The 72,089-nt window shown below is 46.4% G+C and overlaps 1 long non-coding RNA gene across 1 annotated transcript; it reads left to right on the top strand.

Moving 5' to 3' along the window:
- Positions 1–19,216: 19,216 nt before the first annotated feature.
- On the top strand, positions 19,217–61,690 carry LOC142570879 (uncharacterized). The gene is made up of 3 exons (XR_012825704.1): positions 19,217–19,346; positions 53,676–53,775; positions 61,646–61,690. It is a non-coding gene; the product is annotated as an uncharacterized LOC142570879 (long non-coding RNA).
- The last annotated feature ends 10,399 nt before the right edge of the window (positions 61,691–72,089 follow it).

Here is a 72,089-nt window from a genome sequence, read left to right as displayed (position 1 = left end):
CTGGGACCCAGTGCGCCGGATTATGGGCCCAGTACAGCGCGCTGGACGCTGGGGCGCTGGGAAGGCGCTGGGAAGGCGCGGCGTACTGGGAGGCACTGGCTACTCGTGCGAAAAACAGCTCTAGCGCGTTAAATATGCGGTGCCTGGACATCGTATATATTTTTTGGAATACAGAAAGCAAGAAAGAGCGCTTTAGTGCAATAAAAAAAGAAAAAAACGTAAAAATAACACAGCTCCGACAAGGATTCGAACGTCCGACCTACAGATCCCAAGCCCGTCATTTTACCACTAGGCCACGCCATCAGCTGGAAATACGCGGATAATTTGCCATGTCAAAGCCGAGAAGCAGTTTGTTTCGCAGAGATACGTCTCGTACATACGTGGTTGATGCGCTATCGCCCAGCAACTAGAACTCACGCCTGTACCAGAAATAAAAAGTTGCTGTCCGTATTCAGCAGTATGCTTGGAAGTGCCACACCATCGATTTTCGCTTGCGATTGCTATATTAACTACCCGCGCCGAGATCGCTCCCCACCGAAGCTTAGGCCTAGCGAATCCGCCGAGCCCGTCCTCTTGGCGTGTCTAGGCGCAGGAATCAAGAAATCTAACACGGATAAATCACTCTATATTTCAGCTTTCGCTACGATGTTCTTAAATAAACGATTTTTTCATGTCTACAGTGCCAGCACAAGAAGCGGTGACCGCAGATGTGACGCGTCATAAACACAGGTATGTGTGCTATCGCCGAAGGCTACCAGCGCTAGCCCGCGCTTCTCTGACGAAGATCTATGACTAGACATGCGTGTTGACTGAAAGGCATCACTGAACTAAGGAAACGGTGCATATCATTTGCGTGAAGAACAAGAAATGGCTATCGAAATCGGCAGTAACAGGCCATACACCATCCCGGGTCGGCGGTTCATTTAGGACTTCTTTTCGAAATTAAAATAGCAATCGCAAGTGAAAATCGATGGCGTGGCACTTCCAAGAATACTGCTGAATACGGACAGGAACTTTTTCTTTCTGGTACAGACGTGAGTTTTAGTTGCTGGGCGATAGCGCATCAACCATGTCTGTACGAGACGTAGCTCTGCGGAACAAACTGCTTCTCGGCTTTGACATGCCAAATTATCCACGCATTTCCGTCTGATGGTGTGGCGTTGTGGTAAAGTGACGGGCTTGGGATCTGTAGGTCGGACGGTCGAATCTTTGTCGGAGCAGTTTTATTTTTTACGTTTTTTTTTCTTTTTTTTATTGCACTAAAGCGCTCTTTCTTGCTTTCTGTATTCAAAAAAATATATACGATGTCCAGGCACCGTATATTTAACGCGCTAGAGCTGTTTTTCGCACGCGTAGCCAGTGCCTCCCAGTACGCCGCGCCTTCCCAGCGCCTGCCCAGCGCCCCAGCGTCCAGCGCGCTGCACTGGGCCCATAATCCGGCGCACTGGGTCGCAGCGGCGCTGGTTTTTGCAATAGGGAGTTTCGCCCCAAAGGCGAAATATCGATTGGGATAGCAAATTAGTGGACATCTGTACGAAGTAAGGATAGTAGATCTCTCGGCCGTATATACTTGTAATCGTGGGCATACTAAGCAAATCAAAAAGCATGGTGCCACGCGTGCACAAGCAAACACGAAGACATCTCACGCGACGAGCACGGAAACTCACTGTCAAAACGCTGGAGCGCGGAAACAGCAGCGAGCGAACTGACGTCCGCGCTACCTCCCGCATTAATGCGAACTAAGCCGCGAAAACACAGTCCGTCGTGGACTCTGTCCCCGTTGCAGACGGCTTTCAAGACACAGCGACCCGGAATAAAACGCTCTCCTCCCCCTCTCTTCCCTCCCGCCGGAGCCTTGCGCGCGACGGAAGACGGCGCGCTTCCTCCCCTCTTTCCTCCGTTGCGTGCGCGAGATTGAGAAGCGATCGCTAGCTCATCCTCGCGCGCTTTCACTCGCACGTACGGCACGCGACGACGAACTTATCGCCCTCGGACTTTATACGGAACCTCGCGGCGACGCCAACTGCGACGACCAAGACCCCCACCACATTCCCTATACACTTTTAAAAAATTGGAGGACGCTTAAGCTTCGCCTTCAAGAGTGGAACGCGACAGCGTTCCCATCGACCCGCCAAGGGGTGTAAGACAATGCGCTACGGCGCAGGGATCACTTACGAGGCGCCCCGCATCGGACTTTGCGGCCACCTATCACACGGAGAGCGTCGAGCAACGCAGCGTTCGGCGCGGCAACGAAACGTGCGCCTGAGCAAACGGAACGAACCAAAGAACTCGGTGTCTCGGAGGGGGAAACGATCTACGCCAGCCAAACGTCGTGATCGGCACGGGCAGAGAGATAGATAGATAGTGATCTAAAGAAAGGAACGGCGCTTGATTCTGCAACCCGCGTGGGAGCACGGCGAAGCGTCGTCAGGGGAGAGGGAGTCGGAGCCGCGACGCGCCTGGCACCGGTCCGCGCACAGCCCCAATGCGCGCATGGCGCGCCACCTGTCGGGGCAGCGCCGTACATTGAGAGGAGGGGGTCTTCTGTGTTTGCCGCAAGATGGCTCTGCGTGTGCGGTAAGCGCAGAAGAAATGTAGCGGAAACTTACTTCGCTACTCGTGTAAATGCGACTTCTGTAAGTTACATGCTCATAATTACCGATATACACCGCAGTATAACTTTCTACGGCACGTTTTTAAGGCAACACCGCGTTCACTAGAAGCGCGTTTGTGCCGCTTTCAAGCGTCGAACTCGTGGCTGAGTGGTAGCGACTCCGTCTCACACTCCGGAGACCCTGGTTCGATTCCCACCCAGCCCATCTTGGAAGTTGCTTTTTATTTATGAAGTGCCTGCCGTGATTTATCGCTCACGGCCAACGCCGCGGACGCCGACGCCGACGACACCGGCTTTTCTGCGACACGAGCTCCTTAACGCTATCGCGTTAATATCCGTAGCTTTCTTGGTGTAGCTAACGCAAGAACAAGCGCTCGTCGTTGGCTCTCATCCTGTCTACTTATTGTCTCTGTCTGTGTCACTTCGCGCTACAATTCAAGATCATGCTGGATATCTATATGACAAGCATTGGGCGCACTCCAAACCTAACGTGCTGCGGTATGGACGTAGTCAAGCGCAGGCCGGGTGAATTCCGACGGAGACAGCTGCGCGTGGCGCGCTAGCAAGGAGTTTGTCGCAAGCGTGCACCCACCTTCGTCACTCTCACTCACGCTGGTCAGCGATCGAGTTGTGTGAAACGATGGTATCGGCATTCTATGGCCATTGCGAGCAACCAAGCCGTACTGCTGAACTGCTGTGCGTTGTCAGGGATTGGAAATTCCGGCACCAACTAGGGGTGGCCCTACGGCAGAACGACACACCACACGCTTGGTGTATCATTTGTAGCACAACACGCTTGGTGTAACTTTTTTACTGATGTATCGGAGCCATCCTTTTACAGCAGATCTGTCAACAAAAATTGGGTTCTATTCAGAGATAAGTTGTATGCATTGATTGAAAAGCACACTCCTCTTGTTACTATGACTAACGATAATTCCAACCCATGGTTTGCTAAAACTTTTCTCAGAATGAGAAACAAGAAAAAACGCCTATATGAAAACGCGGAGCACTTCCAAGCAACATTGGCTTGGGATCAATACAAAAGCTATCTAAAAGAGTATTGCACAGCTTTATTGATCGCCAAGGATAAATAGTTCTCAAAAGACCAACCAGGAATTCTTACAAGCAATCCAAGAAAATTCTGGAACATACTAAACCCTAGTAATAAGTGCAGTAATATTTCATCGCGGGATAAAAACAACTCACCTATTCCTGGCAGTCAATGTCCGACAGCATTCAACTCATTTTTCCCATCCCTCTTTACAAGAGAAGATATTTCTAACACACCGTTTGTACCCGATTTTGATCTCCAGTACATGGCTCCCATCACTATCACTTTAAAAGGCATAGTCGATCTTATAGATAACCTTAAAATGTCTTCATCCTCTGGCATAGATGGTATAAATTCTAAGATACTAAAAACACAATACATGTCTCGAGCCAATACTGTTATACACCTATTTAACCAATCCCTTACAACTGGTATGCTTCCTACAGATTGGAAGATAGCAAAAGTAGTGCCTGTCTTTAAGAAAGGTAACAAGAGTTCTAGTGAAAATTATCGTCCTGTATCACTAACGTGCATTTGCTGCAAAATGTTAGAACACATTATCGCATCCTATATATATTCTCATCTTGAGTATAATAATTTTTTTTACGCGAAACAGCATACTTTCCGAAAAGGATTTTCTTGCGAAACTCAACTATCTACTTGAATTCACGTCAGACTTGCACTTTGATATGAACAGTAATAAACAAATTGACTACATCTTTTTGGACTTCTCGAAAGCACTCGATCGTGTAGCCCATAGTCGCCTGATATGAAAGCTCTCTGCAATTAAACTTGACTCACTAACCCTATCATGGATTCGTAATTTTCTTTCTAATCGTGAACAGTTCAATGCCCTCCCTGACGTCACCTCCGGTGCACCTCAAGTCAAGGTACTTGGACCTCCTCTCTTTTTAATGTACATTAATGACTCACCGAATAATATATCCTCTTCTGTACGATTATTTGCTTACAACTGCATTGTATACCGTTCGATTAGCTGTTCCGCTGACCACGCGGCACTCCAACGTGATCTTGCACATATCAGTGATTGGTGTGCTGCGTGGCTCATGTCCCTAAACAGGAAAAGTGCAAAGTAGTTTCCTTTTCTCGAAAAACTGTTAACTCTCACTTTTCTTATCATTTGGATTCTAAGATAGTTGACCACACCACAGAATATAAGTACTTAGGAGTGCTCCTTACGCACAATCTTTCATTGACTAATCACATAGCCTCCATTTCAGCTAATGCCTCCAGATCATTAGGATTTCTGCGCTGCAACTTAAGAACTGCACCATACACACTAAGAAAACTAGCTTATATAACTATTGTACGGCCACAAATTGAGTACGCCTCTTGCATATGGTCTCCTCATCAAAAATACCTCATCGAACTCCTGGAGAGCACCCAGAATACAGCGAGCCGTTTCATTTAAAAAAAAATTATAGTACCCAGTCAAGTGTAATCCAAATAAACGTCGATCTTTCTTTGCAACCGCTAACTACTCGCCGTGATATTGCCCTTCTATAATTATTTCATAGATTCATTCACACAGTTGGCCTAACCTTATCAAACCTGAAGAAAGCATACACGACGTCACAAAGACTGAACAATCAGTTCAGCTACACCCGAATTTATGGCAACCCACACGCTTTTCATTTTTCAGCTGTGCCCCGTGCGGTGCGTTTATGGAACGCTCTCCATGATAACATCGCTTTCCAATCTAAAAACAGCGCATTTCGCAATCTTCTAATCGATCAGTATGCCGTTTCAACCGTTTAACACGTCTTGCCTTCTTTTAATTTCTTTCCTGCATTTTTCTACAAGTTAATAAAAGGATTTCAGTGATCCTAATTTTTTAATATATACTTACTACTGTATACATGCAAAAACGTTTATAATGTTATTACGCTATTATGTTATTGTGTTTACCGTTTATTGTTATTGCTCTACATATTGTATGTGCTAATGTATTAATTTTCCATGTTGCGTCAATATTCCTTTCATTATACTGATATTTCTTTTTTCCTGATTCCATACTAATATGTTACTGTATTTCCCCCTTGACACAATGCCTTCTCGAATGCCTGTAAGATACATGTACATAAAGTAATAATTTATTTATTTATTTATTTATTTATTGTACCCTCAGGGCCGAAGCATTACAGAGGGGAGTGGCAAAAAAAAATTGTACTATGAAATTGGAGCATTTCATAAGTCAGAACGCTGATCTGTTAGCCGAGGCTGAGCAAATAACAGCGGTTTTGACTGAAACTGAAGCGGCGGTTTCGAGTAGGTCACGTAGCATGGCTGATGCGGTAGTAAGTTGTAATAATAAATCTGCGGCCTTAAACGTATCGCTAGAATGCACTGTAAAGAGATGATACGTTGTTGAAAGACACAACAAGGCTGTCAATTCAAAAGCTAGCCGCTCTTGTAAAATAAAACTTTAATTTTGCCTTGGGAGCAGAAAAGAGGCGTCATGGAAGGCTGCATTTAAGCGCATTCTCAACAGCATCGTAATGGCTGTTTTACAGAATCACTGCGCTATTTATTTATGGAAATAGCTTGTCAGGTAGGCGGTCCACTATGTGGCACATTGACGTATGGTGGAACTGCGCTTAAAGTCACGCAGTTCTTTTCTCCATGTTTCTTATTATAGGAAGTAACTAAATCATAATGAAACAATTATATACCTGCATACCACAGCATTTTAGCCTGTCTCCGAGAATAAAAAAATACATATGAAAATGAAACAGTTCCGGTCGTGAACAGCCGGCGGCGATTCCTTTGCACAAGAGGAAGCACGAAGTAGTTACATATTCTATTAGTGTAAGAGGTCTCCAATAAATACGAAAAAAAAAAGCCGCAGTTTCGCTCGAAAGGCGAATCACCGATTGCGATGACAAATTAGTAGATATCTATACTTTGGAGATCGCAGAAAGATGCCGTCGTCCTGCAGTGGTCACACAATAGTATAATGATGATGACGAGGATGATACGAAATAAAGATGGTAGTTTTATCGGCCATATAAACTTGTAAACGCTCGTCTACTAACTAAATTAACAACGATATAATCTCTGCGTGTCTGTTTCTACGTCCTCCTTCAGTCACGCTCACACATTCTATGATGGATTCAAACGAACTAGTCCGCCAACGTGTTTTAACTAAATTAACAAGCACGGTGTCATACGCGCACAGGTAAACATGAACACATCACCCTCGATGAGCGAAGGAACTCGCTGTCAAAATGCTGGAGTGAGGAATCGCGGCAGCTGCAGTGATCGACTTGAACTTCGTGCATCTCTCGCTTCAACGCGAACGAAGCGTCGAAAGTGCAGCGCATGGGAAGCTACCGGCACTTCTCGGACTCTGCAAACATCGCCCATCACTTTGAACAGGAGGCCCGTGGACGCGCGCACTTTGGCCACGCCGCAGATCGCTTTCAAGGTACGGCGTCCGCGCGCCGTAAGCAGCAGCCGCCGTGGAAGAACGCCGAACACTGTAATCCCAGCTCCCGTGTGTCGTCCGCGCTATGTCTCGTCCACTGTAACGTTGAATAGCAGAAACGAAAAACAAATAATCTGAATCTACTTCAGCACCAGATGTTTACAGCATTTACCCTTTACGACACTTACGCAACCCTTCGAGTGCACCATGCACTCCTGGCATTTTTATAACGATATCAAGCAAAATGGCACAATGTTGAATATAGTCCCGATAATGTAAAGCGGTTGATACATTACGCTAACTGTGTAGTATTAGTTACGTGAAAACAAGGACACCATGCTGCCATTTTGCTTGTTTTTAGTAAAAGGTTTGCTGGAGCCCAATTTATGTTAATTTTCGTTCATTCATTTCTCACGTTTGCGGTGCGTCATAAATACATTTAGTTATTCTTCGTCAGAGTGAAGAAGTGAGGCTAGCAGACAACATGCGAGCAATTCTTCGTGGTCACGAGCGTGATGGTAGCATATCTTCGCGGCTCGGGCACTAGCACTTTGTGCGCTGTGCTTTTAAAATTCATATAGTACACAAAGTCGCGCAGTCCAGTGTTCCCGCTAACTATAGTTTCAAAATGAAACGACGTATACAGTCATCGGCCAGGCAAAATATCTTCCCGACTTTAACGCACTGAAACACTCGAATCGCGTCAAACGAAGCAACAAAATCAATGCTGGATGCAATGCGCCCTCATTTCACACCGGTCTCACATGCCAGCATCAAAACAAATAAAACAAAATGAAATATTACTTAGCAAAGAAAAGTCGCACTTTCCGATCACTTCAAGGAAATATACACTTGATCGTTGCTAACAGCTAACGTACCGTCACTGAGTGAGCTTGTTCAGAACTCACGCACGCTATTTTTTACACCAAAGCTGTACATGGCTAGGGCATTTCCGTCGTCTGCGAACAACCCTCGTTGGCGCCCCAGGCGCAACCGCCCGAACGCGCTCGTGCCACTGCTGACGCGTTCGTTGTCGTCGTCTGCTTCCACAGCTGGCTCCGTTGCCGCTCATTGCATGCTTAAGGGGGTACAAACCATTCATTGACAAGATGAAACTACCATCATCAACAACTATCATCAACAACTATCATCAACAACTATCATCAACAGCAACGGCTCGAGCATCGCCGTCATGGATCGCCGTCTGCTGCCACAGCTGCAGCTCCGTTGCCGCTCATCATTCCAGCGTAGAATTTCATTTCTCTTCTGTCGTCGTTATGGGGAGGCCGCGTTGAATTTTTTTTTTGTATTATTATTTACGGTGGTGCGAACCATTTCTTGAGGAGGTATTAGTCATTCATTATCTTACGTCACGGACGGATTTACTAACAGAGGTAATACGAGAAAGTGTGTGCGTACCTATCGTTGCGATGACCACCGATCAGGACAATAAATGTGTTGGTACCTTTGTTCAGAATTTTATGCCACCTCTCTGTCGTGTGCTAAGCAGCTTCACAGAGTGGAATAGCTGCACGGCGAAATTCTTTTTTTTTTCTTTTCGCAATGACAGCAAGAACAAATGCACTGCGAAAGGGCGAGAATAGACAGTAATACATTTGTCAAGCACACTGGCTAGCCGTTACGTGTGTTATAACTAAATACTAAAGCTAAATTTAAGACATAGATCACACATGGTCTCACAAAGCGCAACGTATGCTTCAATTTCGGAAAACGTAGTTGCTAAATTTTTGCCAATGTGCGCGCACATGAATTTTCTTTGCGGGCATTGCCGTTTTGTTGGGTCACAAACACGCTGAAAGCAACGAGTAAAATATTACATCGCGAACTCGTTGTAACGTATTGAAAAAAAAAAACCACTCAACTCTTAAGGCTGGCGAGAGAAGAAACGGAGCAATGCAGACATGCGTTGACCCGAATGCTAGTCATCGTCAGTATGGCGCGGGGCATCAAAGCAGTACCATAGACAGAGCGTCGTGCTTGATGTCTGGAAGAAGCACCGTGTATGAAACGAAAAAAAAAACTCTAAAATGTTATTTTAGAGTTTCCATGTAGTTAAAATAACTTAGAACGGTTATATTTGAGTTCTGACTCGAATTGTATGTTGGATATAAGAAAGAACAGAAAGTTTCTTTCTTGCTTTTAACAGGTTTCTGTCATAAATCATTTACAGAAAATATCTGTGAATTTTCTTTAAATATACAGCGACGTTCTGCAATGTGTCTAGTGACGCGAAATCTCGTGGAAGTAACTATATTTGCGAACGTGATAACTCGAGAATACCGCAATTTTATAGCCTCGCTCCATTTTACAGTGCGTTCTGTCTAGCTGTACGTTGGCTATGCTGCTACGCACTTGAGTTACTGTGTTAGTGGGCTTTGCGGTGACTTTTGTCTTCTCGTATATCAAAGTCCTGCTGAGATTTGCGCATCTTGTGTACCCCGGTATGCGACGCGTTCGCCTCCTGGATTGGGATAATTTCTGGCTTAGTTTCTACTTTCTGCACGTGGGCCATCGCATGCCAAATGGTAAATGCATTCCTGAGATATATTTTTGCGAAGCAGAATTTTTTTCTGCCTGTGCGCCACTTGAATTGCGCCCTTAAGAGGAAGACATGAGGTAAAAGAAAGAATAATAAACAATGAATTTAAATTTAAAGCCAACGAAAAGTTCATCTCTGTGTCTTAGGTAGATGCTGCTTTAACATGCAGTCTTCGATGTAGGCCCAATTTTAACATTATTGTATATATAATGCGAGCAAAAACGAAAACTTGAGGCGCCTTTAAGGTTTTTCATAGAAACTTCAGATTCATTCATAGTTGTTTTGTAAATTATTCTTGGCAGTATTGTGTCCCGTTGATAGGCTAAAATGTTTTGGCATGCAACAGTCACGACATATTGGAAAAAAAATGTCCAAAGTTCTCAAAAATTGCATTTGTGTCACGTTTTCACCTGTAAATTCCGCGTTAATGGGGAACACGTATATATATGAAAGGTTTCGTGTTTCATAGAAGGAGCACCTATCATTTGTTTCAGAAAGTTGCTTCGGGGCACTTTGTTTTAAGCGAGAAAAAAAATTCACGGACTATTGCGATACTCCCTGGTGCGAAATTGGAGCGCACCTCTATAGGTGTTTTCATTTCGCGATATATTGGCTGGCGCGGACAATCTGTCTCGTGCGGAACGTTGCAAACGGAGCGAAGTGTGGCGCGACTGCCTCGCTAATCGGGAGATCGCGAGAGGCAGTGCGTGGGTGATGCGTGGGCGTGATTCACAGCAGCAGCCGTAGACAGACCTCCGCTCATGCAGCACTTTGTTTCCATATATGGTATCGGTGGACGAGCTCGCCGCATGCCTTATCGATGGTTAAATCGGTGAACAGATGACACGCGCTACACCGACGCCATCTCTTTGCGATCGCAGCTGCAGAACATGTCCTGCGCGGCACTGCGCCTTACTTCTCACGCTTTCGCCGTACTTTCCTCCTCCGCTTTCCGCCTCATGGCTCCGCTGTACCCTCCTCCTGCGCTTTCCTCCTCACGCTCTCTTCCCTATCGGCGTCTTACATCCCCCGCGGCGTTTCGCGTTCCCTCTTTCATCCTTCGCTGTGCTCGTTCACTCGGTTACGCCGAGGGACGCCGACGCTCAACGCAGAAACAGGCATCTAAGAGCTGAGCTCTAAAGCATGTTTGAACTTTGCTCGCTACTCCATACCGTGCCGTTGATCAGAGGTGCTATAACTTAAAGCTGTTGCAAACTGTTTTTATTCCATTTCTGCAATCAATCCTCCCTGCCTGGCCCCAACATTTTCTGACCACCCCCTTTCACCTGTTTGGCACTCAACGTAACGAACACCGCCAAAACTGATATGCTGATAAACACAGTGATTACGCATGATTAGGGCAAACAAAAGTAGTTATTTCCTATTCTACATATTTTTTGCCATAACCCTCCACAATTTGGTCAAAAACTTTCTGGCGGCACCCACATCGCCAGTGGGTCAAGCGATATCACAAAACAGCGAAAACTGAGCACGTCAAACAAATGTGTACGCATTAAAGGTAGATAAATATGCTGAACGAAACTGAATTTTTTTTCGTAATAGCCGGAGACTACCTTATTCCGGAAGGAATAGAGGAACATGATCTTGGCTTGTAGCGCGAAGTGAACACGGACACAGAAAGGAGCAGACAGGACGAGCGCTCGTCCTGTCTGCTCCTTTCTGTGTCCGTGTTCACTTCGCGCTACAGGCCAAGATCATGTTACCGTACCAACTCGCCCAACTGTCTACCGTTTTGCAGGAATAGAGGATTTCCGCCCACCGATCGGCATGGCACTGGCTACTGGGAGCTGCAAGAGAGAATGCATCATTTACGTATAATAAACATTCTTGCATGGCAATGTAACGTGGTCGAGCCCCTTCGGCCCCGTTTACGGCATCACTCTTCCAACTATCCTTCGCTGTGGATTCTTTTTAGACGCATTTTTACCGTCCCGTTGCACGCCGCCGCGATTTTCCACAAGCCACCACATCCTCATCCGGTTATCTACTCTCACTGCGTTAGCTCGGTCAGGCCAAGGAGGTTAAAGAAAATTTTCTATATAACCTCCTTGGGTCAGGCACAGAACGCTCACCACTTCCAACGATCGCCACATAGGGCGAAAAATCAACCGCAGCATTTACCGCGCCCGTTCCAGCATTCTGCACGTAAGTGGAGCTACTGAAATTTGGTCATGCAGTTTGATTCGCATTCTTCCTGCTAAGGACGCTCAACGCGACTAAATACATGTATGAACGTATCTGTAATAATTGACAAACATAGTCAACTTTTCAGTTTCTACAAAATGAGTAAGCCATTGTTTTTATCGCACTTTTGTTATTAAAGTCTGAGCTTTAATTATTACTTGAATAAAGGTTTTAATGCGTCATTGACGTGTGATAAGCAGCAGCCTATTGGTATCAGTTGCAGTTCGGGACGTTTATCGACTCAAATATAACGGCTGTACTATATGTCAATGGGGTGGTCGTTTAATTTGAGCAGCATCACGCAGGTTCGTTTTAAAGCAGTTTTTTTTATGAACAATAATATATCGGCCAGTTTATGCGTCACACTTACGATAGCCGCCGCCAATCGAACGTGTTTAAAGACCAAAAGCGAGAAATGAGCGAGTTGGTATGGACGTATGGATAATACGGAGCGTGAACTACTAAGATACAAGCTAAGCCAGGAGAAAAGACAACACACAGCCTTGACTGGCAACTGAAAGTTTATTCGGAAGGTTAGAAATCTCAAAAACGCGATACGTCATACGTCATCAAAAAGAGCAGCTGAAAAGAAAAAAAAATTCGCTGCTAACACGTCAAAAATCTGTCTCGTATTAAGTCGCATCTAGAAAAGTCACTTCTGTATCGTGATGCCCTATAGAGGCATGGCTGACGCACCCTGTCCCCTTTTTATTTATTTCGTTGGCTTCTGGAACCTCTCTTGTCGTTTGATCTCTGTGCTGTATAAGACTTGGTCTTTTTTTTTTTTTCTTCAAACTGCGATTTGCATTTATCATGCGACCTTCAGTCTCTTTTAATGCATTGCGAGATGCGTGCGCGCAGTTCCTTTTAACGTGGAATTCAAATGCTCCTTCAGCCTGGTGTTGAGACTGCTGCCGGGTTTGGCCAACACGTGTAGTACAAGGTCGTCCACTTTTACGCGGCTCAGCGTGGCATCGCTGCGCGGAGCGTCAGTGCTTCCGGCGCGTCCGCGCATCGAAGTCACTGGTGCAGGCGCACAGGGTCCTAGTGGATGTAGGCGCTTCGCGCCATCTGCTATACAGCGCTGGAGTGCGCCGCTGCAGCTTTGCTGTGAGCACACTTTACCGAACGCAGGCGACCGAGGTGGCTTCGCGGGAAAGTGCGCTGCACTCGCTGAAGGGTTTTTCCGGCTCCTTTTGCCTACAGCTCGCGAATAAGAAACAGCCTGCTTAGGCAATACGCACAAACAAACAGAAACTTCTCGGCGAATGAACGACTTCGCATTTGTTTTTCTTCCAGGTGAGGAGGATAAACGAACAAAGTTACTTTTTGCGCGCTCTGTATTGAATGGCTGGGGCCATTTTATTTTACTGTCACAGCTGTACGTCGGTGCAGTGCATCGGGAGAAACCCATCAGACGCGCTTTTCACGGTTGGGGTCATGACTGGACGAGCCCAGCGCATCGCATCGCGCATCTCTTGATGCTATAACGAAATCGGTTAAATGACTTAAGAAAATGGCCGACGCATAAATTTCACAAAAAATTAGGGAGGGATGGTTCAATTGTGAATGTATACATGATCATGTTTTTCATCAATTTTACCATTAAGGAGGACAAAAAAAGAGTACTTTGACGGTAACGAAAGAGTGACATCCGCTGCTGAGCGGCTCTCTTATTGCCGTGTTAATGTCGCTCGTAAATGCGCGTGAATCACTTTAATTGGCTTAGGGAAATGCTCTCTCCGGCATAGCAACTGATTGGGGAGCACCTTTTACGTGCCATTTTCATCGTTTCAGATTCAATAAACAGATCCAACTCATTTTTTTTTGCCATACTTTATGCGAAATCCCCGAAGGAGTACCGGCCATTGTTGCATACGTGTCGCGGGAAGCCGCATTCTCTTTTAGAGGAATCGTCGATCAATATTTTGATATCATTGATAAGCTGATGAAAAATAGGGGGCGCAGACGTCTTCTTTATTTTTTTTTAATCTCTGGAGTCAATTCACGCAGAAAGCGGATGTATTTTTTATCCATTTTGAATCGGCGGTTAAAGCTTAAAATCAATAATCGATGTGTCTATTTTCTAGCTTACATTAGGACTTGCGGGCTAATTAAGTGGTTTTTCGCTTGCAGTTCATTTAACCTATTCCTCTGAAAAGGCCATATGCATATTCTCACTAAAATTTAATAATTTGTTAGCTGTGGGGTATACATCCTGAAGCGACACATGGTCTCGGCGTAACGCCATAGATATGGACAACGGATAAATTTGGTGAGCATGAAGAACTGATTTACTGTCTCTCTTTTTTTTACCTTCCTTTTTTCTTCTTTTCTGTGTGGCAAGGGGGAGGCCAGGATGAGTGGGCAAAACCTGAACATGAATGCCGGCAAAGGAACGCTGGCCGCGGACAAAGCACGCTGCTGCCGTCGTGGGGAAGTCGCCGGCCCGTGTGTCCTTAGAACGCGGCCACGATTATTTAACCGGCGGTCAGGACGCCGGTCTGGCACCGACCACCTGCCGTTGGTCGGCAAACGGGCTGGCTATTTGCAAAAGCCAAGCCCGGCCCAACCCAAATGCCCGATGTCGGGCCGTCTATAGACCGCTTCATCGGGCGAGGAGGATAGGGCGCGGAGAGCCTCTCCTCCTCTCTGGCTTGGGCGATCCGGCACGGCGCTGCTTGAAAGTATTGCTGTCGCGTGCTGTGAAACGATTTCGAGATGTTTTAGATCTTACTTTGTGAAATTTACGCCACGTTCGTTCATATAAGGTGGTCAAGGAAGCCTTTCGGTGCATCGGTAGCTATATACTGTAGGCAGAAATATGTCTTGGGGGCGCAAAAATGTGACGCGCATAATCAGTCGCGGTGCCTGTATGTGTTGTTTACTATATTGCTTATATCGATTTTAATTCAACAAAGAAAACCGGCGTCTCTGGCATTAAATGGTAAATCAGCTCACTGTCTGATCGATTGGCGTAAGGAGTAAAACAAAACAACTTAAGAACGCATGCTCGTGCACGGCCAACCTAAGGCAACCACGAAACAACTGAGCGGCAGGCGCTATCAAATATTTTTGATACACTGGCATCGTTCTCACGCATTTCAAGTCTGGTATGCTGTGCCAGACAATGTGCCCTTCAGTGGGCCCGGTAGCAAGCTAGCGATGGCCCGTGGAACGTTAGCACGGGCCATCGCTAGCTTGCTACCGGGCCCACTGAAGGGCACATTGCTCGGGCGTAGCTTTTTTACAAAATTCCACACATGCGCAGATTGCACACAGGGGTGATTCCGGTGTTCAGATTAGTGAGTGAATGCCACAATGCTTGCAGATATGGTCGGTGGCCATGTACTAAGGGCGCGGACCGCGGTGTGCTGTCAGTGAGCCGGTGATTTGAAGCCCAGGACGGCCCCACTGGCTCCACCGCAAGTACGCCCGTGGAGAGGAAGTGTTAATAATAATATTTGGGGTTTTACGTGCCAAAACCCCTTTCTGATTATGAGGCACGCCGTAGTGCAGGACTCCGGAAATTTTGATCCCCTGGGGTTCTTTAACGTGCACCTAAATTTCGTTGTAGCATCAATAGATACGCGAAACGGCGCGCTAGGCTCATTACCGTCATGACCCCGATCACGAAAAACGCCTGATGGGTTTCTCCGGATGCATTGCACCAACAGCTGTGGCAGTAAAATAAAATGGCCCCAGCCATTTAATAAGAGCACGCAAAAAATAACTTTGTTCTTTTACCCTCATCCCTTAGAAGAAATAAAATGCCAAGTTGTTTATGCGCTGAGAAGCTTGTTTCTGTTCATGCATATTGATTAAGCAAGCTGTTCGCAAGCTGTAGACAAAAGCAGCCGAGAAATGCTTCAGTGAGCAGCGAGCTTTCCAGCGAAGCCACCTCGGTCGCCTGCGTTTGGTGAAGTGTACTCGTCGCAGAGCTATAAAGGCGCGCTCCAGCGCTGTGGCAGATGGCGCGAAGCACGTAGCTCCCCTGGCACCCGGTGCGCCTGCGCTGCTTCGCTTCGATGCTCGGCCACTGTTGCTCTATGGCGCGGCCGCGCCAGACGCACTGGCGCTCCGCGGAGCGATGCCAAGCTGAGCCTTGTTCACCAGTGGACCATTAGGGTTACAGAATGACTGTCAAGAAAAGCGCAGTCGAGGACGGCCGAAGACTAGACGGAGCGATAAAATTTTAAAAATTCGCAGGCGCTAGCTGGAATCGGTTGGCGCAGGACAGGGGTAACTGGAGATCACAGGGACAGGTCTTTGTCCTGCAGTGGACATAAAACAGGCTGCTTGCTGCTGCTGCCGCCGCCGCCGCCTCGCTCAGCGAGCGTCTTTCGCAGCACGCCTCTTCAACGATGTCCGATTGAGCAACTCCGAATAAAGATTCTAGTTGTTTTTGGTTCTTATCGAGCTTGTGGCTCCGACCCACTGTGGGGAATTGGCGAAGAAATGTCTGGAATATTCCAATTTATAATTAAGGATAACTTTCAAAATGTCTATCGACTTTGCGCTGTTGAACGTGAACTTGTCTGTTGAAATTAAAATCAGTAAGAGCAAAGTAATTGTACAACAGGCGAAAAGGGATGATAAAAACCTTCTAGATGTTATTTTGAGCCACTTAATATACAATTACACGCAGCCAAAACGATCATGGAGTGCAAATAATCCTGAAGCGAACTCTGGAACTTCATTTTTAAGGAAAAAAATATGAGAGCAACCATTAGCGAAACAGTGCTAATTTGCAACAGTGCAAGTGTTGTGCAATAGTCACAATAGCTGAAGGTCTATACAGGGTTTTTTTTTTCTGTATCAATTTTTATTAAATTGGTGCAGCAAATCCACGAAAGAAGCACCCTTTGCCAGCCAGTTTCGGTTTCAAGGAGCCTTCGAAGGGGAACCAATTGTTCGCGTAGCTCCCATATGAACACCGCTATTCAAAGTTTCATCGTTGGGAGAGGTAGTGTCGAGGGTGGGTCCCAAAGTGCTCATCTGCTGTAGCCACTTATTGTTGATAATTAGAAAGTTAGTTACCGTAACTTCGGTAAATACGCACGAAATTGCGGAAATTGTTTCATATCTAGAGGTTGCCGATCTGTACACTCGAATGGTACACATTACGTTACCGTGATTTATATTTTTCTAATTCTAAAGTTTGGTGCAGCTAAAAAAACGCACTGTATATTAAACAGGATCTTAAGTTGGGTCAAAAGCACTTGCTCGACGCTTTCTCGTGCCATTCGATTATGGAATATTATTTCTGATTTCATTGTTTGCCCGACAACTCGTGATCAATTCCCCCGGCTCGTAAGTTCACGTTTCCCAACCTAACGACAACAAGCAACATGATGATCCTTCTCTTCATCTGTTTTCCCGTTTTTTCAGTGCGTTCGTGAGCCATTGTCTATTGCGATTAGAACGAAGTAAGTATATTCGTAAAAACTCTGCAACGAGGTTAGTCATGTTATTTTGGAAGAGCAACCAGTTTTCATGAATCGAGCGATTTTCTAAACCTGAGCCACTGATTGACCGAATGCGACTAATTCGCTGATTATCACGGCCTAATTTCCTTTGTCGCACAAGCGGATTGCTTTCTGTTCCAGATGATGTACTATAGGTGAAAGGTAGAAAACAGCATGAATTACTTTGTGATCACTTATTTCGCGTAGGTAGCTAATGAAGGACATTCTCTCAGGATCAGTGGTTAGTATGAGGTCAAGGATGTTAGCAGTGTCTTGAGTTGCACGCGTTGGCTCTGTTATAATCTGGGAGAAGCTAAAATTAAGTCAAACATCTGAGAATTCTTTGGCTCCTGTATTATTCGCATCTGTGCTACAAAAAGTTGACCAGTTGACATGTGGGTAACTGCAAGAAGTTGTAACAAATGGTAACAAAGAACGCTGTGTGGGTGGGGATGGTAACCTCTAGCTATTGCTCGGTGGATGGTGGATAAACAACTTCGAAGGTTATCGCCGCGGCCCTTCTCTGTCCAATGGTGCGCGCATTTAGGATCGCTTGGCTGCCTCTGTTGAGCTTTGCAGTAAGCTGTTCGTCATTGTAGTTTTGCAGAGCGTAGCGAATCAATTTGACTTGGTGGCCAAGTGCAGCAATGAACAGCTCCATCTATTTGCCTCCAGCGATGAAGATATCCTTAATGTTTCATAGCTTTCAAATCGCGCTGGGATTGTGGGGTGATCAATCGCAATCAGATTCTCCAGTGCTGTGAGCCGGGCGTATAAATCGTCGCCCTCCTCGGGAATCGGCTGTGCGGCCACCGTGACGGTGAGGCGACGATGCCAGCTCGCATGCGTGCCATTTTGTAGCCGTCGAGAGCATCGGGTGGTTTTAAAATATACGTGTGTCAGCAAGGGTGCGGACTTTGTTGCTTGGTACTGGCGGAGACAGTCGCGCGTTGTCGGCTCTGCCTTCCGCAGTTGTTTCCCGGTTGCTCCAGCGTGCTTGGTTGCAGCTATTCCGGCGAAATATCTTACGATAGGTAGCCGTGAATGTGTGTGTGTGTGTGTGTGTGTGTGTGTGTGTGTGTGTGTGTGTGTGTGTGTGTGTGTGTGTGTGTGTGTGTGTGTGTGTGTGTGTGTGTGTGTGTGCGTGCGTGCGTGCGTGCGTGCGTGCGTGCGTGCGTGCGTGTGCGTGTGCGTGTGTGTGTGTGTGTGTGTGTGTGTGTGTGTGTCACACGTGCGCCGTTTCTGCGTCACATGCATGGCGCATGGAGCGCAAAAGTAGCCAGTAACAGCACGGACTCCATATTTTCGGCGAAACGGAAGGCTGAAAAAAATCTGCCTCCCAGAATGCGTCCGACGGCGAGGAAACGAGGCCGACAAAAGAAAGCAGGCGAGAATGGTGGTGGCGAGTGTTGCCACACCGGTGCAGGCGTTCGCCGAAGCCAAGACAGAGAGCTTCTGCTGTGGGGAGGGTAGCTTGCCTCGTTGCTCTGTGGCCTCTCGACATTTCACCTGTTTACATCTATGCAGCTACAGAACCCTTTCTAAGTACGCTCGCGGAAGAATTACGCTACCTGAACGGCACTCTGCTACTTCTGCATTATAAACAAATTCCTTGAGGTGGCTTGATGAGGCGCCAATTAAAGAGACACTACACGAGCCTTTTCCGCGCGGCAGCCATTGACCGTAAAAGTCAAGCACATGCACCGCGGCTCGCATGTCAAAAAGGTGAATCTCCGAGCTGGAAATCGCAGGCAGAAATTCCTTCTACTCTGCGTTTGTTTTTTTCTTATTTAACCTGCACTATGACGACAAATGGATAGCAGCGAAATATCTTAAGGTGAAGAAAGCGATAATAAAAGTGACGTGACGACCGAATAAAGTGTACTCTGACGCAGGTCAAACGTTCCTACTAGAAAGATGAGCGCCTTTGGCTTTGGGTTATTGTTCTGACCATTCTTCATATCGTGGGGCTCGTGCCGAGATTTCAACAGCATTACGAGGTGAGATAAGCCCATGAATCATAAGACACTTGGTTGAGCTAGTTGGTGCGTGCTTATTCCCCCGAACTGTGGCGCATCAATAAGAGCACGGATGACAGAAACGTCTGCCCGTGTCGTTTCTGTTATCCCTCTTGTTACTGGTGCCCCACAATTCTGGCCATGTAAGATGATTAGGCCTCGTTAGTACGGAACTGCACATTAGATATCGCAGCCTACAAAAGTTCTCGCTCTGGAGCCATCGTTGCTATATATAAGAGTAAGTTGCCTGTGGCTCAATAGCGTACACAGTGCAGCATGGGAGTATGTGACGCACTTTAGAAACTGTCGAGTTGTGCCAAAGGTGTCGCATTCGATACAATTACGCGTCCTGGGTGATGTGGGTCTCGGAAAATATCTTCGTACTTTGTATAACTTCTCGATTTGTATTCTTCTTTGTACTTAAAATTTTGCGTGCTATACGTCCCTTCTACAATTCTATCGTGGCTGAGCATTTTGCTACAAAGCTTAAGTTCGCGCTTGCACGCTCGCCATGTAATGCAAAAATGGCATGTTTTGCTGATCTCCCGAAAACTGTAAAGCCCAATTCTGCACGCACTTTTGTTATACGAGACATATCCTTGACGACATGACCTACTTGCCTTCTTGAACAAAGATTTCAGATGACTGAAGATAGCCGAGCGACATGTTTATTGAAATTTCATTTTCTAATTTTATTTTGTGACAAGTACTTAAAGCACCGAGGCAGTCAGATATTAAAAACATGAGCTATTCACAGCGTTTCTTGTACAATATGCAAGTTGGTCTGAACGAAAAAAAAAAAATTTACTCGTTCGAGACTCTCCTATCATGCTTAATCTGTGTTGTGTTCTCATGGGAATTTCCCAAAGCCAATAACTAGTGCACTTTAAAAAATAAAAGAAACAGATGTGTTCCTTCGATTGTATTCAAGCCTATACTCGATGAAAGCGCAGATGATGTTATTTATTTATTTATTTATGTATTTATTTATTTATTTATTTTTATGTCTTTTTCCTTCAGAACAGAAAGTTCGTGCTTCATACAGTAGTTGTACGATGATGAGTGTACGGCATCTCCTGCGCAGTCGTCTATAGAGCACGAGCAGCAGTGCTTTATTGCTTGAGGCGTCCTACTGTGTTCCATCATTCACTGCTGTGGGTACCATTTCTCTCGGAGGGTCTCGTCTGCATGGCAGTATGTATGCGCAAAGGCGAGCTAGACTGAAACCAGCAGCTCGTATGCGCTAGACGGCCTTGACTCGTGGATGAAGGAAAATAAACTACAGAAGAAGCGTTAAATGGAAAAAAAATTGAAGCCGGAAAAAGTCGGCCCGACGTGCAATCACGTCGCGGTACGTTTCATCGTCTTATGGCTCCATGTATAGTACCCGTGCCAATGAGCTCCGGTCGAAGTCAGCCACGTAAAACGTGCCGTAGTGCTCACTGCCGAAATTCTTCGCTTATATAGAGGGCGTTTCTTTTAGACCATAGATATATATATTCTTGAGTGTTTATTTAGCAAAGCTCGGAGCAGCGCAGCGTCAATGGTCAGGACAGTGACCGTAGACTGTTGCTCGGCACGAGAGCTGTTGCCGAGCAAGAGCGCTGAACCCACTAGCGTCTCTCTTCTTCGTTACAATCACCCCCGGGAGCGAAGAGGAAGCCGACCGGCGACCTAACAGCTCGTCACGATGGTGGTAGTAAGGCTTTAGACGGTCGACATGGACAATGCCTCGTCCACGGCGGCGCATGTCTGAAGATGGATCAACTGGTTCTATTACACAGTTGACAGGAGATGCGCGTTCGAGGACACGATAAGGGACTTCAGACTTCGGAACCAGTTTTGAAGAGACGCCAGGGGCAGTGAAAGGGACTGAGAAGGTGACCCTGTGAAAGTCGCGTGACCGCGGATGCTCCTCCGGCGCTTTTGATCATCGGAAGGCCCGCGCGTGGTCGTGGCACTCTTCTGCATGTCTGACCTTGTCTGAAATAGGCACGCACTCGGATGCATCCGGCCGGTACGGCAGAATTGTGTCGATGGTTTGCAAAGGATGCGGACCATATAGTAAGAAATAGGGTGAAAATCCAGAGTTGGTCTGCGTAGTGTTGTTATACACGTAGGTTACATAGGGTAGGATGGCGTCCCAGTTCGTGTGGTCGGAGGCGACGTACATTGAATGCATGTCGCCGAGCGTACGGTTGAAGCGTTCTGTGAGGCCATTCGTTTGAGGGTGGTACGCCGTAGTTGTGCGATGAACTACGTGGCACTCTTTGAAAAGGGTTTCACCTACATCCGACAGGAAGACGCGTCCGCGATCGCGTAGCAGTTCTTGAGGTGAACCATGCCGCCGAATGAATCGGCGAAGCAGGAATGTGGCAACGTAGCGCGCTGTAGCTGCCGGGAGAGTGGCCGTTTAGGCGTATCGTATAAGGTGATCGTCTGCGACAATGGCCGAGCGTTTACCAGCTGATGTCAAAGGAAGTGGTCCATACAGATCGATTCAAACGCGGCCGAACGGCCGGTTAGAGCAGGGTAGATGCTGCAGACCAGCTGGCGAGATCTGGGTGAAGATTTCGGGCGCTGGCAGTCGGGGCATGAACGAACGAATTTTTGAACGCAGTTGTACATTCCTCGCCAGTTACCCACTTTCAAGATGTACAGAATTGCAGTTACAAATTACAGCCCCACGAAAGTAACTGAGCCCTTACTAAAAAGTTAGTGATTATTTTAACGTTTCTTAACAGCACCCTACTTTTCTTGGCATTCCACAAATACATAAATAGAACGAGCTGGACTAGCTCGTTCATTGCGTCCTCTGCAACCCTTCACACGTAGTTTATTTTCACTAAGAATTGCTTTTCAACATTTTCTTTGGTAATTTCCTCTCGTTTTCTTGTAGAGACATCTTACAGCGACACTGAAAACACGCTCGATGTGCGCGATGGAGAGAAAGGATGGGGTGTAACGTACGAACAGCTAGCAGATCCACAACATAGGATCTGCGAATACCAGTATGGTTAATACAGGGCGTACCGATTCTTCCATCTCTACTGCATGCTAAGATACTGGAAATATTGAACACTTTCAGTAGTCTTGCTCAACATACCGACATGAAAAGGACGCCGTTTGAGAACCTGCTAAGAATGACCCTCAGCATGCGTGCCTGCAATGCCTTGTGTTCTGATAAAGGTCCGAATTCCGATAATAGCCCGAATAGAAATCTGAAGCCTTCGTGCATTCCTGAGAAAGGCTGGTTTGATTGACATGTAGAGACATACCTCAGTAACCTTGAAAGAGACGCTCACACGGAGTGATTGTCAGCGTTGATCGCCCGGCTATACGAACGCCACCTAGATAACACAAGGTCTGTACACACCAATCCATGACGTCATGCTACATGGCCTGACTGCCATAGGATATAATGGGGATGTGCCCGAGTAAGCCCCAGTGATTTTGACGTCAGCGCTCCCGTCACGCCGGGCTTTGCAATGAAAATTTCACGAGTATTATCATGATGTCATAAAGCAGGCTGCACAGGCCTCGAGATATCTAGATGGCATTGGCTAAACTCGCTATTTGCTACAACTCACAACCACCACGACTTCAACAATCTGGTTACTCAATGTCGCGACTCTTGCGGTCTGGGTCCTCTATGAAGCGCAGCGTTTCATTGTTGGTGGGGCTAGGGGAAGGTGTTTCCGATAGGACCAGTGAAAAACTGAAAAATTGCCTGTCGGTTATTTTCTGACATCAATGTCTGAAGAGGCCGTCGCTATCGAGCCATAGAAGAGCCGTTTCAATTCGTTGGTGCACATCTCGTGGATCTTCTCCCGGCACGCTTGAATCGTTATTACACTTAAATTACCTGTTGTAACGGGCGCCAGCAAACGTTCACGTTCCATGTATCTGTAAGGTAATTCAATATGAAGTTGCAAATTATTCAGTCCTGATAATACTGTTCGTGTGTTCCAATCGCAAAAATAGATTTGTATGGCTAATGAAGGCCCTCGAACCCACGACCTTTGGTGTTAATTGAGGTGATGTTGGTTCAGACACAATTAAATAGGATTGAATTAATTAAGGCAGTTGAAACAACGACCTTTGGTGTTAATTAAGGCGAAGTAATGAAGTCAGCGATAATTACGGTACCGTTAATTAAGGCATCAACACCCGCGACCTTTGCTGGCACGCAGGCTTTCGCCTTCGTCCTCTTAAGCCTATGCTAAAGACACTCAATATTTTCATTATTACGCTCGAAGGATTCTTCAGGTCTCATTCGTTTTCGTTCATCACACAAAAGAAAGCCTCAGCTATATGAGACTGCTCAAAAGTGTGTTGGTGTTATACGAGCTAATTGAAGCTCGTGACTGAAGTCGTCAGAGCTACATTTGATAATAATTTTGTAAATAAACATTGAAAAATATTTTACAGTCTATAGGACTGCTGCGGTTAAAAAATGTTCTTCTATGAGGTAGACTAATCAATACTTTTGCACATATCCAGAAAATGCTTGTCCTGAACGTGCCCTCATAGCTCAATACATGTTCAAGTAAATGAATAAAACATGGAATTCGTAAATGTGATCATATTTTCAAAGCTGGGTGAAAAGTTACGCGCGTTGCACTTCTAGCAGCAAGAGTAGAATTAATGAAGAAGCAATATATTGCTGCGGGGGCTCGACATGGCTAAAACAACGTGCAGGGCTACGGCTCTGAATGGTGGTGTCAGCATAAATTGGGGAATTGAAGCCCGCCCAAGTCAATACAAACTGGCACGATGCCTTTCGTTTCCGTGGCTGTCAGAGTTCAAGCCGTTGGCGTGAATTAAGCTCCGTCGCAATGTTCAGGGCCAAAGAATTTTTAGAAGGGTGCCGCGCATGGATTGTGCGTCACACTCTTAAGTAATTGCGTGTAATGCGTTTATGATTTCCTTTTCTTTTCCAAGCGCGTTAGTTTATGCTCACGGTAGACACGCACGCTGATAGTAGCTCATTTGGGGCGCAATAACGTAAAGCTATTCCAAACTTTTCTATTCCAATTCTACAATCAGCCCTCCCCTATTGGTCAGTCAGTCAGTCAAGAACTTCATTGAGGTCCTGAGGGGGTATAAGCCGTTGGAGAACGCACGCGGGGAGCTCCTTGGGCCGAAACGGCAGGCGACGCCCAAGTCGGGACGGGAACGTGGTGACGCTCCGCCAGTTCTTGGGCCCTCTGGACGGCCTTGAGTTGGAGTGTGAGGTCCGGGCTTTTGAGGGCTTCTTCCCATTCGGGCTCACTGGAGAGAGGGCCCTCTGGTAACGCGGTACATTGCCAAAGCATGTGCGAGAGTGAGCATTAGAGTTCTGGGCAGTCTGGGCAATTTGCCGGGATTTCTGAATTGTAGTGGCTTAATAAGCCTCGTGACGGATACGAGTCCGTTTGCAGCATTCGAAACGCGGCCGCCTGCGCGCGCTCGAGTTTGGCGTGCGGGATCGGGTATTTCATTCTGCCTTTTCGATAGTGTGAGGTGATTTCTTGGTAGTAGCGGGTCATTAAACTGAATGTCCAGCCCCTCGGAGGCCGTGGGACCGTCGCGGCGGGCAAGTTCTCGCGCACAGTCGTGGGCCGTTTCATTGAGGTTGGGTTTTTGCGGGTGAATGTCTTTCCCCTTGTGAGCGGGGAACCAGGAGAGGCATCATTTGCACTCTTTTGAGCTTGCTAGTAGTATATGCGCTACCTCTTGCGATACGTTGCCGCTTCCATAAGCCCGAATTGCAGCACGCGAATCCGTGAGGACATGGGTAAATGTGGGGTCTGCCATGGCGATGGCTACGGCTATCTGTTCTGCGTTAGCGCTGGTGGTTGATTTAACCGATGCCGATGATCGTAACGTTCCGTTGCCGTCCACAACTGCTATCGCGAAAGTTTATGTATTGCCGTACTGGGCCGCGTCCACAAATGCGGTGGCTTCACGATCCGCGTCGGAGCGGTCGAGAATCGCGCGGGCGCGGGCCCGGCGCCTACCCACGTTGTATAGTGGGTGGACGTTCCTGGGAAACGGTGAGACTCTGTAGTTGTCTCTAATTTCACTCGGTAAGGTAACAGCGTGCTCGAGATAGGGAGATGGGGAGACATTAGCTGCGCTTAGAATTAGTCTACCGGCTTTGGACGAGGATAGGCGGAGTATTTGCGCCATAGTCTGAGCCTCGATCACTTCGTCGATGTTGTTGTGCATGCCTAGCTGATCAACCTTTGCTGTACTTGCTCTTTGCAGAATGCCCAAGACCTGTTTGATGCTCTTGCGTATGAGTGTGTTTAGTTTCGTCTTTTCTGTTTTCGTCCAATTGTGGGCAGAGGCGACGTAATTAATATGGCTCATAAGGAACGCGTGGTATACGCGCAGAAGGTTATCTTCGCAGAGACCCTTTCGGCGCCCTGAGACTCTGTGGATGAGTCTGATCATGTTTTCGATTTTCGCGGTTAAGTGTTTTATCGTGTGTCCGTGGCATCCGGTGGCTTCGATTAGGAGCCCAAGAATGCGTATGTGGTCGACTCGCGGAATCTGTTGTCCGTCGCTTGTGTGTAGCGCGATCGGAAGTTCGTCTAGAGGAGTTAGGTATCGGACTCCTTGGCAAGACTTGCGATATAGTAAGAGTTCCGATTTCTTGGAGGATAGTTTCATCCCTGTGTCTAGTAGGTACTCCTCCGTGGCATCTAAGGCAGACTGTAATGCCTGCTCCATGTCTGCAAGGGAGCCTCCCGGGCTCCAGATGGTGATGTCATCTGCATATAGAGCGCAATTAACGTTCGGGATGTCTCGTAGTTTGTCGGCGAGTCCCTCCATCACTATGTTAAATAGTAATGGAGAGATGACGGAGCCTTGCGGTGTTACGACAGAGCCCAGCGTATAGCGGTCCGACTTAAGTTGTGAGACTCGCAGTCGGGCTTCTCTGTCTTTTAGGAAGGAGCGCACGTATTCCTGAAATCTCTGCCCGAGCCCGAGGCCTGCCACAGACTCCAATATGAAGCGGTGCGAGACGGTGTCGAATGCCTTCGTGAGATCGAGGGCGAGGATGCCTCGAACGTCTCTTGTTTTAACGTCAAAGACCTGTCTCTTTAGGAGCAACATGACATCTTGCGTGGAAACGTGGGGTCGAAACCCTACCATGTTGTGTGGGAGGAGTTCGTGTTCCTCAATGTAGCGTGACACTCGGTTTTGAATGACGTGCTCGGCTACTTTACCCACACATGAAGTAAGAGAGATAGGGCGTAAATTGTCGAGGTTAAGCGGTTTGCCGGGTTTGGGGATAAGGACCACCATGGCCGTGCGCCATTGCGTTGGTACCTCTCCTGTTTCCCACACGTGGTTGATGTCTTTAGTGAGTAATGTAATGGCCTGGTCGTCTAAGTTACGTAACATTCGGTTGGTTACCCCGTCGGGTCCTGAGGCCGACCTGCTGTTTATGTTGTGTAGCGCCTCTCGGACTTCTGCTTCCGTGAAGGCAGTGTCTAGTTCGGGAGAGGTTTCGCACTTTATGCTCGGTGTAATCGTTGGGGTGAGCGTCCCCTAGCGGAAGGTAACGTTTGGCGATTCCTTCCAGGAAGGACTCTTCCGTTCCCCCTTTCGCCTTATGTGAGTGTAAAAGTCGGTCTAGCGCGTGGCTTTGATTATCCTTTGTTTGGCTGTCGTCTAACATGCGTTTCGGGAGGTTCCACTTACCTCCGGTCCGCATGCGGCCGTCGACCGCCGAACATAGTTCGTGCCATTGGAGTCTTGTGAGCTCCGTACAGTATTGTTCGATGTCTCGGTTGAGTATCACGATGCGTTTGCGCAGGCGTCTGTTGAGACGTTGCTTTCTCCATCGCGCAAGTATCGAGTCCTTGGCCTCGAGTAAGTGTGCGAGGTGAGGGTCAACCCTTGGTACCTCCAATTCCGTTTGTATGGTTTTCGTGGCTCTAGTTACGTCGCCCTTTATCGCAGAGAGGAGCTCTGCGAAGGAATCGTACGTGTTCGTGTCTTCCTTCTGTAACTGGCGGAAGCTATCCCAGTCAGTGAGGGTGAAAGACCGGGGTGGGGCCGTCGTGTTTGGTATTTCTGTGCGTATGACGAAGTGATCGCTGCCCAGGTTCTCTTGCGTATTCGTCCATGTGTATTTTGCTACATTTCGGAGTAACGTGAGGTCCGGCGTAGTATCGCGTCGAGTCGACGTACCCAATCTGGTGGGGAACCTGTGGTCCGTCACCAGGGTGAGGGACAGGTCGTCGATCGCGCGCGAGAGGTTGTTGCCGCTAGGCTTGATTGTGGGGTAACCCCACGACGGGTGGGGGGCGTTGAAGTCCCCTGCGATAATGAGCGGTGAGTTTCGTGCCAATGATGTGGCTTTAGTAAGGATCGCGTGGAAAGATTGTTTGTAGTGCGCGGGGGAGCTGTAGACGTTTAGTACAAAAACGCTTTGTTTTAAGAGTCGGTTAGGTACGAGCTCGATTAGGATCACCTCGATGCGACTGTTTTTCGGCAGGACGTTATGAATGATATGCGCGAATTTTCTATTAACGAGCGTGGCGATGCCTCTCCTGGCGTCCCCTCCTCTTTGAGAGACGGGGCTGTACCCTGAGAGCGTGAGGGTTTCGCATAGGGTTTCTTGTAATAGTATTACGTGCGGCTTTTTGGGTTGAATTTTGAGGTACTGTTGCAGCGAGGATTTGCGTTTCGCGTAGCTAGCGCAATTCCACTGCCATATTTCTAAGGTGTCCCGTGTCGTGTTAGCCATGATGGTTTTGCGGGGGATTTGATGGTGACGAAGGGTGCATCGTCGTGTCCAGCTGTTGTGGCTGACTAGCTTTGTTTTTAATTTTTATGGCGACTTTATTTTCGACCACCTCTACACGATTCGTTAGGATACGAATACTTTCTAGGTTCTCTCGCGTGAGGCGCAGAATTTCGCCTAGGGTGTCTTGCGGTGCGTTACTCTCTTCTTCCGTCTCTGGAAGTGGAGGGGGTTTGCGTTTGGCTGTGCTAACTTTTACGTTTGTCTCCTGGGGTGGTGCTTGTTTGGGAGCTTTAAGGTTTTGAATCTGCTGTTTTGCGTCATTAAGCTGCGCTGTAAGCACTTGTATGGTGGCCCGGAGACCCGCTAGTTCCTGTCGTAGGGCTGTGACTATCTCGCTCTCATGCTCGGGCAATGAAGGCCGCGTTACCTGTCTGGTAGATGAAGCGTCCCGTTGCTGCTGCTGGTGTTGTCTCCCTCGTACTCGGTCGGCCCACGTCAGTTCGGTATGGCCGGATGTAGGGCGCCCCCTAGAGCAGGACCGGCTGTTGCGTCGTCCTCTGGAGCGGGAGCGGCTGCTGCGGAGGGGGCGCTGCGGCGCTCGGGTGTCGGCGTGACCGAGCGACTCCTTGTGGTCGCTACGGGAATACCCGAGGTAGCGCTCGAGTCACTGTGACTGGCGCCGCTCGGTCCTTGGGAGCGGCTACGGCCACGTCGGTTGCGTCTGCGGCGGCGTCTCTGACGCACGATCTAAGGGATTTGAAACTTGCGCTTGCAGGCCTTGGCGGTGGTGGGGTGCGGTCCGCCGCACAGGGTGCAGTGAGGGGAACACTGGTGATCTTCCGCTGGAGTTTTGAGGCCACACTTCCGGCACCACGTGGCACTGGGGTTAGGGCAGACATCTGCGCGGTGACCGATGTTGCCACAGTTGTAGCAAACTTCCGTGTGTCTGCGAAAGAGTGTGCATCGAACAGTGCTTGCTCCGCAATAGATGTAATTTGGTACTTGCATTCCTTGGAAAAGGATTGTCACGGCTGTGGTGTTCTTGATTCGCTTCACCTCCAAGGCGTTGGGGTTGCGCTTCGTGACGATCAGTTCTCGGAGTTGGGAGTCGGTGAGTTCGAGGTCAATGCCTCGGACTACACCTTTGCAGGTATCATCGGGTGGCGCCGGGTATACTGCGACACGATACGTAGCATCTTTTATGCGAATTTGTTGCACCGTGGCGTATGCTCCTGCATTACGTTCGCTGGGGGTGTAGATGATGAAGATATTCTGAGTTACGTTGGGGCAGATGGAGTCTTCCATGAGGTCTTGAGGAGCCAGGGCTGCCGCCATTGCCAGGGCTTGCTCAACCTGCACTGGTGTAGATTCGGCCACGTTAAGACCGTCTCGGGGTCTCACGATAATACGGAACGTGTCCCTCGGTAGCTGAGGGAGTCTCGAGGTAGCGACGAGGCGCTGGTATGCGCTGTTCGGTCCGGCGGTGCGATCGCCGTCCCTTCGTCTGCCACGAGTACTTGAACTTGCTCCTTGTGGTTGACTGGCCTTTCCCTTGCGCGATTTGCGGTTATATGCCGCAATCCAGCCCGGGTCATTCGCGTCTTCCGGAGATATTGTCTCACCGGTGACGATTTCCATGGCCGCAATGACGGACTTGCGGTGTTAGGCCTAGGCCTACCCGCCTTTGAACGCCGAGGTTGAGAACTCGACAGCAGAAAATGTTGAGAAAGAGTCCACCCACCGAAATAAATCCGGTATCCACGGAATCCGTGTAACTTGCTGCTTTCGTTGGTATGCAATGCACTTCGATTTAGGGTGAATAACCTCGTGAAATCATTGATGATATCGGGAGCCGATGTTTGCATGTCCTATTGGTCAAAAACTTTTTTGGACTACCCCCACATCACCTGTCTGTCACGCGACGTCACGAAGACAGCGATGGCTCCCCATGTGATATGACGTGTGCACACTGATTATGCATGATTGGACTGAACGAAAGAAACAGAATTATTTCTCATTCGACGCCTTTTCGCCATTAGCCCTCGGCTATTCGTCAGAAGTTTTCGGGCTGCACCCACTTCACTCGCCTGTTGCGCGATGTCGCAAAACCACAAAAACTCACCGCCTTAAATAGACGTGTACGCGTTAAAGTGCCTTAATATGCCGAACAAAACTGAATTTTCTTCTGAATAGCCGCAGGCTGCCCCGTTCCGAAAGAAATAAAAGATGGCTGCCGCTGATTGCTTAGGCACTGGCTACTCGCACCTGCCGAGGAGCATGGGTTTATTTGCGTATAATAAAACTTTCTGCGTGACCATGTAACGTTTTCGAGCACTTTCGGCACGTTTACGACCTCACTCTGCGAACTTTTTCTTGCTGAGGATCCGTTTTAGCGGCATTCTTAGCCTTCCGTTGCACGCCGCCGCGATTTTAGGCAAGCACCGCAAGCTATGTACGGGAAAGAGCACCAATCGCAGACGCCGGCACCACCCTCTTCATTCGGTTATCTGTTTTTAGTGCGCTGGCTCCGCCCCATTGAAACCCTCTCTACTTGAGCGTACTCCTCGCTTCCTGGCAGCCAATTACGAACGAAAAACCACTCAATGTAGGCAAGGTTATTGGTTTGAAAGCAAAGAAAAGTAACCGCCTTTAAACTAAGAGAGCGTTTGATTGGGCTGTTAGGCAACGCTGTGGGTCACCGCCCGATGCTTGCGTCGGCGGTTACGAAAATTTGACGTCAGGAGATTGGAGTCAAAACACATTGGAATAGTTTTAAGTTATAGGGCCCTTGATGACCTTAAGGAAAAGCTCGTAGTGAAATTGAACATCGCTGAAGATTCTCTCAAGGCAGAAGACGCAATAGATGTTTCGAACGAGATGTTCCTACTGTCATATGTTAAAGTTCAATAGCTCCCCAAGTAAGTGCCAAATAATGCTGCTCCTGAGACCGTCGTGTTCGGGATCCTTTTGAAAAAATTCTAGTTATTTCAACGGGTATCTAATGCCTGGAGTTGGTCTTGTAATGCAGCCTTGCAAGTTTTTGTTGAATAATAGTCAGTACTTGCATGTACATCTTACTTTGACGCGTATGAAAGCAGTTGCAGTTGCCTCAGCATTCGCAGATGTACGGAAATCACATTGCAGATACATAAGCTCGTTTTTGAAGAAGAATGGAGGTTGTTTTCTGGGGGCACTGACAGAAAATATACTTTGTCTTGCCACTGAAAGAGGTTGATGAACTTGCCCTATCGCGTTCGTGAAATATGCAGAAATGTCCAGAGTTATATTGTTCTGATTTGTCACATAAAGTGTAGCGACACAATTCAACCAGCTCACTTATTGCGATGCGGTCGTTATTATTGGATCAGCTCACGGTCAAGGCGCATAGCAATATGGTTACCTTTTCCCGCTCGACTGTTTTCTCGCTGCCGCAACTATCACAGGTAGCACTGTCAGTCATGCCGATGTGGCAAGCAAATGCACACGTGAAAGACACTCCTAGCCAAAGTCAGCAGAGAACAGTTGTCTCTATCGATTCGAGATAGTCCAGATGGAATGCGTAGTTGGAGGGATGGGTCCAGGCGGTGCAGTCGAGTATGTCGGAAAGCTGGCGTGTTCCACATGGATCGTGTGGCATCACGCGCTAGTAGGCATAGCTTTGCTGCTGAGTCAGTTCTTGGTAGGGGGATAGGTTCCTTCAAGACATCTTCGTGTGTGTGTTTCTAATTTGCTTTTTCTTTCGCCTCTCCCACTCTTTTCATGAGTGCGCAATATTTTTTAAAGATCTTTCTTTCTCCCCTTACCCCTTCCGCATTGCAGGGTAGCAAACTGGATATCTATCTTGCAGTTAACCTCCCTGCCTTTCTAATCTCCTTTATCTCTCTATCTCTATTTTCCCGCTCGATGCTTTGTGGAAGTAGCGACTGCCAAAGGTTTAGCGAAAGGCGTGTTTGCCATGGCGCCGGCGTGTTTTATGGACGTTTGATTCCCAAGGCAAGCTGTGAACAGCGCAATTCAAAGAGCGCGAACAACAGGGCACGCATCCCAGAACAAGCGCCGCCTTTTGTCATCGTTAATTGGGCTGTTTTAAGTTCTACTGAAGGTGAACAAAAATTTCACAAAGTTGTGTTCTTTTGCCAATAGCGGGAGGTGGGCAGTGCTTAACCAAGATAGTTACGTTGAATGCAGTTTTTCCATTGAGTCTGCACGTTAATTCTACCTGTCGGGGGCTGCATTAATAAAATAATGACTTTCCGAACTTGTATATTGGGGCCCTATGACGTAGAACTATACGAATCAGCTTTTATTCGAATCTCCTGGCGTCAAACTTACGTAACTAGCGACGTACGCATCGGGCGGTGACCCGCTGCGTTGTTTGAACCGCTCAATCAAACGTTTTCCTCGTGTATAGAAGGTCACGTTTGTTCGATATCAAAGCGAATAGCACTGCCTTGGGCGCGATCGGAGATCTTTGCTCGATACGCGTTCTGTTCGGTTGCTGCAACGTCACAAAATGGCAGTATGCAAAATTTCTGAGAACGGAGCGGAGAGAACAGGTAATCGGCAAGCCGTCACGTGCAAACCGTGAACTCCCCCGAAATTTACTTCCCTCTTTTGTCGTTTGCTTAAAGCAGTATACTACAAAACGAAATGTTTCTCGTCTTCGAATGAATGAAATCTGTACCTAAATAACGTATTTTTTTCTTCTCAAGCTTAAGCATGTTTTCAAATAGTATTATGTGTGACTATCGCAATTTATAACTATTAGTTTCTCTGCGTCGTCCCTAGATGGTGTCGCGCACAGCGAGAAGAAAAAAGAAAAAAGAAACGATGGGAATAGTGGCGCATTTTTCAAGAGGCAGCAACAACATTCCAGTGGCTCACTGGCACCGATGATGGGGTCTATTTCGCTGTACAACCAACGCAGTATTTGTTTCTAGAAACGAAAGCGAAGCCGGAATTCGCTTTCTGCCATTTCAGCAAACGCGTTTCGCACCGCCACCCGCTCTCCTTCCTCCTCGAGCAATGCCAGCGCAACAACCTAAGCTCACAACGCAAGCGCCATTTTCTCGAATTAAACTGTGGATTGGATACGAACGTATCATTCCACAGCCGCAGCCGCCGGTTGGATGCAATCCAATCCACCAGATGCGCCACGCGAAGCCGGTTTCGTAACGAGCGTAAGATCGCTCCAAACTTCCCAACTCACGTCGGGTTCGGCGCCTAGCAGACGACGTGCTCGGTTTCACGATGACTGACAGGAGCGTGTCGTCACTTTGAAGTCACCAAAAACATGGCCGCGCCCCGCGGCTGGCAACGTCGGCGCGCAGTAGGCCAATCGCGCGCGCCGGTAACCGAACGAACGCGCCGAACAACGATCTCCGATCGCACCCCTGGGTTTTTCTTATCTTTTTGGCAGATAAGAGGCGAGTAGCACGCAGGAATGGAAAGAGTTTCTGTGGGGCCGAGTTAGCGCAATGAAAGTAGATAACCGGAGGAGGAGGGTGGTGCCGATGTCAGGGATTGGCCCGCTTCCCCTTGCTTAGTTAGCGGCAGCTGGTCGAAAATTGCGGCGGCATACAACGGAAGATTAAAAATGCCGCTAGAACGGGTCCTCAGCGAACAAGAGTTGACAGAGTGATGTCATATATCTGCTGAAAGGGCTGTAGAATGTAATACAACCACGTAAAAGTTTTTTAATATGGGTAAAAAAATTCGTTCTCTCCGGCAGCTCAGAGTAGCCAGTGCCAGAGCTATCGGCAAGAAGTTTTCTGTTCATTTCGGAACGGGGTTAAGTACGGCTATTCTGAAGAAAGTTCAGTTTTGTTTGGCATCTTAGTGATTCTTTGAGGCGTACACGTTACTTTCACGTGATGAGTTTAAGCGGTTTTTGTGTGACGTCGCATGACAGACAGACTAAGTGTGCGAAGCCCGAAAACATTTTGAACAGTTGCGGAAAGCTAATGGTGAGAAAAGCGTTGGATTTTATGAGCATATATGCATATATGTATATATCGTGGCCAGAAAATACAGAATGAAAAAACACATCTATTCTAATAATCTAACATCTAATAAAACATCTAATAAAAGAAAACTATTCCATAGTTCAACCAGAATCTTCAGTGCTCGATGTGTGTCCTACTATACGCGTTGCCGTTCTTTTCCGCGCTGAGACTGCAAGTATGCATTCTTTCTCTGTTCTGCTGATGCCTGAATTTCAAGTAAAGGTGAAGATGGAAAGGGCGCCATTTGAAAGGTTCGCATCAAATGTCTTCGTAGCCGGGGCATTATACAGTCGCGTACCAAGATTATTTCTGCGAAGTTCCGCGCGTTTATCGAGCTGACGTGTGCAAGACTATTGAGAAACTTATAAATAGTCTTAAAGCAGAAGGTTACGAACGAAGCTGGATCGCTGTCCCTTCCCTTATACGCCTCCCAAGCTTCGTTGATTGATATCCTATGACATGGTCAGTACTCTACCAGCGGAAAGCTTCGCCGAGAACTGGGTACATGAGCTCATTCTCAGTTATTGTGGCGCTGGAGATCTATAAAGTTTTAGACTACGAATGGGCAAAGGAGATGTTGCCTAAACCCGCCATACTCCATTAAGGATTTTATGTACAACATTAGTGTGCTGCACGCACGACGCATAACTCCAACTGCCGAATTTTCTTCAGCTGCTCCCCTTGAATACGGCGCATCCAAAACACTTGCATGTCTCAACAGACGGCTTGGCATGCGCTGATACAGGCAGCTGCTCAGCTGCATTCTGCATACCGTGCATTCGTGTGTCATGGTCTGGCGCGCTGGATTGCTTAGTTTTGTGTACAATTGTCGAAAGGGCTGCAATTTTCGTCGCTATGTGAAAACAGTGCCTATTCTGCATAAATATCCTGATACTTGCGCACTCAAAGACAGCGCTTCAACAAGTATGTAGTGGCCTCCCTCGTTGGAAACTTATCAAAGAATCTCTGGCTCTGGGGAGGGGGGGGGAGGATTATGTATCTCAGGAACTGCGGTTCTAATGTGAAATTTTAGTGGGTGCCGTCTCATATTTGAATTGAAGGCGATGAGAGCTGAGCCTCTTGCGCACGAAGCCCCTGTTATGTGCCCCAAAACTCGGGGCCTTGAATAAGCTGCACCGCAAAGAGGAAGCAATCCGAGACCAGTTTTGAACGTTCCACAAAACTCCGCATCAACTCTGTGACTCAAAGGAGTTATTCGAAAGAAAAATGCTCTCCTGTATCTCTTTAGAAATGGGTCTACCCGCACAAAGGCATGATTATTAGAGACTCGATGATATACTTGTCCAGTTTGTGCCTTATGTTGAGATTTACGAAGTAGCTCACTTCTCCTGGTAGTGCTTGCCGATCGAAGGGGAAAAAAGGACCCTACTTCCAAACGCGGGCTCACAAGTAGTCTTTATTATTACCTACATTTACCTACTTTTTGATCTGGCGACTGGCGAATTTTTCCTTTTCTTTGTGATGTGACAGAACAATTGGCGAGATTTTAGCGTCTTTGAAGAAAGATGCCTCTAAACTGACTTTTTAGAGGCATGTAAAGTGGACCTCAAAACATAAAAAAAAAATTCACGGACGATTACGGTACTCCCTAATGCGAAGTTTGAGCGCAGCTCTATACGTGTTTTCATTTTGCGATATATTGGCTGGCAAGAGCAATCTGTCTCGTGAGACACGTTCCAAACGCAGCGAAATATGGCGCGTCTGCCTCGCTAATCGGGAGACGACGACAGGCAGCGCGTGGGTGAGGCATGGGCGCAAATCACAGCAGCTGTCCCAGATAGACCTGCTCAAGCAGCTCTGTGTTTCCATAGAGACGACGCGTGCTACTCTGGTACCATATCGCCGAACAGCTCGTCTTGCACGGCACTGCGCTTTTGTTCTCACGCTTTCGTTTCACAAAACAACGAAAGCGGCCCTTCGCCGCGGGGAAGTCGTGCCACCAGTGTCAACGGCGACCGCACCCAAAGAAGCGTTACATTGAGCCTTAACCGTAGCCGCTCGCCATCGCCCTTTGCAGGAGTAGTTATCCCCGTCACGCATTCTGGTACCGCGAACTGACCTCAGCAGCTGACAACGCGGACGAGCGTAGCCCCCCCATGGAAAGCGCATTTAATATTGTCCATGGGGCTGCGGATGCCTAGGCCGCCTGCAATTCTACGCAGGCGCAGGCCGTCTCCGCTCCGCTCCTCCTCCACTTTCCGCTTCACGGCTCCGCTCCGCCCTGCTCCAGCGCTATCGCCTTTCATTCATCTCCTGCTGCGCTCCGCGTTCGCTTTCAGTCTCTCCGGCGCTGGTTCGCTTGGTTACGCCGACGCTCACCGCAGGAACAGCCTGCTTGGAGCTGCGCCCTGAAAAGCCACCAGAAATTGGCTGGACGAAGCGTTAGCATTGGGACCATGATAATACAATGGTGGTTTGCACTTACACTGCCGGTGGTAGCGACCAAGGAAACAGGCTTCATATTCTGCTCACTAAATGTACGTTCGTTTTTGTTTCATTTTATATAAAACCCACTGGAATAGACATTAGCAGTGCGAGTGTTGCAGTTTCACAAAGTATGTTGGATAGGTGGACGTTTGCGAGAGCAGCAGGTAATCAAATAACCCCAAATAATGCTGTAGAATTCTCCAATGTTGCCCCCCATGTCCTTCCTCATCCATGAGGACATAGCACGAAACAGCAGGACACAGCAGGAATTCTACAGCATCATTGAGAAGGCAGCAGTAGCAGTAATCAAACTTAAAGGTATAGATTAAAGATAGTACAAGCCTACGCTCCAACAACCAGTCACCATGACGAGGAATTAGATCAGTTTTGTGAATATGTTGAATTAGCGATGAGAAAAGTGCAAAATCAGTATACTGTAGTAATGGGCGTCTTCAATGCGAAAGTGGTGAAAAAGCAGGCTGGTGAACAAGCAATTGGCTACTACGGCGTTGATTTTAGGAATGCTAGAGGAGAGATGCTGGTAGAGCTCGCAGAAAGGAATAATCTACGAATAATGAAAACCTTTTTCAGCAGGCTAAAAACAGAAAGTGGACCTGGAAAAGCCCTAATGGTGAAACAAGAAATGAAAGTGATTTCATACGTTCTGCCGATCCCAGCATAGTGCAGGATGTAAAAAGGACAGGAAGGGTAAAGTGCAGTGATCATAGGCTAGTGAGAGCTGGGATTCATCTCAATTTCAAAAGAGAAAGAATGAAATTGGTCAAGAAGAAACAGGTCAACCTAGAGGCAGTAAGGGTAAAAGCAGACGAATTCAGCCTGGTGCTTGCAATCAAATCTGCAGCCTTAGAACAGAAAGATGAAGATGACATTGAGGTAATGAATGAAACCGTAACTAGGCTAGCTTCAGAGGCAGCACTTGAAGTGGGAGGAAAGGCACCAAGACAACCAGTAAGCAAGCTACCCCAAGTGACAAAGGAACTAATAAAGAAACGACAAAGAATAAAAGTGTCCAACACAAGAGATAAGATAGAATTCGTGGAACTATCAAAACTGATCAACAAGGCAAAAAAAGGTGATCTTCGAAACTGTAACGTGAGAACGACTGAAGAAGCCGTAAAAAATGGACGCAGCCTGAAATCAGTGAGAAGAAAACTTGCCATAGGACAAACCAAGATTTATCTATTGAAATATAAGCACGGTAATATGATCAGCAATCTGGAAGGTATAATAAAAGCAGTGGAGGAATTCTATACTGACCTGTACAGTACCCAGAGGAGTCACGATACCTCCATTAGAAACATAATAATAATAATAATATTTGGGGTTTTACGTGCCAAAACCACTTTCTGATTATGAGGCACGCCGTAGTGGAGGACTCCGGAAATTTTGACCTCCTGGGGTTCTTTAACGTGCACCTAAATCTAAGCACACGGGTGTTTTCGCATTTCGCCCCCATCGAAATGCGGCCGCCGTGGCCGGGATTCGATCCCGCGACCTCGTGCTCAGCAGCCCAACACTATAGCCACTGAGCAACCACGGCGGGTCATTAGAAACAGTAATGAACAGGACACAGAAACTCCTCCTATAACTAGCAATGAAATGAGAAGGGCCTTGTAAGACATGAAACGAGGAAGAGCGGCAGGAGAAGATGGAATAACAGTTGATTTAATCAAAGATGGAGGAGACATACTGCTTGGAAAACTGGCGGCTCTATATACGATGTGTCTATATCGACTGCAAGGGTCCCAGAAAATTGGAAGAATGCAAACATTATACCAATCCACAAAAAGGGAGACGGTAAAGAATTGAAAAAATTGTCGGCCCATTAGCTTGCTCCCAGTATTATATAAAATATTCACCAAAATAATCTCCAATAGAATAAGGGCAACACTGGACTTTAGTCAACCAAGGGAACAGGCTTGCTTCAGGAAGGGACACTCTACAATGGATCACATCCATGTCATCAATCAGGTTATCGAGAAATCCGCAGAGTACAATAAGCCTCTCTATATGGCTTTGATAGATTACGAAATGGCATTTGATTCAGAAGAGATGCCAGCAGTCATTGAGGCATTACGTAATCAAGGAGCACAGACCACTTACGTAAATATCCTGGAAAATATCTACGGAGATTCCACAGCTACCTTAATTCTCCACAAGAGAAGTAGGAAGATACCTATAAAGAAAGGGGTCAGAGAAAAGAGACACAATCTTTCCAATGATATTCACTGCGTGCTTGGAAGAAGTACTCAAGCTATTAAACTGGGAAGGCTTACGAGTAAGGATCGACGGTGAATATCTCAGCAACCTTCGGTTTGCCGATGACATTGTTCTAATCAGTAAAACTGCAGACGAGTTACAACAAATAATTGAGGACCTTAACAGAGAGAATGCAAGAGTAGGGTTGAAAATTAATATGCAGAAAGACAAGGATAATGATGAATAACCGGACAAGGGAACAAGAGTTCAGGATCGCCAGTCAGCCTCTAGAGTCTGTGAAGGAGTACGTTTACATAGCTCAACTAATCACAGGGAACCGTGATCATGAGAAGGAAATTTAGAGAAGAATAAAAATGGGTTGGATCACATAAGGCAGACATTGTCAGCTCCTGACTGGAACCTTGCCATTATCATTAAAAAGGAAGGAGTACAATCAGTGCCTTTTACCGGTGCTGACATGTGGGACAGAGATATGGAGATTGAAAAAGAAGCTTGCGACCAAATTAAGGATCGCGCATAATGCAATGCAACGAAGATTGCTAGGCATACCATTAAGGGACAGAAAGAGAGCGGTTTAGATCAGAGAGCAAACGGGTATAGCCGATATTCTCAATGAAATTAAGAGAAAAAAATGAAGCTGGGCAGGTCATGTAACGCGCAGGTTAGATAACCGTTGGACCATTAGGGTTACAGAATGGGTACCAAAGAAGGGAAACGCAGTCAAGGACTGCAGAAGACTAGGTGGAGCGATGAAATTAGGAAATTAGCGCGGGCGCTAGTTGGAATTGGTTGGCGCAGGACAGGGGTAATTGGAGATCGCAGGGAGAGGCCCTCGTCCTGCAGCGGATGCAAAATAGGCTGATAAGGATTATGATATGTAATAAATTTTAAGGTGACATATAGGACGCAGCAAATGAATAAAAGAACAAACCGACTCCAGAAAGCTGTACATTTTGGAGGGGCTGCACTATCTCACGAGAATATGAACCCACCGCCTCCATTTCTCATGGCTTTCGGACAAATCAATACTGCACGGAGCTTTAACGTGCGTCAAGCAGCAGCAGTGCTGTATTTAACTTGTATCAAGGTTATTTAATACTGATTGCCATGTTAACAGCGTGATCAAGAACGTGTCGCGCAATTTACCTCTCCTTTCACGAGCCACAAAAACTAGCAAATTCGGAGGCATAACGTAAACAAAGTGCGTTCTTGTGCTAGGGAAACCAGGAGGACTGTGTTCTTTTAAACCGTGCTGGATTATTAAATCCTAACATCTTTAGTTAAGTACATGATTTTCGCTGTTATTAGTCAGTGTTTATTTAAATATATTAGTAAAGTAAAGGTAAGCGGCACCCTACTGGTAAATTCACTGTTCATTGCTCACCTGCACGGACACTAGACGAGCATGAACTGTTTTGGTCATCGCTTAACACTATGTTATCCCATATTATACATATTGAGCATGCCCAGTATTCGGGTCAATGCAAACGGACTGGGCGTTTTACCGGATGGGCGGAGGCGCAAACGTAACCAGCCTGCATGGTGCCGCCACCTGTTCTTGGTGGCGGCACCATGCAGGCTAGTGCAGTGCAATAGTGCAGTAACCAAGTGTATGCTACTTCGCCTCTGGCGTAAATTTTCGGCAACGGCCCAATCGTGTTGATGTAAAAAATTTACATCGCAGCAAAGTAAAATACATGTACACGTGGTTACTGCAATATTACCTGTTTCTCTTGTTCAGCTCTGCTCCACCAGGTGGCTGGCATGCAGGACGCTCACATTTAAGCCACCACCCATCCGGTAAAACGCCCAGACCACCTGCTTTTAGCGGGACACCGGACAAAGTACAGCTCTCTATTATAGTGCACCAAAAACGCCTATAGCTTACGTAAAATTCCCTCTACTGTTCTGGTACTTAAAGTGCATCGGTGCACCCTCCCACGCACACGTAGTGCTCACTTCCTTCATTTTTTGTTGTTTCTATTTCCGCTTGCCCTTATTCCCAGTGTAGGGTAGCCAATCGGATGCGTCTGGTCGACCTCCCTGCCTTTACACCTTGATTTCTTTCTCCCTTTTAGCATCTTCGGAGCAAAGATTAGCGAACGTTTAGTGATTTCGTTGCCTCGGTTTAGCAATACGGTCTGAAAAAACGTTTTGCGAGCGAGCGATAATGTTCTCAAGGCCTAGTGTTGACCGAGAGGTCTGATCTAATAAAGAAAAAAGTTCTACGCCCGTACATTGCCTTCATCCGAGACACCCAGCGGCAGCTTTGGTGAAGCAACTACGCTAATAACACACTAGATGTTCAAGCGGAGCTCGCATTACGCCACTATTGCAGCCGTCTCGCGTGTCGAAACGCAAACCTCCGCACAACAAATCACATGCATATAAGTCATCATCAAAGGCCACTGCACTGTCTCTGGGTGGCATGATAGCCGACCAATACGGCACACCTGAAGATCGGATGCTGCCGAAACAGCTGCTTGTTGCACGGCCATATGTCACTTTGCCTTTTCTGCCACATGTTTTTTTTTTTTTCATTTCGAGAGGGCATTGCAAGTGATAAACCGACGCGAAAGCAGCAATCTCAATTGGTTGTTGTTCACTATATGTGTGCATGAGGGTTTATTATCAGTCTGGACGAACAGCACTATTGCCAGTGATTATATTTCGTTTAGAGGTGAAAGGCGCGTAGGCGACGACACACAAAAGAGAGTTATACACACAAAACGAGACCAAAAATTTGATTTTGTGACACACAGGCGGCTCATCTCTTTCCGGAAGCAACAAATACTTGACTTTGTTTTGAACTGCAAAGTTGTTCTATAAGTTTGAGGTGAAAAGTTCGAAACTAATGAGCGACTTCACAGGGAACCTAACTGAGGCCGTAAGCCGACGCCACTGCAGAATTCGGCTAGCCATAGGTTTTGGTTTGAAGGAAATATGCCTCGAACGGATGTTTAAGGCAGCCAACTGCCATTAGCATGGCTTCATTGATTCATGGCAGCGCAATGAAGTTTGGTGTTCGTTAGTCCCATGACTAGGATAGTGATCGTAGCATTTTTGAAGCCTGAATATCTGAACGGCGACGATTGCCGAGCCTGTTAACATATACCCGTTTCCAAAATACGTCGTAGGAAAGATGGAGGGCTCGTCTTATGGCGCCAAAACACCATTATATCTGAATATCGCCTACTTCCTTCATAGGCCATGAAGGGGTCGATAGACACAGGGCTTCCTTCACAATGCTGCCACCAATCAATGAAGTCACGCTCACACCTAGCGTTCTGTTCATTATGCTTCCATTATAGGGGAGCCTCAAGATGCGTAGCTGCTTTGAAGGAGAAACATAGAACGAGATCTTTTGCGTACCATCGTCGCTTCGTATCTGAGCTCGGCGCCTTCAAAAATTCGTCATTCGTTCTCGAATTTTCGTTTCACGCTGAAAAACAAAATTTCATAGTACAAAAATGTGTCTTTATATGCGTATGCTCAAGCATGAGCATCTACGTCACAAACTGAAACCTCCGGTTTTAATGCCTTTCGTTGAAAGTTACTATAAAGTTCACGCACATGAGAACTGAGGTCTCTCTGTTCACACTGGGTTCCCGCCTCGAGAGTGCGATCTGAAACCGTAAGGGAGAGATCGTAAGTACATACATTACGGGTAGAGATAGCAAATGTGATAGGCAGACCGATTGTCACGACTTGAAGCCCTTTTCTGGACATTCTGCAGTTTTCCAGGGGACGTGACGTGGACGTGATACATACAACATCACACCGTCGGTAGACAAGCTCAAGTTTCACTTTCGTAATGTGACGCTAAATTGATGTTTTGCATAATGAACTGCAGAAAAGCGCTTTTTATCAAATATATTGTCGGTGCGCTGAGCCTGCCTAGCGAAAATAATCCGTCATACTTTTAGGGTACAATAAGTTGCACAAAATATGATAATGCACAGACATATGCAAATGTAGTCACGTGTAGCCTGTGTATGTGTGTATTGCCACATTTTCGCTGTCATTTCTGACTGAAATTCATTTTTAATATTTCCTGCTCATGGGCATCGCATAGCTCTCAGGAGATGTTGGAATTCGTTTTAAGAAATAATATTTTTTAGATCTCGAATTAAATTGAGTTCAGTTTAATGGCATATAAGCTGTGCTTGCACGAATGTGTTTGCACATAATGGTTCTACATTAAAACTCGTTGCTGCTTTTTGCGCTTGTTTGTGGCTTTCCATCGAAATCAAGATTAATTACTTTTGACGACGTTATAACCTATTAATTAAGAGCTGCTTTATAATTTAGGATGAATATTCAGTCCGAAACCATCCTTGGTATTTATCTACGTCAAGCGAAACATTTCCTGAAGGCATACGTAAACGACGCAAATGTTTGCAAAGAGTGACGTCGGCAGTATGACGACGATGGCGGGACGACCATGGTATGACGACAATGGTGTGGCGACAACGGCGATGTCACAACAACACGATTGCGATAGTAGAGTGACACCGACGGGATGACGATGTTAAACAGATTACAATTGAACAGCGGATTCGGGAGTTTTACGTGCCAAAACCGCGATTTGATTATGGCGCGTGCCGTAGTGGAGGGACTCCGGACTGATTTTGACCTGCAGGGGATCTTTAGCGTGCCCCAGTGCACGGGATACGGCGTCTTTTTTTTTTTTTTTGGATTTCGCCCCCACCAAAATACGGCGGCGATTTCGTGCCGCGACCTCGTGCTTAGTGGCGTAACACCATAGCCGACAAGCTACCGCGGCGGGTGCAACACACTTGTATAGCGACGACGGCATGACGTCGATGGCGCGTCGACGATTGCGTAACGGCAAGAGGATGGCGAAGGTGGAATCACGCTGCCACCGTGACGACAAATGCATTGCGATTGTGGGTTGACTACAGTGCAACGACTACGACAAAATGACGACGATGGAACGACCCCGACGACGTGACGACGACTTTGTGATGACGATGCGATGTCGGCGATGACATGACGACGGTGGAATGATTACGGCTGTATGACGCCAATGGCTTGGCGACGGCGTGATGACATCGATATGACAATGCAGTGACAGAAAGAGAGCGGGAACGGCGGAAAGATGACAATGACATGATAACGAATGAATGATCACAATGTCATGAAGGCAATGCAGTGGCGACCACGACTGCATGACAACGATGACATGTTGCTTTTGCAGTTCACGTCTACACTCACGTGTATCCCCTGCCGCCGCTGACCGCCTCAGTTTGTTACTCTATCTGGTGTTTTCAATATGTCTGGTAGCTATTAGAGCTGCGCTATCTCCGATGTTGGCCAATATTTTTCGGAGATTGGCGCGTCGATGCGCTTTACCCAGGCACCGACTACACAAAGAAACGCTTCGCATTTAAAAGCTTGTGCAACATGGTGCCTTAAAAATGCATTACATTGTGCAGCTAAATGATCAAGTCAATAAGAGGTGATTGCGTGAGGACTTGCGTCGTGCAAGCGGCCGTCTACTACACTGTCGGTATTAAAGCGAACATTTACGAAGATACCATGGATGCTGGGTGCTGCTGTCGTCGCTTTAAACAACTCACACTTAAAAAAACTGATTTACTTGCCCGATCGTGGGAACGAACCTCTCTACCCCAACATAGCAGCCCGATTCGCTTACCACTAGGCCACACTCACTCTTTCTTGCATGCTGTTTATTTCAGGCATGCATGAGTCCTGCGGGAAACATACAAATAAAGGAGTTACGAAGTATCTTCTATTTGCACGCCGCCGAAGACAGATAGACAGAGCACCAATCAGTTCATTTCATTCGTGATACGCGCTGCTCAGGATAGGGCTAATCTTCACAAGAAACACCAAAACGGTGGTAAAGATGAGCCACCTCATCAACACAGAATACCGATTTGGATGAAATTCTATTTTTTGGTATATATATTTTTTTCAGTTCGACGATCACTTGGATGAAATAAGTTGTTTATGAAATTAGAGGTTCAGCATTTCGCGCGTTTTCCACAGGCTACTCATTCTAATCAGTAGAAACATGTCAAAGGGTACATCGTCACAACTAGCTGACACCACACATCGCACAGAATGAGGATTTAAATCAGTCTTAATCTGTGAAGAGTTCCTTGAAGCACACCCCAAAGTAGTATGGCATCTCTACAGGCTATAAAACAGCGTTCGATTGTTTCAGATACATTACACGAACGATAGTTAAGGGACGCCACGAAAATGATTCTTGAACTAAGTCCTGACAGGCAATGCTTCTGATTCTAATTTAAAAAAAGAATGTTTTTGTAGGCGGAGACATAGTCAGTTCACGCACACGAGATGAATAGTGTGTCCTGTCCTGGCGGGCGAAGTATTTTGCGTGCTGAAGTGATTCCGGAACAACATAGATGTTAAACACCTGTAAAAGCTTTCTTTTTTTTAGAGCGCAGCTCTTTGGCGTCCGTTCCTGGGTTTCGCGTCGTCGTCGGCGTTGTCGTCGGCCTCGTAACCAGCTCCGCCCCCCTTTCATCCCCCCAGCGCTAGCAGCGACCGACTGATACCGCTGGATGCCGCTGACGCCGCTAGAGAGTCAAGATAACGTGACTGCATAGAACACCGTCGCCGCCATGCAGAAAGAGGAGGAAAGGGTCCCCCCCCCTGTTCTTGTGTGGCGGATAGGGTGCTCTTCAGTTGCCGACGCGCCGGTTATTTCACGTAGGCCCCGGCACGTCGACGAATACGTGACCACCTTCCCACGGCTAGACCAGGTTCTTAGCGCTGCGGAAGCGAGGGTATCATATTGTTTGTGTCGGCATCGGCGGCGTTGTCCCTGAAACCAACTCCGCAGCTGGGGTTGACTCACTATCGGCGTCAGCGGCATCAGTCAGTCGCTGCTATCTCTTCCCTCCTCCCTTTATCGTGTTGTCCGCTTGCTGCGCGCGCTACTGCCCCCATCGTTTGCCGCTGGGTGTACACGCCGCCCCCCTCCCCCCTCTTCCTGCGAGTCTCCGGTTGTCAAAGCGCCGGCTCGAACTTAATTCCTTTCTTCGCTCCTCCTCCAATGCAACCCCTGTGCGGTGGCAATCAAAGAGCCAGATCGGTGGCGGCGGATCTGTATATGTGCACCGCCCGAGCCGAAATTGCCGCTGCCGTTCGCCCTGTGCGGTGGCAATCAGAGAGCCAGATCGGTGGCGGCGGATCTGTATATGTGCACCGCCCGAGCCGAAATTGCCGCTGCCGTTCGCCACTGCGAAATTATCTGCCAGTTCTTTCTGAGCCATGAGCGAGACGACCGATGGAAGTCCTCCGTCTGCTGCTGCTGCTGCTGCTGCTAAACGAGCTGCCAGAGCAGAGGCCCAGCGCCGTCGCCGTCAGAATCCAGAGGTGCGTGCCGCCGAAGCAGAAGCTTACCTAGTGGAGTCTTTGTTAAAGAAATACGTGTGAAAAATAAAAAAAAATTCTGTGATAGCGCATACATGTGTTGCTCGATTTCTTTGCCTCAATCTATCGAAAAGGTGAAACAGCTTATTTGCTGCGCTCAAATTTCGCATTAGGAAGTAACGTAATCGTCGGTAATTTTTTTTATTTTGTGACACACAATACAAATATTCATTTGAAAACCTCACTGTTAGAAACGGAACCGAGAAATGCACTTCACGCATAGACTGTCAAAGACATGGTCGCAAACACCAGCCGCGGTTGCTCAGATGGTGTTTGGCTGCTGAGCATTAGGTCGCGGAATCGAATCCCAGCCACGGCGGCCACATTTCGATGGAGGCGAAAGGCGAAAACACCCTTGTACTTAGATTGAGGTACACGTTAAAGAAACCCAGCTGGTAGAAATCTCCGGAGTACTCCACTACGGCATGCTCCATAATCAGAAAGTGGTTATGGCACGTAAAACCCCGTAATTTCTTTTAATACCATCGCAAAGAAAAAGTTACGAAGCCAGTAGTTTGCGCAAAACATATCCCAGGCTGACCTGTAAAAAAAGCTCAGTCACTCGTACATTTCCGTCGTGCCAACGCCACTTCGCTCTTTCAAGTGACTGTCGCGTGTGTAGCATTGCGTAGCACGGGTACGCGAGTGCGCATGCGCGCGCGAGAGAGTTTTCTTTACGGCAAAGGCGAAGGGATGAAATGGGCAAATTTAGGGGATTTGATTAACCGGTTCACGAAAGCTTCCCTTCGCCTGGATTCCAAGACGTGCGCTGGATTTGCATAATTTTTCTGTGTTGTTTGATTGCTGCTCGGCAAGCTGTGCCGCATGCTTTGCATGCGATAACGAAAACGTGACCGTAGAACGCGCGCTCTTCCAGCGAACGGCGCGCAGGCCATGGTGACGTCATCCTAGGGAAATTACCCCCCTAATGTCATAAGAACGGCCGCGCTTCAGTGTGAAGCAAACGACATATGCATTGATTTGCATTGCGGAGGAATACCCGTGCTGCAGAGGATTGCCCCTGCAGTTTCACTAGTCGGAGAGCTTGTAACAGCATTGACTTTAAGTATTTGCTGCTCTGTTATTCTGCAGCGTGAATTGTGTTGTAGCTGTGTCACAGGCGGGCATAAATTCCGGTTCGTATATGTAGCGGTAGGCCAGTCAATGTTTTCTCTACCTCTTTCTTTTTAACTCTTTTGTAATCGTGGACATGACCAACTAGTATATGCGAAAGCTTGTTGACACATGTAAGAGACCGAAGAGTTTATGGAGCCTTGATGTTTTGTTTCACCGCCGTTAATGGCACTTGTTTTGTTTTGATCTTAGCTGTTCTTGTTTGGCATGGCAAGCAGTGTAAGGTAAATGTACCTAAAACAAGACATGCTAAAGCAAGCACAGATTGCTTTATAGCAAAATATGGTAACATTTTTTTTTCATTTTGTAATAAACATCGTGTCTCCTTTGTTGATACTCGCCAATGCGTAACTTCTGCTTCATCGCGGGGTTGTGGCTCACGACATCTCACACATTCTGTGAGATGTTCAATTTTCGGCATTAAGAGGTAGTTTTACAGCCCAATGAATTTCCGGACGACGCCTCAATTTCTGGGACCACGTTGTTGAAGCGTGTGCTCATTGAGAGCCATTTCACTAATGCCGACGGATTCCATTTCTTGTCTCAGAGGTTAGTCCTTCAAAACTTATAGGATTACAAAGATAAAGCAGGTGCTTTAGAAGCACCACTTTCATACCAGTCAGTGCGTATTAACATATCATACTGTCTAAAAGTGCCGATGAGGCTGCATAACGGAAAACAAAAGCCCCCAACACAAGGCACCAAGAATACTAAATGCACGTTAATCTTCACGCTTAATTATCAGATCGCGCTTATGGCACGCAAAACCCCAGAATGTAAATTACAACCATTGAATACTTTTTACTGAACGAGGGCATTCAGTCTGCTTCAGTTTTATTCTACTGTCGCAATGGAACGTTTTTGTTTTTATTTGTTTGTTTGTTTTACTTTAAGGACACTTATCTCAAAACAGTTCTTTTACGATTGTTCCGCTATCTCAGCAACGACGAATGTTAGGAAAAACATTTTTTTCCGGTGGTCAGTGAACAAGGTAGTGTGTCTACTGTACCCACGTTGGCGAACTTTATTGAATGGTTTTTATTGCCCGTAATTATTCCTTAATATTTCCTGAAAATTTAGCACATATACTCAGAAGAACCTAGTCGGTCATGCTTCGTTCCTGATAAAAATAAGCACCAATTACCACGTGGTAAAATACATGGCCAGATATAGGATCTGTGCTGTTTTCCATAAGAGAAGTGTTTTGTGAATATAGGCCCAGATGTCTTTTCTGGTATGTCGCCACTTCTTCATGCAAATAATACAAATAAAAGAGAATTTATGCATCTTTTTTTTTCGCTTGCTTGCTTTTTCTCTCCACAGTTCTTCCAGTCTCTCATTTCCCCTTAGCCTTGGCCCAGTGCAGCGTAGTAAGCCACAACCTTATCCGTTTAACCTTCCTGCCTTTTTAATCCCGTTTATCTCTCTCTCCAATCAAGAAAAAGAAATGGGCATGGGCAGGACATGTAATGACGAGCGAACATAACCGATGGTCATTAAGGGTTACGGACTGGATCCCAAGGGAAGGGAAGCGTAGCAGGGGGCGGCAGAAAGTTAGGTGGGTGGATGAGATTAAGAAGTTTGCAGGGACAACATGGCCACAATTAGTGCGTGAACGGGGTAGTTGGAGAAGTACGGGAGAGGCCTTTGCCCTGCAGTGGGCGTAACCAGGCTGATGATGATGATGATGATGATCTCTCTCTCCAAAACGGCCCCGGAGCTCTTAAAATAAAATTAAGCTACAGCAAAAGCAACTGATATTCCCCTATACGCCGATACCAATATGTTCACGTGGACCAATAATAATAATAATAATAATAATAATAATAATAATAATAATAATAATAATAATAATAATAATAATAATAATAATAATATGCTAGGCAGGAAAGGGAAAGGGAGGAGCAGGCTGGCGACTGTCACCTGAAGGGGTACAACGCCTGCTTACTCTTCAGAAAGGAGAAGGCAGAAACATAGAAACGGAAGATAGAAAGGTGGGGAGCTAAGAGAAAAGAAAGGGCAAGTTGACAAATCTAAAAGAAATTGAGCTTAACACACACAGTACAAGTCACACAGAGTACGACCAGTCGCTGCAGGTCACGCTACTAAGGGATGTTAAATAGAAGAAAGAGTGAATTACAAAGGTGAACCTAAGTTGGTTAATTCTAGAAAAGTAAGGAGAGCACGACGAGCCTGATCGCGTCGAGCCGCACAGCCACTGCGGTACAAACATTCGTCGACTGTCGTACGCCGTAGGCCAAGGAGATGATAGCCCCTCACTAGTGGCATGCGCTGCGCACTGAAAGCGGGACACTCCAATAGAGATCGAGTTTTAGAATTCAGGCGCCAAGCGCCTTGTGACCCAAAGAAGATAGCAGACCTCAACTGAGCATGTGCAGAACGGAAGACAGCCTTGGGTCTTTGCGCTAGGGTCAACCCAAAGACCCCAAACTCGAAAAATAGCGTGAGTTCCCAAGCCAGCTTAGATGGCTCGCGCGGCCGACGGGCAGTTGCGTGATAGCCAAGAGAGACATACGAGCCGCAGACATCCAGAGTTCGGATCGCTCAGTCACGTTATGGCGTCAAGCATGACTGGCCAGCAAGCTTCGAATGCGCGATCGCGTTTCACTCTTAATTAAATTGGCATACAACAGTTGGTTGCAGAGCAAGCTTGCCATGTTCCGGGTGATGTTCAGCATATTTTAGAGGCAAGAGACGCAGCGCAACGCAAGACGCTAGCTGAGATCGGGTCCGTGTCCTTCGAACCCCTTCCTCCCCCCCCCCTCCTTCGGCTTAGAAAGGGCTGAAACAAGTCGCGCAAATAATAACATATTACACATTACAAACTTTATTCGAAGCCTTTTTCTTTCGTTAAAGAATTATTTCTTTTGGGTTTCGCTTGTAAAAAGACTCTTCGTGTCGTCTTTCACTTTCAAGCGCCTTCTGTTTTCACCGCTGCGGCGTCTCCAGCGCGCAACCCAACGCCGCTCTTATCCCAATTCTAAAATTCCGATGCTCCTCAGAACAAAAGAGCGACCAACCCAACGCGGCTTGGAGCCCCAACCTCTTGGGGCTCCAATTCTAAAGCTCTCTAATATCTGGTGCTGAAGTGTCTTGCAGCAACCGCAAGACGTACGCGATGGACTGACCGCACGTCATTGACTGTATAAATGTTCGCACGTGTTCATACCGCCAACCCTCAGCTTGAGTATTTCAGCTCTAGCGCAGCGAGGCAAGCCTATAATCCTGAGAAAAACAAGCACCAATTAACATGGGGTAAAATACATGGCCAGATATAGTAACTGTGCTGCCTTCCATAAGAGAGACAGAGAGAGAAAGAGAATGAAGAGGAAAGGCAGGGAGGCTAACCAGATATGAGTCTCCGGTTTGCTACCCTACACTGGGAATGGGGAATAGGGGTTAGAAAGATGACGCCTTCCATAAGAGAAGTGTTTTGTGACTATAGGCCCAGATATGTTTTCTGGTGCCTAACCATTTCTTCATGCAAATAAAATAAATAACAGAGTATTTACGTTCCTTTCCTGTAAAAGTGTCCAACCGACAAGAAAAAGGATGTTTGAGTTCAAGTCCTCTTTTCCTATTATAGTAATCACACTTCGAAACCACACTGCACACTATATGGCATGATGTCAGCAATCATGCCACCTGCAGCAATGTGACGTCGTCTAACGACACGCAGGACAGATGGATAAAACACTGCACAGCTGATAGCGGCTACCGTTGAAGCTAGCAATAATAAAAGACGATGAATAACTTCGTTATACATCCGTCATTTTGTTAGAGGGGGAAGTCTGCTGCATAGGGTGATGCTTCCGTACGTGTATTGGTACGCGTAAATTGGTAGTTTAACTGCAGCTTGCACATAAAACAATTAATTCACTTGAATGCTTGTCAAGTGAGTTTGTCAAACTAGCTAAGAATGGGAAAATAATTCTGACCAGTTTTGGTGGACGATAAACTTAATGTACGAAAGTTTACGTGACGTATATATTTAAGTTGGGGACGGGAAGTAATTAAAGAAGGTATATTATTGTATTTAAATCACTATCTGAAATGAGCCTCAAGAGTCTGCCGACATCGCTAGAAAAAAACCTGCATAGTATAATTTCTCTTTTTATGATGGTTCTCTTTTTGTGAAAGTATTGAAAGTGAAGAGAGACCCCCATATATTTGAACACCCTAGACTATCGGACATATTGCCCAGCATCATGTGACGCCTTTTGCCTTATATTGCACATTCCTTTTTTGCTCCTCCAAAGTAACTATATATAAAGCAATTACGTAAAATATTAAACCCCTGATTCGTTGTCAGATCCGTGCAGAACCATATGAAAGTGGTTCAATCATATTCTTTCCGCCAGCTTTCAATAACACTGACACGCATTTGATTTAGAGCCCTGTGTGATCCCCGAAGACGAAAAGCAACCATGAAGTGCATTTCGAATATCGCGCAATGGCATGAATGTCCACAATGCACCCTCAACGTGGCCACCCACCGCACGATGTTGCCTCTTCAGCTCTTATGCCAAGAAAAGCAGGATTAACCGTATTAAACACGAGGAGTTGATTACTTTGTCGACGTAGACGCTCCGCCAATAAGAAAGGTAACGCTTGCTCTGCCTTGAGAAAGTGATTATTTAAACCGTGCAAGTCAGAACCTCACTCACTGTTATTTGTTATGTTGTTAACCTCCTGAAGAATCCCTCTCATGCGACTTTTTCTAATCACAGGCATACACAAGGAAAATTAACGGCTTTAAACGCAAATGCCGCGTTCCGTTTCATATTGGCCCACCAAATGATGATGGAAAATAAACAAAAAAAAAGGATTTTCACTTTGGCATCGTACCATTCAACAAAAATTGCGGCGGAAGCCATCTCACGATGACTGTCGACAGTAATTCGTTGCAATTGAATCACTGTAGTGACACTACGCATTGCCACCGCCGAACGAGTTACGTTTGAGGCGTGTACTGCAGCGGGACTCCTCTTTTATGCTTCACTCGGTGACAACTCGAGCTGCCGCCGCGAAGCCAGCGCATGGCCTACGAAGCGCATCACTCCCCGAGGCGCGTGAACGCTAAGAAACACGTCATGCGGCAACCGAACTCCTCCCTCGCGCTTCTTTCTGGACACGCCGCGCCATCTAGCGGCACTGCCGCAAATTGCGCGCGTGGCATCCGAGACTAGAAGCGACTGTGAACGCTGAAAATTGTTGTCTCGCTTGGCCGCACACTCAGTGGCACCTACCCAGTGCATTTGTGGTGCACCCTGGTAATGCGTCGGGTTGCTGTCCCTGAGGAACCCTTGTGATGTGGACTTGTTTCCGCTCAGCATAGGAGAAAATTAGGAGATATTTTTCGCCATTGTAGAGCGGCATATTCCCAGTGGCACATACCTAGTTACCCAAGTTGGCGTGAACGAGTTTCTTCAAACAACAGCACCTACCCAGTCCCGCGTTTATAGTGATTCATAGCGGCGTGAAAGTTGAAGAGCGGCAGATATGCTAATGGTACCTCATACTCAGTGACCCAAGTTGGTCCTATGGTTTGTTTAAAACCAGGTTAGCTCAGCACAGCAGCCCGATGCGCTACCCATTCGACCACTGACATCCCCGTTACCCAATTAGGCGGGAAGACGGTTAGAAACAAAGATACATAGACACAAGCATGCAAACATACGTAAATAGCTACATAGATAGCCCCGAAAAGTGCGTGAAGTATCCAAAGAATGCTAACGCATTCATAAGAACCTACTTTGAAAGCCAGTATGTCCCTGACCTGCTTTCGGCTTTCAGAAGGCTAGGTGAAGTAAAAATTATGCTTATAGTTGAGGCAAGCTCTGCTGCGTTGTGGCGTACAAGAGTGAACTTCGTATTGCGGTCATTGGAGCGGCTATGGAAGATGCCGACACAGCTTCCGAAACTCGCCCCATGAAGGGTGTCTATAACCTACTCGGTCATTTTGTATCAATCGGCTCTAACGGTGCAGTAAGGTTCCGTGGCAACTAAACGCATAAATTTTTCATTCGCAATATCTAGGAGCAATTCAATGCAGGAGAGAACTGCTACAACATACTAGAAGGGTAGGGCACTGTAGCACACTTCTAGTGCAGTGTAGCATAGCTACGTGTAAAATAAATTAAAAAGATTCCCTGGCTGACGTGCTTTAGCACCACTACGAGCACGCAGCTCGCACAAGCAAGTCGGGCAGGTAGCAGCCAGTACCGGGTCTTCAGCCATCTTTATTCACTTTATTTTCAGGTCAATTGCTCTTCTCAGGCAGTGTTACAGATCCTCTTACGTTAAGACAAGATAATGCACTGTTATTTTGTGATTTTCTTCACTGTTTGCTTTTTTGGAGGTAAGTAAACACATTTACATTTCCTGGTACATGTTTACACTCTATAAGTTTGTTTCAATGCCTAATTCATTTTTATTTCCAAGTACACTTTAACATGCTTGCCATATAGCGGTATTTTCCTTTGTTTCTTACTCTTTGCTGGTCTAAATTATAAAGATCAAAGGTGCGATTTGTAGCATATGTTACACCCGTGCGTGATTGTTTTCTTTTTTCAGTATGTTGAAAATGACCCTACTTATGATCTGTGTCTCCTTTGTAGTGAATTGTCCTTTTTCGGCCACAAGGTGTAGCCAAGAGCCAAAAATTAAATGTTACCTCTCCTTCTATGATAGAAATCGTTACGAGTGTTATTCCACCTTACATGGCGGCTACGCGACTAGACGTCAGTACATTGTTGGCATATATTTTTCGACTTACACGCCCCACATAAATAAACAATTTAAAGAACAAGACGTACAACTGAAAGATATGTATATTCCTTCTGGTAGATTTAGTTGGCGGATCGAGGTGTGGTGGTTGGAAGTAACTGTTGGTTCTTTGCCGCTCTCTTGAAAGGAATGCTATTTCGCGTTTTGTGGCACTATTTCTAATACATAAACAGTTACTTTTTTTCATTTATTGGAGATCTCTTACACTAATAGAACATATAAATACTTCGTACTTCCTCTATTGTGCTAAGGCATCGCTGCTGGCTGTTCATAACGGGAATTTTTTTTTATTTTATATGTTTTTTCTCCGAGACAGGCTCAGATTGTATGGTATGCAGGTATATAATTATATTACTACGTGATTTAGTTGATTTCTAATACGCTACCAGAAGGAAAAAAAACATTACGTGTCTTTAAGTGCAGTTCTGACACACGTCAATTTGCCACATAGTGGTCCATCTACCTGACAAGCTATTTCCAGGAATAGCGCAGTGATTGTATAAAACAGCCATAAGGATGGTGTTGTGATTTCTCTTAAATGAAACCTTCTACGACACCTTTTTCGGCTCCCATGGCCAAATTAATGTTTTATTTTACAAGAGCGGCTAGCTTTTGAATTGAGAGCCTTGCTGTGTCTTTGAAAAACACAGCATCTCGGTACAGCGCATGCAGCGATACCTTTAAGGCCTCAGGTTTATTAGTGCAACTCACTACCATATCAGCCACCGTGTTACGTGACCCACCCGAAACCACTGCTTTAGTGTCACTCAAAAGCGCCGTCATTTACTCAGGCTCGGAAAACAGATCAGCGTTCTTACTTATGAAATGCACCCATTTCATAGCATTTGATACACCAAGCGTGTGGTATGTCGTCTGCCGTGGGGACATCCACAGTTGGTGCCAGTACTTCCAGTCCTTGACAACGCATAGCAGTTCAGCAGTACCGCTTGGTTGCTCGCAGTGGCCATATAATGCTGACCGGAAGTAATAAAACAGATATCGTCGTACCACACAACTCACTCGCTGATCAGCATGAGTGAGAGTGACGAAGGTGGGCGCACGCTTGCGACGAACACCTTGCTTGTACGCCATGCACAGCCGTCTCCTTCAAACACAACCGCTCGTCGGAATTCGCTTGGCCTGCGCTTGACTTACGTCCACATCGCAGCATATTACGTTTTGAGTGCGGCCAATGCTTGTCATACAGATACCCAATTTTCGCCATGCAATAAAATCTAAAGTCAATCAATCAATCAATCAATCAATCAATCAATCAATCTTCATTAGTTATAAAAATAAGAGTATACACAATACAAATATGAACAAGGAGGTCCTAATACATTAGAAAACTTATAAATCGAACATGTAATACAAACAATTTAGGAATGTTACTCTTAACAAAGACCGCGTCAAATATTGAAGCGATTACGTTGACAATCATCATGAAACGAGAGTTCACTGAGTTAGCGGAACGCGATGGTTACACCTTGAATAAAAATATACTGAGCTTGCGCCCAAATACATAAATAGACATTATTTCCTTCAATTCAGATGTCAGTGAATTTCACAAAGAAATAGATGAGAAAACAATGTTCATTCTTTTTTATAATCAGTATGTATTTTAGGCCGAAGAACGTTATTATAGACCGCAAGTCTAGTTCTGTTAGGAGTAGATAACATGACGGGAGGAGTAATGTCGATTATGAGCGCGCGATTAAAAACCTTGAAAAACAAAACACACATGCTGTATATATATAGTTCAGAGATAGGTAGTATGCTAAGCTGGACGAAAATAGGATATGATGGAGTCAGTTGATTAGCGGAAGTAATAAGTCCCACGACTTGCTTTTGCAGTACCTTCAAAGGCCAAATGTGAACTGAATAGGAATTACCCCATGATGTAATACAATAACTTCGACGACTGTGTATGAATGCGTAACACAGCGCTTTAAGAGTGTTTATGCTAAAGTACTTTCTTGAGTTAAAAAGAAGCCGCAATTCCATAAGAAATGTTTTTACACACGGAATTGATGTATAGATGAAACTTAAATGGGTGTCAGCTATAACTCCTAAAAGTTACGTATGATGCCGTAAATGAATGGTTATATAAAGAGTTGACCTAGAGGCAAGGAATAGCAGCTTTTAGTTGGGCGTAAAAATTAAAGCATAAATCTAGTTTTGGAAGAATTAATAAGGAATCTATTAGAGTTGCGCCATTCTTCAAGAGAGATTAAATCAGCTTGAAGATTAGATACGAGAGTCACAGTATCAGAATAGAGCGTACAGTAAAGAGAATGAAAAGTTAAGGCATTGGGGTAAGTATCAAAAATAATAAGGCACGCAAAAATTAAAGATCATGGAACACTTCTATTAATAGGGGTAGGATTGGATGTATAGTTGCCGATAAAGACGGCATGAAGCCCAGTAAGAAGAATGCTTTGTAATAGCGTCAGTGCAGGACGTTATTCCATAGCACTCTAACCTACAAAAAAAAAGAATTAACTGGTCAATGCTGTCCAAATGCTTCCGAAAACTCAATAAAAATAGATCCTGCGATGTTGCTATTATCAACGAATAAACTCAGCTTTACAGTGAAGCATGCAATTGCTGTATCAATGGACAGACCAGCCCTAAAGCCGAACAGGCATGAAGAGAATGTGTTAAATTTACTAAAATATTTAGCTAGCCCAACTTCGATTAGTTTTTCCAAGATTTCTCCAGGAAAGGAAGCACGGATATGGGCCTATAATTTGCGATGTTAAGTGGATCAGTTTTCTTAAAAACAGGCAGTACATTTGCCAAAAATTTTCTGGGAAGACGCCAGTTTTGAAACAGCCGTTAAAAAAGTGGCTTACAATACGGGCAACAAAACACATTACAGATTTACTATGTTTTGAGTGAACGTTGTGTAACCCAGGCCCGTTAGCGTTTAATCCTGAAATAACAGAACAAACCTCGGAGGCTAAAGTAGAAAACATAAAAGAACGATTGGGAAGTACGAGTAAACGGAGGTGCATAGCAAGAAGGATGGGGAGGCGGTGAAACTAGAACAAAAGTTATAGTTAAAAGCATTGGCTACCTCACTGGAAATGGTGAACGTAGTGCTGTTAACACGAACAGACGTCACTTTGCTGCGTGAGTTGGCAGAATTTAAAAATTCGTTTAGGTGCTGCCATTTTCTCTTTGTATCATTTTTACTGAGTTTACTGAGTTACTAATTTTGTTTAGCATTCTTTAAAAGCACGGCTAACGTGTTGAAGTATCTCTTATGCCACAATTTTAAGTTTTCATTGAATGTTTGACGTTTGGTCTTTTTATATAAGTTATCTTTCTTGCGAAGGTATCGTACGAATGAATTGGGCATCCAAAGGCAGCGTAGGGCAAAGTAGCGTCTGTTAGATGATTGCAAAGTGGTTAAATGCGCAACTGCTGAATAAATAACGTTGAATACGATCAATGCCTCCTCAGGATAATTAGTAGCATGTATACTTGACCCAACACCATCTTTAATGAGCTGACAGCAATTATCCGAATTAAAATGACGCCTCTGACTTGATACGCTGCTATGAATGAAGTGCCTTTCAAAATATAAAGATACGGGAAAGTGATCGGTTATACCATCTTCGATCACGCCTGCGTGAGTGTTGTCATCGAAGTTCGTGAAAATATGATCAATTAATGACTGCGATCCAAAATGTGTACTCAGTGTTGATACAGATAAAAGCGATTGAAAACCATTGCTATAAATACAAGTCATATACTCAAGGCTAGTAGAGCTAGAGGGATCAAGTAAATTAAAATTGATATAACCCATGCTGAATGCATTTTTGCACTCAGCAGTAAGCTTTCCGAGTATGTGAGTAAGAGCTTTGCAAAAAACGGAGAGATCACAAGAAGGTGAGCGATGGACAGCAGCAAGAATAGTTTTTAGTTGATTCTTACTAAGTGCTGGTGTATCAATTTCTGGCCAGATGAACATTTCGTGGCATTCACATGTAAATCATTACGTCTCTTATACAGAGCATTGTTCGATACAAACATGGCTGAGCCACCACGAGGCTCACAGGTTCGATGACAATATTCACTATAATAACCAGGGAAACCATACAAGTCACCGCGGCTGGGTGATAGCCAAGTTGCAGAGCAGCAAATAATGCAACTGGTTATTAGGAGAAGTTAGCAGAGCAGTAATACTCTTTCGGTTTTAGGAAGGCTGCAATTAATAAAATGTATGGAAGAAAAACCACTAATCTGTCACTCGGAAGAACATAAGCCATTGCTTTTTTCTTCCTATTCTATCGCGACACGCAAGGTTAAGCGTTGAACACATCTAGAGCAACGCCACAGATGATTCGGTAGGCAGCTCCGTCCAGGGTTTGTCTTGCCTTGACAAGGTAGTTTTCAGCTAAAACACGTTAGCACGCTAGTTGGTTAGAATCCATAACAGAGTGCATAAGTAGCGCTTATACACTCTATCATGGCAGTTTTCAGTCTGTAAAAAAGACCATTTCATTTGTTTTTTGAGAGCAAGCATTCCTTAGAAAAAAGAAATGACCAACCCTTCCCCTACCGAAAAATGGGGGCAAGCAAAGCTTGTCCTGCGTCCACCTGGCCTTCGTCACGGGTAAGGAATCCACTGGTAACGGTGCCGGATTGCATCGGCCTCCCATTCTCTAAGCTCGGGATCTTCTTTTTGTTGATGTCAGATAGCCTGGGCTCGGGCAGCTGCAACAGCTAGATCGACGCGCGGGTGGCGAGCCCTTTCACGCGCGAGTTCTCGCCCCTGCTCGTAAAAGGCTGCCTGTTCCTCGGGGGAACGCACAACCCATGGTTGCCCTGTCCCTTCTCCGAGGCTAAACTGAACCGAAACGAAACCGGCACAGCGCGCGCGAAGCGGTTCTAACGGTTGGATCAGCGCGCCGACCGCGAACCCTTTCACGGGCGAGTTCTTGCCGCCACTCGTCGAATGCTGCCTATTCCTCGGGGCAACGAACAACGCGTGACCGTCTCATCCATTTTCCGAGACTGTACAGAACGGGAACTAAGCCGGCGCGGTGCGCGCGAAACCCTTTTCTGCCCTTTCCGTCCCCGGCGGAAACGAAACGGTATGATCAGTTGCGCCCGTGGCGCCAGCGCGCGCCATGCACCTGGAATCCTTGCTAATGACCGACGCTACGGCGCCGGCGCAGCTCTTAGCTCATTAAACCGCCATTTCCCGCAGCTGTTCTGCTCTGAGTGCAACTGGGTTTTTTTTTTTTTTTGCGTGACCATCACAACGCCACCGACCACGACAACGCCACCAAAACACCAATAAGCGGCTTTTCAAGCTATGCTTGAAAAGCCGCTCATTGCCAGGCGTAAGGTGCTCGTTGACGTAAACAGACTTTTCTTGTGCTTCAGAGAAAGCCAGGCAATTAGTATTTGGGCGTGCCCTGCAAACTTTCTTAACTCCGTGAGTTTGTCGTCACGCGTTGGAAACTTGTGCGCAGTGTCAATGTCCTCAAGCGTGACAGGGCAAGCACCTTTATCGCCGAGAAACTCGACAATCCTTCTGCAACTTTCACCTTGCGTCGTTGGAACACCATTTATTTCTAGATTGTTGAGGCGTTAGCACTATTCCAACTGACCGATCTTATGCAGCAACTTTCGCTTATATTTTTTCAGGCTCTTGTTATCTGCTGCAAGGCTGCTCTTTTCCAATTTTGCTGCTTGAAATTCTTTGCTCATGAAATTCATGCCTTTGTTTATGTCGTCAGCCTCAGCTTTCAGCTTATTTACAATCTCGAAATTGCATCCGGTCACTGCAACCTTCACAGATTCCAACGGGTTATATACCGCAGCTACTTTTTTTTTCAATAGACACCTTAAAATATTTAAAGTCTTTTGAAAGTGATGCAACGGCAGGAGCCATACCAACAGGTGCGATCAGAGCACAGTGGTTAGGTAAAATATATAAATAAAATTGTGCAAAAATAGAAATAAAGTATGCCAATCACCTGTGTACGAAGGGCAGATATTAGGTGCTGGGAACGCAGTAGCCCGCGGGCTCTGATCGCTCGCTCAAAATAATCCCGCCGGACGGTTGCGGACAGCTTAAGTATCTTGGGTGCAGGCACACCAGCAGCGCCAGTGACGGAGACAGCAGCAGTTCACAGGACACAGTGGCTTGCAAAAAACGTGTCCAAGTTTCCACCTTGCAGTATAACTAGGACGGCGATATGCGAACGACTATGCAACATGGTTCTCGCCTTTGCTTGTGTGGCACTGATTGTCACTTGCTCATCATGGCCTGTGTGTCGCGCGGTGGTATACTTACAGGGATTTAGTAGTGTTGATAAACTTGTTATATATCGTGCGCTTGCTCGGTTCAGCGTTGGTTAAACATTCGACGAAAACTCACCTGGTTAGACCGTATATAATAAACACGTGTCGAAGGTCATACGAGTTTTAGAGCAAAGTTGTATATGGCTAGCCAGTTCGTCCGTCCGTCAATTAGTCGCCTGTGCGCTAAAAAATCCTCCAGCGCTACCCCATGCGCAGTATTTCATGCGCATACGCGAAAAGAAAAAGAGAGAGAGAGAGGCACCCAATTGGCTACTCCAGCAGTCACGTCGCTGCTCTCCGTCGCAGCCGAGCACGCAGGCAACAGTTCCTCTCCGGCTCCGGAATGGGTAGGCCACGCGTCATACGTATGAGGAGCAGGCAGCTTTCGATCAGCAACGCCGCGAGCAGAACCGCGAGCGAGCTCGTCCACGCCGTGTCGATGTTGCAGCACGGGCACAAGAACAGACTGTGCAGTCGAGTGCAAGGAGCAACTGCGTACCGAGGATCCGGCAGCCTACCAAGTCGTCGTTTAATGAACCGTCGGGAACAACCCAGTGATAAACACCGGGGCAGCACATTTCAGCTTGGGTGGTTAACAATCTGCACGCAGTGCTTGGGTGGTGATTTTTTGTTCACAGTGCAGTAGTCATACGGTCGTCGAATATTTAAGCACGTAGCACATACCACAGTGATCGGGATGTTTTAGTGTACTGACTACTCAACTCGGCCCACGCGCAGTAGCATTGCGTGGGCTAACCAGCTTTACGGGTACATGATCAACAGACACTTTTGTTACCAGAAGAGGAAAGAGTGCTCTAGGGTGGCCCCAGATACCTGCTTTAATTATTTTACGTACATGCAGAGAGTTGCCTTCGCATATCTGATCTGTGATAATTGGAGTTTCTGTTGAGCACATTTGCTGGGCAGCATATACAAATTAGGAAATTCACAGGCGCAAGTTGGAATCGGTTGGTGCAGGACATGGGCAAATGGAGATCGCCGGGAGAGGCCGTCGTCCTGCAGTGGGCATAAGATATGATGATGATGATGATGATGATGATGATGATGATGATGATGATGATGATGATCCGCTTCGCTCAATCGTCTTTTTTTTTCAGCTCTTTGTAGTGAATGCGCCGCAAGAAGCCCGACTTCATATGACGGTATGTACCTATTTTCTGTGCGACCTTAGTCCAGAATGCGGTAGAAGAGAGGTCGCTTTTGGTCTCTTTTGGAACAAAACGTATTCCGAAATAATTTATATGCGTGAAAGATTAGTAGAATGAGTCGTACAAGAAGGCAAAATAGAAAGACCTACTTATGCAAAAATTGGAACAACATAGCAATGGTAACAGAAAAGAGGCAGAAAGAAGTGGCACAGGATAGAGCTGTGTCGTGTGATTTTTTTTTTGGCGTCCAGTGTCACGCTGTAAAAAATTTCGCTATTTAACATGATGCATGTATCGGCAGGGACAAAATAATACGGCATCTGCGAGCGCATGGCGAACTGCACGTTTGCGCCATTTATAAGCGCCTTCCATCGAGACATGGCATTGGGCATACGCGCCCTTTCGATCACACTTCTGCGTCTGCCCATACGCAAACTTTTTGGTCAGCCTGCTGTCGGAATCGCGAATTGCAGAGGATTGCGCCAGGAAAGCGCTGTCATTTTCGGCTAGCGAAGTGTTGTAAACTTCGGTTTAACCATTTCCCAATGGGACAAGCATGGCCAGTCACGACGTTGTTTGCAAGCTTGTTTGTTAGTGTTTTGTGATTTTGTGCTTGGTTTCTGTGAAGAGAAGTCTGCCGGACATGTGTGCGGTGTAGTACATGGAAGCTATGTGTCTTAATGTAGCTGTAAGTTAAACATGCGTGTGTGTTTGTAGCGTTGATACGCGACGAATGCGGCTTTTTCATCGTGTTTAGAGTTACCATTTTTTTCTTTGTATAGTTCCGTTGGAGTATATATTATTGTTATGCTACTTATCATACTTATTCGGTCTGCAAATAATAATGACGGCTTATCCTGCTCTGTGTATATCTAGGTATTACGCAATACTTCTGGTGAGCGCGACAAACGTCGTGCACTGTATACCTACCCGTAAGTACAGCCATGCGTGCGCGTTACCCTCATGAAGCTTCGGGCACGACCGACATGGCATTGTCCGCTAGCACGCCGTTGTTATAAGTACAGTGCGAGTGTCAGCGATGATAAAGCGGCGTGGAGCGAAACGAGATGTTATTGCGATTCGTGAGTTTTATTTTTTTATTTTTTTATGAAGAGGACCATGGTATTTGCCCACGTAATATAATGTCTACGCTTGCTGTGGCTGCCGTGTATATTGTCTTTTTTGTTGTTGTTGTTGTTGTGGATATACACAGAAAAATATTTCTGCGCTAAGCACGCATTCAGAACAAACTTCGAGTTTCAGTGCATCTCGTGAGAGCTAGCGGGCAGCAACGAGCATTTAGATACGGTGTTAACGCGCCCGCCTTGCGGCAGGCAGTCGTGTTGCTCGTCGCGCGATCGAAAGTTTCTCGTTGTAATCGCGCCATTAGGTCCCCTCTTAAATGCGAGCTCCTTCTTACAGCCCAACTCCCAGCTATGGCGCCAATATTGGCCAATTAGTGGCGGGTATGTGCTCAGCTTCAGACTGCCCCACACACCAAGGCAGACGTTCGAAGGCCGTTTCTGCTGTACAGGCATGAGTGACGCTACCAGCAATGTTTTGAACAGAGCAGTGAGGTCCGTGGAAGTGGTGCAGCATGCCAGAAATGCCGCGTGCACCTATTTTACTGCCAAGTGTCCGGCTGCAGTGATTATCTGCCTCCGAAGGCCAAGGCAGATGCCGTGCAGTGAAGCCACCTGTGGCTGGAAGGGGATCGGCGCCCAGAGACATGGAAATGAGCGTATGGAACGTCCGCTAGATATACTATAGGGCCCATTGGAAAAGAAAACCCCCATCAGGCCACCGAGAACCACGCCCGGGAATATGCCTACGCCTTAGAAAAACCGGTGATTTAATGGTATAAATGCGCTTGTAAGTAATATTTTTTACGTCTCCTAAAATGTTTATATCGGTAGTTGAACGTCCTGTCAACGTCGGCCCACAAGGCCCTGAAGGCACCTTTGTGCTGCTGCTGGCGAATGGCCTGTGCAAACGCCTTTGACTGCGCAGCGCCATCCGCGCGCGTGCGAGAATTGATCACGTGTTTCCTTATTCTTTCGCTCGCACCTTCCTATTACTCAGTTCTCCCTTTTACAGGGTACAGCCAACCAGTCGCTTTCTGGTTAACGCCCCTGCGTTAGTCATTTATATCTTTTCGTAAAGTAGTGTTAACGATTTCAATTGCCTCATTCAAGCTTCAGGACTTCACAGGCCTCCAAGGGATAACTACGCTGCTTTGAACAAAGCGAAGCAGCTCACACTTGAATCGTTTCTATCCTAAAATTTTTACAGCGAAGGTATATATGGCTAGCCGACTCATCCGTCCGTCCGCCTGTACGCTGAAAGCTCCTCCGGCGCAACCCCATGCGCATGCTCGAAAAAAAAAAAGTGAAATAGAGGCACGCGATTCGCTAAGCCAGTAGTGAAGTCATTGCTCGCCGTCGCAGCCGAGGTCGCGCGCAGCAGTTTCGCTCCGGCTCCGAAATGAGTAGGCCACGCGTCATACGTACTCCTGAGGAGCATGCAGCTTTCGATCGGCAACACCGCGAGTAGGACCGAGAACGAGCCGTGCCGATGCTGCAGCTCCGGCACAAGAACAGACTCGTGCAACCTAGCGCGAGCAGCAACTGCGTACCGAGGATCTGGCAGCCTATCAAGCCGTCGTTTTATGCACCGTCGGGATTAACCCAGTGATAAACACCGTGGTCGCACGTTTCAGCTTCGCTGATTAACCATCTGTACGGAGTGCTTGGGCGGTGATATTAAATCAAGAATTATTGAATAGTTTCTGTGTTTTTTTTTCTATTAACGCTTCAACTTTTCCATGCTTAAAAACTTCAGTAATGTGGAGATTTGAGCTAGTTGGTGCATAATCATCACACCTTGCTGGTGAAGCAGCGCACTGACACGGACACGGCGAACCCACACAAACATACACGACACTTTCTGCGAGTGTCGCATATACTTGTGAGTCTTCGCCGGGTCAGTGCGCTGCTTCACCAGCAAGGTATGATACTGACAAACTATTTTGCAATCAATTATCAAAAATGTTTCGCATGAGCTGTATGATCATGATAGCACGATAGTGTCAGCCGGCATTGCAATTTTGCTTCTAAAGTGAGACGTAACGTATCTGCGCTATATGGAGGGCGTGCGTGGTCAGGTATGCGTGGTTCGGAGCGATTTTTCATTCCTAAAGCGGGAGACACACTGTCCGATTCGGTGTCCGATCCGGCTTTCGACGCGCCGGAACGGCAGCCGGAATCGAGGTGTTTTGCTGTGCTGAAGCGCCGGATCGGGCGTCCGGCGTGCGACAAACCGGGCAGATTTTCATCGTCCGACGCGTCCGACAACCGCACCGTCGTCTGGCCGCAGCCAATAACAGCGCGGCTGGCATGTGACGTTCTCTGACGTTCGCTCCACGAAGGCGGCGCTGGCTGGCCGATTTCTCGCAGTCCTTTTTTTTCCTTGCCTGCTGCAGTTTGTTTCCGACACGAAATAGTTACCAGTTCAGCAACATTATCTCGAACGTGTGCCTGCTATGCAAAGCAGCGCCTAGTACACTAGTACTAAGCTATATATACTGGCGAGATCGGGAGCTGCGACGCGAGAGCATTTCGCGGGCAGACATCAGACACCGGCCGTCTCATCGAGCCTGCCCGCTTCGCTTGCACGTTTGCCCTTCGCAACGACTGCGTCGAGTAAACCAATTGTATTTAATTACAGGCGACCTAAGCGTACAGTGTTAATTGTTTTGGCAAACATAAGCGCTCTTCGACGAGCTCGGGTTGGATAGTAAGCGCCGTCGGCCGCGGCGTCTGCCTATCTAGGCCTACCGGCCCTATCGCTGGCTGTTAGCGGAGTCGTCAGTGGACAACGCGCCGACGTGAAGTGTTCTGTCACTTGCAGAGGCATAATTTTATTGACCGAGTTCGCGTAAAGCGAAGCAGTGTTGTGCAGAGTTGTTTGTATTGCGTTTCTCAACGTGGATATGCAGTCAAGCTTGGGGGGGGGGGGGGGGGGTAGGCTGGACCTGGGCGGAGCTTACGCGCCGCTCGATCTTTCGGATGCACGCACCCCCGAATCGTCGTATGCCGCATGCCGGAGCATGCAGCGCCGCACGTCGGATCGGACGCCGAATCGTACCGTGTGTCTCCTGTTTAAGACGGTTGGCGCCGGAAGGCGACACCGACACCGGAAGACCCCACAAGCATGTGTAACCTTTCAGAGCCGCAACTAAAATTTCAGTGAAGTACAGCTAGAAAAACAGGCCTGCGTACACGAAGAGTTCCTTCTCGCAGTTTCACACCGTTTCCCCGCCAAGCCGAACCATTTGGTTCCTTCGGAAATTTTTCGCAGTCTTCGTCTAATTAGGCGCTTACTAGGTTGCGCAACCACCTTACCACATCCCCACGTGAGGTCCAGGCGCTCTTGTAACACTGGTGGCGGCTGCGGTGAGCTCTAAAAAAAAAGAAAAAAGAACTCGCAATTAACACGGTTATACTAACGCTTAAGAACTTCGCAGTTAACATTTCATTTTATTTATTTATTTACCCTCAGGGCCAAAGGCATTACAGAGGGGAGTGGGCAATATAGGTTACAAAGACAATAAATACAATACCGTGAATTTTCCATAATTTTAACATTCTCCAAAATAAACAATGGTTGTTAGTGCATCACGAAATCGGTGATTATCTTCAATGGCTGCAATATCGGGAGGGAGGCGGTTCCATTCGACAGATGTCTGGGGAAGGTAGGACTGACAACAAGCTTTAGTTTGGCACTTTTTGATGCCAACCTTATGCCGATGATCAATGCGATGGGAGATGTATTCCGGTGGTGAAATAAAATCGTCACGTAGCCTGACGTGATGATATACCTTGTGGAATAGAGTGAGGCGACTGATTTTACGGCGAGATTTTAAAGATGGGAGAGAAAGGTTAGTTTTCATGGCTGTGATACTTGCAGTACGGTTGTAATTTGAAAAGATCAAGCGAACGGAGTTGTTTTGTATAAGTTCGACAGAAGATACAAGGTTTTCATGCCCAGGGTCCCATATACATGAAGCGTATTGAAGTTTCGGTCGTATTAGTGATTTATAAAGTAGGAGTTTTAAGGACGAAGGAGCAGCAGAGAAGTTGCATATATCTCCAGCGTAAGTTTGCTAAACTTAAGCAATCATGTTTAGCTTTTGCTAACGGAAACAACTAGAAAGCTAAATTTCCTACTCGGAGGAATGTTTTAAGTGTTCTGACGTCAGGCACATTGGAAGTTTTTTTTGGGAGGCCCCTTGTAACCTACAGTTTCAAACCTAATGTCAAATGACTATATTAACCATAATTTTATACCTACAAAATTTAATCTCATTATAACAAGTAGTTCGCAAATGGCGAACGTTTGTTTCCCAGTAAACAGCGAAAAACCGGATTAACGCAAGTCTGAATTGTTTTTGGTGGCGCTCCCAAAGCGTTAAGAACTGCAATATTTCAGCAGAACGCTGTTAACAAGTGGCCTTATACGCTGTGTCAACTTGGACCTATCGATACTTCTCAAGCTAAAACTAAAAAAAAAACAACTGCCTATTATCCAGTAAAGCTTTGAAGCACGATTAACACAAACTTTGATAACTTCGTACAACGTTTCTAATCACCTCACACGCTCATAAGTTTCACCGAGCATTACCATTTTACATTCATAATATCCCTTGGAGATGTCCTTGCGCCTAGCGACGGTTTGAAGGGATGTTTGGCAAGACGCTCAATGAATTTTCGTGCACTTTCTGGACCAGTGCTTTTTAACAGCCCAGCTTCGCTTTGAAAGTTTTTCAAGAACACCTGACATGAAGGCTAAAAGGCTATGGTTGTGTCTGCAGCATACTATTCAGCGTTGTCGGCTTGGTTAACATTTGCAATTGCCGTGTTTCAATTTTGCGGAATGCTAAACCACTCGTGTACTCATCTTTGTGCAAATTAAGCCACAGCGTTTCAATACAGCCCTTATCACAGGCTTTGTTAGGAATTAAATTCTCGGTCTTGACGACCAGAAACAGCACAGTGGGTTTAAGGACGCCACGTCGAGGGCTACGAAACGATTTTGATCCCCTGAGCATTTGTAACCGCACCCGAATTTAGGGAAAATAGCGTTGTTGCATTGCACCCCGTCCGAAATGCAGCTCCTGCGGTCTGTTACGGAACCCGTGAGCTCAGCATCGCAACGCCACGTGCACGTCACCGCGCAATGGCAGGCGTCTTCCAGGCAGCCGCATCTTGCACAGGAAGGCGTGTTCCTTTTTATTTATTTATTTATTTATTTATTTATTTATTTATTTAATTATTCTTTCTTTCTTTCTTTATGAGTGCTGCATTTCATTTCTACGTGCTGCCTTTACTCGTCTCCACTTTTGCATACAACACACTGCACGTGCGACACTGCTGATGGTGTGTGGTTGGTCAGCGTTGCTCGCCTTCTACAGGCCGTGGAACAATGGTCCCACGTGGATAAAACTGGATTGGACAAATTTTAATAAATATCCTGCAGGACGCACGTCGGCGCGCAGTGGGCGTCTCCCAGGCAGGGACCGACAGGGAGTACCTGGCGGCCGCTGCGCGGGCTCGTGAATTAAACGCAATGCCAACTTTCAGCAAGCACTAATGCAAAATGCCCGACACCGTGGTTTTAATGTTGATGCACAGAATCGCACGCTACCCCGTGAAGCGTCTCATGCACAGACACTGCTGCGTATGCATTGTACCCCATGCGGAAAAAGAAGACAGAAAGGGAAACAGGGCCAAAGAATAGTGCTAAACATAGAGGGGGATTAAAAAAAAAGATATTTTAGTGTTTTACGGGCCCATACCACGATATGATTACGAGGCACGCGGCAGTGGGAGCTTTCGGAATAATTTTGACCACCTGGGGTTCTTTAACACGCATCCAATGCAGGGCCATTTTTTGCATTGCGCCCCCATCGAAACGCGGCCGCCGCGACCGAGACTTCGTGCCGCACCCGCAGGCTTAGAAGCGCTACGCCAAAACCACTACGCCACCACGGCGAGTCTTAAGTAGGACTTAAGCGCTATACAGTGGTACTTCATTCACCATCGTACTCACAGTTCTGCTGAGAACAAATGGATGAGCAGCGATGGCAGTGTACTTGTAATTTAAATAGATTTTCTAAGTTAATACATGCTGCTTTTAAGGTTGGCACTACATTACAACTACTACAAGTAGAAGCCACCGGAGAATTACAAAAATATTACGTCATTTCTAAAGCGTCTTACCGTCGCTTAATCAGTAGGTATGCAGAACAGTACCTCGGCTGTTGACTGCAGTCAACGCGTTTCAATGACAGAAACTCGGTGAAATCGTCCGAAGTTCCGTGCTGTACTTGTCAGGCGACAGCCCAGCCCCACTACAGTGCGTGACAGCTCTAGGTCAATCGCACGGGAATACGATGCACGAGGATAACAAAGAAAGAAAGAAAGAAAGAAAGGAAGAAAGAAAGAAAGAAAGAAAGAAAGAAACAAACAAACAAACAATTTGCAGTAACTATTTGCAAAATTATTCGATAAAAAGGAGACTGAACAGTGGTTAACATCAAAAACAAGGTCTTCTCGGGCGTATCCATTGTTCTGTGTGGCTTGTTTAGACTGCGTTATCTACGTGATCGGCCTATACTTTTAGACTGCGCTATCTCAGGGTTGCCTTCGTACTTTTCTTTGAGTAAACGACACTTCAGGTTCGGATTTTAGGCGCGTGCAGTTTGAATGAGAGTATCTCAGTTTCATTTCCACATTCTTGCTCTCCGTACGCATTGCTATTTCTCCGTACACTCCTCTACGCTAATATCGCACGTCTTTTTTTTCCAAGTTTCATTCTTCCGCCTTTTTCGCTGTCTTACGTGCACTACAGAAATCCCCCAATTGTCTAATTTGACGAGCCGAAAGTGACCAGATACCCACTTCCCAAGAACCAAAGACTCCATATCAAATTGATGTCTCGAAAGAATACATTGCCTTCAAAGAATTCGCTTGGCACATCGTTTATTCAATATCTTTTCAGCATTTGCACGCACCTCTAAACCCGGTATTCTTGTTTTATCAACAAATTAGTTGTTTTTCTCCCAGTTCTAATTCGCTCTCTGGTATAGATTTCCATTTTCGCTGCATAGTGTCTCTCTGTTAGCAGTGCTCGCGACGGCCAAAAACTTATGAGGAGAGCTTAGAAAGAAATCAGATTAAGTTGACAAGCATTTACCCTCCATAAGAAGTAACCGTCACCGCCTGAGACATTCTTGATTGTCAGCTTTCCCTTCTGTGATAAAAAAAATGCATTCAAGGTCCTAAGAGTTGCAACCCCGTCAGATCACACTTGTGCCAAATATTATTTTATAAATAACTGGTTGTATATAAAATCTCAATACAGAAGTGGCCATATTCCGATTGTATCGGTATGCGAAATCGGGCACTCGCTGAACTCTGGCTGCGCGTTAATCAATCTCGCGTGGACACAGTTATTCCAGAACCTTTTATTATGTTATGGATGTGACTTTTGGCCCGTCCGTAAAAACCCTCATCAATTGCTGACTTCATCAGCTAGTGAGTATAAGATAAGCAATAAAAAAGAAAAAAAACTTAACTATAATATAACAATTTATATATTAATTAGTGACTAACTAAATAAATCAATAAGTATTGGCGCACTCCACGCGCTGTGGAAAACTGATTAAACGAAGATTTCATTAGATTCACCAGAGCGCGTTCACTGAAAATTTATTCGCACAGATAGATAACCCAGAGAACAGACTTTGGACTGCTCGTTTGCTTTAGCGACTTAAGGCCAATAATTAAAAATTATGCAGCGTGAATTTCGTAGATTTACGCTCATAAGTGCAACATTACTCATAATATAGAAGATGCCAATCTTGACACTCCAATATAAACACGACGTCACCGTAAACTGAAGTGCTTTAATTTTACAAGTTTGATCAGAAGAAAAAAAAACACCATGCACGTGTGTCTTCATTCGCATCTGTAAAGCACACTGACCTGATCATACAGACGGGATGAAATAAACAGCCCATTATAGTGGTGGAACATCTGAGATGTTGCAAAACTTTGTTACATACAAACACTGCAAAACGCGAGATGAGTAGCCAAATATCCACTTGTGCGCAAGGTAACTGAATGATTCATAGCTAAACAGCTGCTTCATCATGCCAGCCTTAATGAAGCAGCCATATATTCGACAAAATACACGATCGTTTTTCTTTCAGGCTACCAACCCATGCAGCTCGTTCCCGAAGGGAAAACAAGAGCAGGGACAGTGTGACCAATTTGCGATTAGGTTAATTCTGAGCAATATTACAGCGTAAGTTGTTATGGGCTCATTCCCATAGTCATTTCGGTTGGCGATGGTGTCCGCCGCCACCGCTTCAGCCACCGGTGTCCGGTGTTCGTAGCAGCTATCGCCAGGAATGAGAAAATAAATACAAAGTTCCCAGCAGTATTGAACCCGCGCCCCTGCGGGGGAATCAGGAACTCCAGCACTGAGCCACATGTTAAGGCTTAGGGTTGGCGTTACGGCAGGGAATCCACCAAGCCCATCAACTGCTACGTGAGGTTGTAAGAATAAAGGAAAAGAGGTTTTATTGCACCAGAGTGGACGCGGAGGAGCCCGAATACAATCTTAATCCATAAGAAAGGGGACGCCAAAGACTTGAAAAATTATAGACCTATCAGCTTACTGTCTGCTGCCTACAAAGTATTTACTAAGGTAATCCCAAATAGTATCAAGAGCACTTTAGACTTCTGTCAACCAAATGACCAGGCAGGATTTCGTAAAGGCTACTCAACAATAGACCATATTCCCACTATCAATCAAGTGATAGAGAAATGTGCAGAATATAACCAACCCTTATATATAGCTTTCATTAATTACGAGAAAGCGTTTGATTCAGTCGAAACCCAGCAGTCATGCAGGCATTACGGAATCAGAGTGTAGACGAGCCGTATGTAAAAATACTGAAAGATATCTATAGGGGCTCCACAGCCACCGTAGTCCTCCATAAAGAAAGCAACAAAATCCCAGTAAAAAAGGAGGTCAGGCAGGCAGATAAGATCTCTCCAATGCTATTCACAGCGTGTTTACAGGATGTAATCAGAGACCTGGATTGGGAAGAATTGGGGATAAGAGTTAATGGAGAATACCTTAGTAACTTGCGATTCGCTGATGATATTGCCTTGCTTAGTAACTCAGAGGACCAATTGCAATGCATGCTCACTGACCTGGAGAGGCAAAGCAGAAGGGTGGGTCAAAAATTAATCTGCAGGAAACTAAAGAAATGTTTGACAGTCTCAGAAGAGAACAGCCATTTACGAGAGGAAGCGAGGCA

The sequence above is a fragment of the Dermacentor variabilis genome, chromosome 1 (genome assembly GCF_050947875.1).
Source record: "Dermacentor variabilis isolate Ectoservices chromosome 1, ASM5094787v1, whole genome shotgun sequence".
Lineage (NCBI taxonomy): Eukaryota > Metazoa > Arthropoda > Arachnida > Ixodida > Ixodidae > Dermacentor > Dermacentor variabilis.
This window is presented reverse-complemented; position numbering and strand designations above follow the sequence as displayed.